Here is a 56,854-nt window from a genome sequence, read left to right as displayed (position 1 = left end):
ATTTACAACACGGATTTTGGGGAGGACACAACTGAGACCATAACAAAAGGTTACTTTGTGTCTCTGTATATGTGCGCGCGCGCTCACAACACCTGGGACCGTACATCCATTTAAGTGCATTCCAATGTGATGTTGACACAGTCTGTGTACCAGTGTGCATGCATCACTGTAGGCAGGCCTGTCAGGATAGATGCGTGTTTGAACAGTCCGAGCATGGCCCCTATGTGTGTGCACGTGTGTGTCCGCGTGCACACAGGGCTCAGCATGCAGGGAGCTGGGAGGTGCAGGCTGGCGGTCTGGTCTCCAGGCTCCGGGAGAGAGTCTGACAGACGATCCTTGCCGCAGCCCCCGGCCCCGGGAGCCTGTTTTCCAAGCCTGCGGAAGCTGCGAGCCCGTGAACTCATCTTATATTAATAGCTGCTGTCTCCTCACTTATTGCAGGGAGAGGCGGTCATGGCCTCGGCGGGGGCTCAGCACGCCAAGCCCCCCACCCGCACGAATCCTGGGAAGAGAGGGAGGAGAGCTGTGCCCCCATTCTGGGCTGACCCCAGCAGGAGGGCAGGGCTCTGCCTCCTCCCACCGCAGGAGCCCCCCACTATCCAGTGGGCTCTCCTGGGCCCCTGCAGCAGCGGGCTGAAATGGGCCAGGAGGCAGAGAGGCTGGGAAGCTTAGCTCGCACTCCCTGGTTTTCCTTCTGCACGCGCGCACAAACACACACACACACACACACACACAGTGGTGTGCTGAGCAGCCCCAGGCTGAACACAGAGATTCTGAGGCAGAACGAGTCAGAAGCGGCTTTGGACAGAGAGAGGCGGAAGGCATGACCTTGTATCCAGGAGCCCCGAGTGCTGAAGAAAGAGAAACAGACCAGTCATGCGGGCCCTCAGTTGGGGGAAGAAGACATATCCGTTTCTTCAGGGACCCTCACTGGAGGGCCGACACACAGTGCTATCTTCAAGGCCACCTTCCTGAGAATGTTCAGGGTGCACGCCCTCCTTGCGCAGGATTTAAACAAAAGATTGGGTGCTTGAAACCCCGGGTAGGGAGAAAGGGCTAGCGGTGGTAAAGATTGTGTCCACAAAAAGCCCTGCTCATGGGGTCGCTATGAGTCACAAATTGACTGGACAGCGCCTGACACCATTATTATTGAGTCTCCAAGTGGTTTAAATGGTTAAGGATTAGGCCACTAACTGACAAGTGGGCAGTTCAAAGCCACCCAGAGGCTCCATGGAAGAAAATCCCAGAGGTTGAAAACCCTCTGGGGTGCAGTCTGCTCCGAAACGCAGGGAGTTGCCATGCGTTAGAATGAGTCAAAACCGCTCAGGGTTTTTGTTCTGCTTTGGGAAACTGACATGCCCATGTGTTCTGTGTATATACATGACAGTGCTTTGACATGTCATTTCATTTTGTACCCTCAGTTACAAGTAATTATCACTCCCATTAAAGAAAGGAAACTGAGGCTCGGGGAGCCCCGGGGTAACCAGGGCCAAGTCCAGGTAGAACTGCAGTGCTTGCTGCAGCCTCCACAGCAGGAGGGGGCGTAAGCTTTGTTCCCTTGCTCCATCAGTCCCAAAGCCCCAACCTGGCCAAGGTGTCCTCACCCCCAGGTTGGTTCCCGCTCTCAGAGGTCATGAGGCCCTTATCAGGTGTATTCCCCTGGGGTCACCGGCCAGCCACGTTCCATCCTAGGTCTCCAGACTGCGAACCCTCCCAGGCCCTCTTTCACCAAGCCTCAACACACACACACACACACACCCTTACCCTTTCACCAAGCTTCAACACACACACGCACAGATTTATCACAAAATCGTCCCAGGCCCTTTTTCACCAAGTGTCAAAACACACACACACACACACACACACACACACACAGATTTATCACAAAATCGTCCCAGGCCCTTTTTCACCAAGTGTCAAAACACACACACACACACACACACACACACACATTTATCACAAAATCGTCTTTTATTGAGGGTTAAGGTGGGACCAGGAGTGGGGAGTGCACTGGAGGCCGTACCCGGTGGGTAGAGGGGTCCGGTCCCGGCTCGAGCCCTGCCTCCTCTAGGGCACCTCAAGGTGAGGCCTGGCCCCAGGCCGTGGCTGTGACGCTGGGTGCCAGGCTGCAGTGCAGTTGGGGGTCCCGGCTGCCTGGCTGGGCTGCCGTTTCCTCCAAATAGCCACCAGAGGGCAGCCGGCCCCAGCGCAGAGGAATTCTCGGTTGCTCAGGTGATGGCTTCTTAAAAAAATAAAAAACCAGAGGCTGGTGTGTTTCCCCTGCAAACCCAAGGGTGTGGGCCTGGGGAGAAGGCTCTGGTTTCTGTGATCTCTTCGATAAAAAATAAGCAAAATTAATAACAAAATACGTGGTTTCTCTTTCTCCCTTTCCCCCCCTTTAGGGACTGAGGTCAGAAATGGTGGTGCGGGGACTGGGGGTACCCTGGTATGGCCTGGATTTCAAGGTGTGGGTCTCTTTTTCCCCCTTCCCCCTGTAAATAAATAAATTAATAAATAGATAAATAAATAACAAATAGAAGCTCTCTTTGTAGGTGCACATATATAAATTCCCATCTCTTTTATCTAGGCAACTAAGGGTCTAATTTCTCTGACTCTCTAGCTCAGAAATTCAAAAGTAAAGTGACAAGGTCAAGGTCAAGGTCAAGGGGGGGAGGTCAGGAACTTGGAATGGCACTGTAAAACGCTCAGCATCCTGGCTCTCCAGGACAGCTGGGGCAGGGGACGTTACTCAGGGGACCCTGACCGGCTGAACATTCTAGAACCACAGCCCCAGCTGGGCCCGTCGAGGATTGGGAAACAAACACCCAGTGTCCTAGAACTCCAGAACCTGCTGGCTCTTGGGGGTGTGGATTGGGGTTTGGAACAAAGCCCTGGAGGTCCTGACATCCTGGAAGTCCTTCTTCGCACTCAGGGCTGCGGGTCCCTGGGGAGCCCCTAGACATCGCTGGGGGAGCGGGACCGGAAGGGCATCTTGGAAGAGGAGCAGCAGCAGCAGACAGCCCACAGCACCTTCTGCACGTCCTGGTTGCGGAAAGCATAGATGATGGGGTTGATCATGGAGTTGTAAGTGGCAGGCAGCAGAGTGAGATAGGTGTAAAGGGGCGGCGAGTGGGCATCACCCAGCAGGCAGTAGACGGTGAAGGGCAGCCAGCAGGCAGCAAAGGCACCAAGCACCACGGCCAGTGTGGCAATGCCCTTGCGGGTGGCCACGTAGTGGGACGCAGGCAGCAGGTGCCGCTGCAGGGCGATCTGCTGGGCATGGTGGCAGACGATGCGGCAGATCTGTGCATACAGCTGCAGCATGATGCCGAACACCATGAAGAAGGCCACGGCCAAGACCACCAGATGGTTCTTGGAGAGTGGACGCACCACACCGCATGTGGCCGGGGCATCCAGGCAGTTCCAGGCCAGCACGGGCAGCAACCCCAGGCCCATAGCACACCCCCACACTAATGCCAACATCACATAGGTCCGGGTCACTGTGGTCTCTGAGTAGTAGGTGAGGGCATTGTACAGAGAAAGGTAGCGGTCAACTGTGATGGCCAGCAGGCTACCGATGCTGGCGGTGAAAGCCATTGCCAACATGCCAACCAGCACCAGACTCATCTCTGCTGAGCCAATGCAGAAGACAGCCGCGAAGTGCAGGACGAGGCCCAGGCCTGCCAGCAGGTCGGCCACCGCCAGGCTGCCCACCAGCAGGAACATGGGGGCCCTGAAGGCGGGAGTGCCCGCGATGATGGCTACTACCAGTGCATTCTCGCAGGACACGAGGGTTCCTGAGATGCACAATACCACATCCCAGGCCTTGGGCGAGGGCAAAGGAGCACCTGGGCCTGCAGGTCCCTCTGCCGACCCCACGCTGCTCACGTTCACGTTGCCTGGCCCAGCTGAGAGCCACGCCAGGGGGCTGCCTGCTCCCCAGATCATGGTACCTGTAAGAGAAAGGCCTCATGAGAAGCAGGCAGGGTTGGGGGCTGGGTGCAAGGCTGGAAGGGTGTAGTGACCCTCAAAATGCCCAGTAGGAATGTTAACCGCTCCCCAGTCCTTCCTGGAAGGCTTCCTCCTTGACAGACCTCTAAGCAGGGGGTTGTTTCTTTCCCGTAGGGCAGGGGCGGGGGGAAGGGGAGGGGGTGGTTCCTTTCGACTCCTCAAGTCCTGCAGGCCTCTTCTCACCAGCCGCACCTCCCTCCCCCGTGTGTGACCAGAGAACCAGATGAGGGTCTTTTAGCTGGAAAGGGACCCACACCACGTTCCAGGGGACACCTGGAAAAGCCCACAACTGGAGGAGGGGAAGACATCTCAAAACTGAGGGCAGCCCTCCTCCTTCCCCATCCTGGAGCGTGAGGCAGTAGTCAGAGCTCCCGGCTCCGCCCCCGGGAAGGCAAGACTCGTGCCAGCCAGCCCCCACCCTACACACCTGGAGAAACACTTGGGAAGTCAGCGCCCCTGCGCACCCCCACACCCAGATTTCTGTCCTCCCCTGGACCCCTTTCCAGGCTGAACCACTAAGTCCCTGGAACAGACACCCTTTGCTTGAAGGCAGGATCCCACAGTCAGACCCCTCCTTCTGCCCAGACACCTGGCTTTGGGGCCTGACTCCGCCTCCTGCGTGGAACCCTAAGTCCGACACCTCCAAAGGCCCCTCCTCCAGACGCCTCCTGCCCGCGCGACCTCAGACGACCATCCGTCCTTCCAAGGCCTCGAGTCCCCGTTGAGCTGCTCACGACCCGCCCGGTCCCCCAACTGCCAGCTCTCTGCATCCCGACCTTCAAGTCCGACCTGCCTCCCCAGAACCTGGGTTACGGCTCCGACCTCCGACCCTGGCTGCCGCCCTGCGCCCAGCAGCTTGCGCGCCCTCCCGGACGCCTGGTGCTCGCGACGGGGCCCGCTACTCACCGGTCGGGAAGGCAGGGAAGCTCCACTCGGGTCTGGGCGACGCGGGGTGTAAGCGGACCCCGAGAAGCCCCCGCGGCCGCGGGAGAAGTGGCGTGAGTCACCCCGCCCCGTCCCGCCCCCGGCACCGGCTCGGTGACGTCAGCCGCCTGGCTGGCCAATGGGCGCGGCGCGCTGGGACGCAACGCGCGTCGCGCGGCATAGTAATGAGCCTCGCTCCGCCCGCTCCCTCATTCATAAAAAGCGCCCGTGGCCGTGGCCCCGCCCCCTCCCGAGTGGGCCCGCGCTGTCCTTGACGCGGCGCCCTCTGTGGCCTGGGGGGTTCCGGGGACGGCGGCGGGAGAGCCTTGGAGAAGGTTCCGGGAGGCCTGGGGAATGTGTGCGGGGGAGCGGAGAGAGGACCAGATAGGCTATGAGGTGATGGGACCCTTGGGTGGCAGAGACAGGAAGCCAGGCGACGGGGATGGAGAGAGAGGGTTGAATGGGCGTCCCCGGTGAGGCTGACAGGGCTGCCGAAAAGGCGGGGCCTTGAGGTGACGGTGACAGGAGCACGAGGACGCTAGGAGGTGGGTGGTAGTGACGGGATGCACATGGTGACCGGATCTTGGGGGATGGTGGCCCTGGGACGCTGACGGCAGAGAGGGAGGTGCCAGGGTGAGCACTCTGGTGTGATGGGGTTCAGGAGTTCTAAAGCGGCAGGGGACCATGGGGAAGCAGCAAGGCTTCAGGTCACCATGGTTCTGTCGGAAGAAGAGTTGAGGTCCTGCGATGACATGACTAAGCGATGCAGGTGGTGGGGTCTGGGAGCATGGATACCAACCGGAGGCTGTGATGAGTGGGTCCCAGGGTCAGGGTACAGGCTCAGAGGTCTGCCAGGGAGAGCCTCGTGATTCTGAGGCTGGCATAAGGAACCAGTGACGTCACCGGTGTCAGCCCAATAGCGCCCTCACAGCAAGGGAAGGATGAGACTAAGGGAAGATTTTAAAACCTGAATTATTTATTCAAGGATCTGGAAGGGGGGGCACTTCCCCGAAGCTGCAGGAGATGGGGAGCCGGGAAGAACTGGAAGGCCGCAGATCTGACTGCTCAGTCTCCAGGGCAGGCCCCTGGGTGCCTCCCATTGAGGATTGAGAGAGGGATGGAGAAAGCTTCCTCTTCCCCAACCCTGCCTGTCCCTAGTCCTAGGAAACCATGCCTGCAGACTCCTCCAAAGGGGCTGGCTGCTGGTCCTCCCTGTCTCCAGCTCTGAGCCTTACTGGGTTCATCCAGGGCTGTGGGATGGATGTGCGGAGCAGGAACTGGGTCAGGACTTGAGGAAAACAGAGGGCTCCAGGTCCCAAGGCCCACATCCCCCACATCACATCTCACTGCCGCTCCCATGGTCAGGGTCTGTTGTGCAGGCTTGGGGCTTTGGTGTGAGGGAGCCAGGGATAAGAGGTGATGGGCTAGGGAGTGAAGCACCTTGGGAAGTGGAGGGGGTGACAGCTGGTGAAGAGGGGCAGGTGTGGGACACTTGGGGGGGGGCAGCATGGTCAACAGTGTCCACTGGAGGCAAACCCCAACTCCTCCATTTAGTAACCCCTCTGTTCCTCTTGTCTTGTTTATAAACCAGGGACATTATCTCAGAGCACTGTTTGGGGTGCTTGGCACACGGGCAGCACTGGCCATGGGTTGGCTGTCAGGTTATGTCTGACAAGAGGAGGACCCTAGGAGTCACAGATTTGCAGGTGGGAATGGAGCTTTTAGGAGTAGGTGGCATCACCCAGGGAGAGGATGAGGAGGGAGAGAAGCAGATGAGAGGCTGGGGCCTGGGGGGAATGGTGAGGGGGCAGGAAGGCTCGGTGGGTGAAGGATTCTACTTTGGGCTCTTCCCTCTGCTTAGGGTCCTTCTCTTCCCCAGGCCCCCTGTCTCTCCTCCCCACAGACCTGCCTGCCTTCCAGGGGAACGGAAAGCCCCTCCTCTCCTTGACTGCCCCGTGCCCTCTGTCTCTTGGACCACCCGCTACAATTCTTCCCCTCTACCAAGGGCCAGCCTAGCTGAAGCGCTGTTGACAATAACTTTGCAGAGTAGGGGCAGTGTTCCCTCTGTCATAGCCAAGAGACGACCCCAGATCACACACTAGGTCTATCCTTTACCACACCCAGAACTCACCCTCTCCCAAAAGGGGTTGGGGGTAAAGTTTGACAGCTGCTGACCGTACATACAGTCCCCAAAGTGGCCGCTAGATGGCTGTGAGCATTCACTTGCAGGTGCGCCTTCTTTCCTTAGCTCGTCACGCCTCCAAAGGGAAGGTAGGGGTGTGTGTGTGGAGTGTGTGTGCCACCGATAGTGCTCACTAATGTTCCCTCTGGGTGTGATGGGTGCTAAGGGCAGAGATGTGACCTACTCACACTCTTGGATCTTCAACATGTAATAAATATGTATTGAAAACCTACTATTTTTCTAGGCAGATGGGATAGATACTGTGACAATGAACCAATTTCTTAATAGCACTTCCATTGTAGTAGGGATAGGGCTCACTGCCATTGAGTCGATGTTGACTCATAACAACTCTATAGGACAGGTGGGTTTTGGAGACTGTAACTCTTTATGGGAATAGAAATCCTCATCTTTCTCACGAGGAGCAGCTGGTGGGTACGAACTGCTGACTTTGCAGTTAGCAGCCCAATGCATAACCCACTACACCAGTAGGGGTCCTGCAGGATAGGGCTAGAAATAGACCATCTACAGAATAAAGGAGTCCCTGATGGTGAGGTAGACAGGCATGTACATACAGACAGGCATGTCCATACAGAAACAACACAGGACAGTATGGTTACTTAACCAACACTTAGTCCTGAACTTGTTAACTAGGGTCTTAACTAGTGACAAAGCTAAACATGGCTTCTGTCTTCATGAAGCTTCCAGCCTAGTGGGAGAAACAGACAATGGAAGAAACGCACATGAGTAATTAATTGCACACTTGATACCCGTTCCGAAGGGAAAAGCAGGTGCTGTGATGTCATATAACCAGAAGACCTCCGGTAGGCAGGGAGTCAGTCAGTTGAAGAGAGGAGAGAAGAGCTTCAAGGAGCTTCAAGCTTGGTGTGTTAGGCTGGGTTCTCTCTCAGAGGAAAAAAAGAAAGAAAGAGATTCACTGCCATTGAGTCAATGTCCACTTATACGAACCCTCTAGGACAGGCAGACCTGCCACTGTAAGTTTTTGAGACTGTAACTCTTTATGGGAGTAGAAAGCCTTGTCTTTCTCCCAGGGAGCAGCTGGTGGTTTCAAACTGCTGACCTTGTGGGTTGCAGCCCAATATGTAACCACTGTTCCATTAGGGCTCCTACAGGCTGAGTTCTCTAGAGAAGTAAAAGCTTGAAATACTTCTGTCTATCTAGACATATAGAGATAGATAGACAGATTATTATTGATACAAATTCCCATCTATCTAGAGAGAGGAACTTGTGTCGAGAAAATGGCTCACATGATTGTAGAAGCAAGCATGTCCAGTCCAAGTTTCATGGTAGCTTCTGACTCATAGCTTTGGGGGCTGATCGGTACAAAGATCACAGGCAGATATCAGGCTGCAGAGGTGGATGGAAGCAAGATTGGCAGGTCAGATGTGCCAGGTCAGATGGCAGCCCACTGATGGCTCCCAGGGTCAGCAGGCAATATGGTGAGCCACTGGTCCCAGTCCAAAGATCTGGAGGTGATGCACCAGCTGCAGGATCCAGACCTAGCAAAAAGTAAACAAGCTTTTCCACAAATGTCTAGTTATGTAGGAAGTAGGTCATACCCCTGAGGAAACTTCCTTTCAATTGAATCAGGACTCTGATGTTAGTAAGGGGGTTGTGTTCCACCTTAATTTTCTTACAGCTCATTGCTGGCTCACTGCAGATCCTATTATGGAGACCTTTGTTTTATATTATGTCCCACCAAAGGGAATCACTGGGTCTGTCTTAACTGCTGACTCACTGAGAGTCCTGGCCCAGGCAAGTGGACATACAACCTAACTCTCATACTCAGCATGTGAAAATAACCTGAGGAGGAAAGGAGCTGGGAGTCTCTGAGAACTAGAGATGAGCCTAGGGTGTCGGGAAACTATTGAGCCAAGGAGAGGGAAGAGTTGAGTTCAGAGAGGTGGGCAAGGAGAAGACCATGTAGGGGCTTGTATGTCGGGGAAAATAAGTGGAATGGGAGCCACCGGAGGATTTAGGTAAAAAGTGATGATCCGAGGAAACCCTGAGTGGCACAAACGGTGATTCAAGTCCACCCAGAGGCACCTTCCAAAGAATCAGCCATTGGAAACCAGATAGGGCACCATTCTGCTCCCACACACATGAGGCCACCATGAGTTAGAATTGACTCACAAGCAACTGGAGTTTTAAATATATATATATGGTATCTGACTTAGGCTTTCAAAAGCTTACCCTGTCACCCTGACTGCTGAGTGTAGAGCAGATGACAAGGTGGGAGGAGGGGCAGGCAGACACAGGAGCCCATGGGGGCACAGTGAGGGGACTTGGAGGCAATAAGGCCTGGACAGGGAAGATGAGGGGGCTGGATCCAGAGGACACATCGAAGCAGAAGTTGAAAGAATCTCCTATGGGGACTGAGACAGGTGGACCTGGGCCACTGGGTGGAGGGGAAGAGGGCCGCTGGAAACAGGTGGAACCCGGACACGGAGACACAGCAGTGAAGAGCTGAGTCCCCATGTTGTAACTGCGAGCTGAGGCCGCCTGCCGACTGAGGATGACAAGCCCCATGTCGGGAGGCTGCTTGTGGACTTAAAAGAATGTACTGGTCACAGAGTGAGGAGTCAGTCATTGTTCATTATTGCTTATTATTAATTACAGGTGTGGCATAAGGTGAGAGCTAAGTGGGTGGGAGATGGGTAGGTGACTTTCAAGGCCAACTGATGATAGAGAAGTGGCCATTGTGGTCCCAGGACAGTGTAGAATAGGATATAGGATGGCTGGGGCCACCTGCCATGAAGGGGGCAGATACAAAGGGGGGCTAGAGGGACAGGAGATGGGAGAGGAGGGAGGGAGGGCAGGATGTGTGAGAAGAGGAAAAAGAGAAGGCGGCGGTCGGTCAGAGGCATCAGGCCAGGTGGGGAGGTCCTGGGCAAGGCCCCCGGAGCCCCACGGACCGAGCAATAGTGTGACTTGACCAGGAGGTGGGCTAGGGGCAGAGGGGAGGACTGAGGATCCGAAGTAGGTGCAGGGGCTGGGCGCTGGGCGTGGGGAGCGAGGCAAAGAGAGCTGGCCCTGAGGCCCCCCCCCCCCCCCGCCCCACTTAGGCTCTTCCCAGGAGTCCAGGCCTGGCAGCGCCGGACCCGGGGACAGAGGCCACATTAATGCAAACCCACTCCGTAACTTTGGGCCAGTCCTTCACCTTTGGGGCCGGGACACACACAGATGCTACTTGGTGGAGTTGGGGTGAAGCTGCCCTGGAGCGAACCTCGTCCCCAAGTCTGCTAGTCACGGACTCCGCCCCTTCTCGCAACCCCGCCCCTCTACAGAACCCCGCCCACCTGGTCACGCCCCCTCGGATGCCGCCTTCCCCCGGCCCACCGGACTGCTCCTCTGGCCACGCCCCCACCGGCCCCGCCGCGGTCGCCCGGCTCCCACTCCTCACACGCTCGGCGGAGCGAGTGGCGCAGGGACTCACTGCGGCCGCTCTCAGCTGACGCCCAGCTATGGCCGCACCGGGACCCCGGGCCTGGCGGGCTGTGCTCTGTAGCGGCTGTTGCTGCCTCCTGCTGTGCGCCCAGCTGGCGGCGGCAGGTAAGAAGCCCCTCGCCCAGCTGCACACCCCAGCAGACCGGGCTGGGCCTGGGGAGGGACCTTTCTCCAGCGGGCATGCCCCCTGGAGAGTGGTGGGTTGGGGGCTCCCAACGGGTGGTTGGGAAGAGAGACCTGCGTGGGTCAGGATCCCAGGCAGTCAGGTGCAGGGCGGGGAGGTGTGAGAGGTCTCGGTGTGGTGGCACTACCGTGGTTTGGGGCAGCTCCCACGGTACAGGGAGCTCGGGGTTCTCGTTATTGGATTGGGGGACCCGGCTGCATGCAGCGTGGTGACCCTCACAGTAAGCTCGGGGCCCTTGCAGCTCCAGCTCAAGAACCTGTTGCCGTTCACCATCCATCTCCTCCACCCTCGCAGGGAAAGGAGCCCGAGGCTTTGGGCGGGGTGCCCTGCTCCGCCTGAACCCCTGGCCGGCAGTCCAAGGGGGCTGCGGGCAGCTGGAGCGGTGCGAGCAGTGTGTGGAAGGCAGCAGAGCGCACAACCTCTCAGGATGCGTGTGGGAGCAATGCCAGGCCGAGGAGCCAGGTAGCCCTCCACGCTGAGTGCCCCCCATTCAGAACCCCGGGCCCTAGCCCCCTCCGCAACCCCTCCCTGCCCTTGTACCAGCAGGACACTGTGTGGCCCCAGCGGAGGCGTCGGCCAAGGAAGACTGCTGGGTCTACAATCACTCGGCGGCATGTCCAGGTACCAGGCTGCCCTGACCTGAGCCAAGTTGTAGGGAGGGACGGAAGTGTCCTCCAGCCAGGGCTGGCCCTCCAGAAAAGACCCAACTCTCTCAGAGAGGGGCTCATAGCATCGAAGCACTCAGGGTTCACTCTCAAGTCTGCCTTTACCTTGCTAAGGAGTCCACCCCTGAACTTTGCACCTGGGTAGAGTGGAGGGGTGGGTTGCTTGGGACAAGTGTGGGGATAGCTCTTCTTGCAATTTAAGGCATAGGAGGGCTTTGGATGTTCAAAAGGGACTTGGGGCTTCCTGGAAGGAGTGGCACTAGGGAGATGAGCATCCGAGGTCGAGATGGAGAGAGGGCACTTCTTGGGGACAGATCCGTGGGAACTAAGGCTGGAAGGCATGCGGCTTTACCTGCATCTGGGAAACGGGTGCAACCTGAGTCAGAGTCCTGGCCTGGGGTGTCCCTGGCAGTCAGGAGTGCGAGACTTGGTTTATCATGGATTCTCTATTTCCCTAGCTGCCCACCACCACCCCACCTATAATCCGAAGACAATCACTACAGGTAGGTAGCACCTGGGGGATTTTGAGATGGTGGAAATGTAGAGACTAGTCCACTTCCCGACACATAGAAGGGGCTCAGGAGCAATGCTTCTCTGGACTGTTCCCAGCCCCACCAGGTCCAGGAACTCAGATGGGGAAAAAAAAACACACAAAAAAAATCTCAGGACCTGTCCTTGGTGCTGAGGGCATATAACTTGGAGTGCCAATAAAATGTGGTCCTCAGTGACCACCCAGTGCGACCTCCAGGCCCAGAGAGGGTCACAAAGCAGGTTCCCAGCAGAGCAGAAGCAAAAACCCTTGTTTCTCACTGCCCCTCAGAGCCTGGAGGTCATGGGCTTGGCAGCGGTGACCAAGGAGGCTCTTGGTTAATTAAAGCTGGAAATGCGATCTTGGAGGCTGAATTATTGATGGCTGTACTCCCTCCGGCTCAAGCCCCAGATCGGCCTGGTGTGGCTCGGGTCTGTGGCTCCCCTAATCCCCCAGGGCCCTCTCAGGGGGCCCACTGAGCTGCAGCTAGCACCACTTTTTGCCCTTCATGTCCTCAGACTCCCTCACAGCACCCTCTCTTGAAGGAGGGCCCAGCTCCCAGCCAGGCCCATGTCCATTGACCCAGGGTACTCTCCCCTCCCTGCCCACCCAACACTGCCCTGCCCTGGGCTCTGGGCCCAAGGCCTGAAATAGAATCCCTAGTGGGAGTCGATGGAGAGTGAGTGTGGCAAGCTGGGAGGCCCCAGGCACAGCCCTGACTCTACCCTGGTGGGGATCCAGCTTCATCCTGACTGGGGTCCCTTTGGGCCTGCTGGCCTTGGGAACCTCATTTACACCCACCCACCCTGGCCAGTGCCTGGCCAGCCTGAATTCCCTGGCTCACAGCTATTCGCCTGGTCCAACCAGTGTCTCGAGGCTGCTCTGCCTTTTTCCTTCTGAAGACTTCTGCCTGTGGGTGACTCAGAGTGCCGTGTCTGGAACAGAGCTGAGGGGGGTTCTGAGCTGGCAGGCCCATCCCACACTGCTGGGCAGGCAGGCTGGAGGGGAAGCCAGTCCAAGCACTGGAGGCCCACCTAGCCTACCCTGCCCCGGGCACTTGGAGCTGCCGGTACCAGATCTAGGCTGACCTGAGTCTGGTGCTCTGGGCCCCTCAGGAGCACCAGGGCTGGTTGTGGGGCTGGAATCTTGCCCCCTGTGGCCTCCTCTGACCTCCACCCTGCCCTGCCCCCACAGGGAGCCCGCTGGCTCCGGAAGCCCCTAGCCCAGGCTTTGATGGAGCTAGCTTCCTCGGGGGCGTGGTGCTGGTGCTGAGCCTGCAGGCAGTGGCCTTCTTTGTGCTCCGCTTCCTCAAGGCAAAGGACAGCACCTACCAGACACTGTGAGTCGATGACTGGCTGGCGGGGTCCCAGTTGACTGCCTTCCCCCTCCCCACCAAATATCTCAGTACCCAAGGCTCTCTCTTCCCAATGGGATTGCTCTAAGGAGGCAGACTCGTGCCCCACCCCCTGCATGAGCCACACCCTTACCCCCCCTCCAGTTGTGGGGCTCTCTGCCAACAGTTGGCTGGGACTAGGATGTTGTCTGGGAACCCAGCTGACCCCTGCCTTTGCCCCTCATGCTGCCAACAGAGAGGAGAACCAGTAGAGGACAGCAGAGGAGCCTTCGGCCCTGCGTCCTATGGCTGCGGGCGGAAATGGGGCCACCGTGTCTGACCTGGTTCCCCTCTCAGCAGGGAACTGCGCGCCAGCCCTTGTGTGCCCTGTGTGGTGGGTCGCTGCAGTCTCCATTAAAGTGTTTGCTCTTCTAGCCACTGCCTGCTCTCTGGGGGTAGGGACCCTGGGCCTGGCTGGGGCAGGGCCACCTCCTTGAGGGCCCCGTCTCTCTGGGCCCTTTGTGCTTTTTTTCCACATGGAGGGGAAGAAGGACCCACAGGCTGCTCTCTTGGTTCCTTGTGAGCTTCAGGGGAGGGAAAGACATCAGCCACCTGCAATAGGCCCCTGCAGCCCTGAGCAGGCTCAGCACCTGACACAGGCCTTGCCCTTCTGTCCTGGTCCAATGATCATAGCCAAGGACATTCCCACCCACCTCTGGTCCTACTCCTTGTCCTGCACCAACCTGACCTGGGCTCTGCTCCCAAATAAAGGAACTCTTTCCAGCCTGCTGCTTCATGCCCTGTGTCCTGGCGTATGGATTGGATGGGAGCGGGGGATGGTCACTGTCTCCCTCCTTAACAAGAGTTCAACCTAGAACTTTGAGAATATTTCCCTCTGTGATACTAGCCACTCTCCATACACACACACCCATGTCTTTACAGACGAGGATAGAGATACTCAGAAAATAAGGACCCCTGCTCGGGGTCACCTGCGACTGGGGACAAGGCTGGGATTTGAATCCCGGTTCTTCAGAACTCCTCTCCCGAGGCATTTCCTGGCACTCTCAGCCCCTAAAGTTATATCGCAACCCCCCACCCCACCCTCACCCCCGTGTAGAGGTGAGGGGCCCCGGTGCTTACAGATTGGACTGCTAACTTCAAGGTCAGTAGCTTGAAACCACCACTGCCACTACCATGGAGACAGATGCAGCTTTCTACACCCACAAAGAGTTCCAGTCTCAGAAACCTACAGGGACAGTTCTATCCTGTCCTGCAGGGGCCGCTCTGAGTCAGAATTGACTCACTAGCAGTGGGTTTGGGAGAGTGTAGAGGCAGAAACCCCGCTGCCCAGCTCTGGGCTCAGAAGCCTTCTCGGCTGACTCAGCTCCTCTCTCCTAGGGCATTGGAAGGAGAGCAGAGTCATGGTTGAGAGTTCAGCCTGTGGAGGTGACTGCTCGGTGTCAACTCAAGCGAGGTACTTAGTGGCACTGGGCCTCGTCTGTAAAGTGGGACTAACAGCGCATCAGTCTAGTGAAATGCAGGAAACATTCAGAGGGGAGGCTTGTGTTCTGTCCTCTGTATTGCGCTGGACCCTGATCCCCCCTTCCAGGTGGGCAGCCTCTGGGTGAGCCTTCTGCAGCTCCTAGTCTCCTACCCTGCCTCCCTGGGGGGTCCTCAGCGGCAGCTTCAGGGCCTCTGAAGGGCGCTGGGGTTCCCACCGCTCCACTGCTGCCCAGCCCCACAGAGAGTGCACCTGCCCACACACCACACCCGATTCAAGTGCCAAACACAGCCAGGCGAGCTCCCCACTCCGCCCCCACTGGCACCACCAGAGCCTCCACACGCTCCACACATCGGCCTCCCCTGCAGCCCTCCTCCGGCTACTCCGATCTCCTCGTTACCCAGCCTGCCTTGCACACGCACACGCGCCTCTCCACGCTTTGGTCCAGCAGTCCCTCCTCCCTGGCTCTCCCTCCTCCCTGGCTCTCCCTCCTCCCTGGCTCTCCCTCCCTCCCTGGCTCTCCCTCCTCCCTGGCTCTCCCTCCTCCCTGGCTCTTCCTCCCTCCCTCTCCCTGAGCCCTGTCTCCATTAGCTGTGTTCTTTTCAAAAGTAGAAAACGCCTCGCCTGTAAGGACAGAAACGGATTATAACTGTGTGATTCAGAAGTTTGTGGCATGTGCGATTCATGCACTCCCCAGAAGTGACTGGAGTCACCTGTGTGTGTGGATGTCTCTGTGAGCAGTGTAAACTGTTAATGCGGCGGCCGGCTGCTAACCGAAAGGTCGCAGGCTCAAGTGCAGCCAGGGGTTCCTTAGAAGAGAGGCCTGGTGACGGATTTCTGAAAAGACCCATTTACCGAAAGTCCTAGGAGTACAGTTCTCCTTGGAGACACGGAGGGTCGCCTGAGCTGGAACTGGTGGCAACTGGTTTAACAGTATGTGCCAGACCTTTCCTTCCACACCGAAGGAGTCCTGATGGGGCGAACTTCTGTGCTCTTGGCGGGCAGTTCAAGCGCACCCAGAGGCTTCCTGGAAGGATGACCCGGGATCTACTTTTGGGAGAGAACAGCTAGGAAAGGCCTCTGGCTGGCCCTTCTCTGTCACACGAGGGCAAGCTCACTGCCATGGAGCCCATGCTGACGCAGAAGACCCTCTACGCTAGGGGCGAACTGCCCTTGCGAGCTTGCAGGACGAGCACTCTTCAGGAGTGGGAAGGCCCATCTTGCCCGCGGGGGCGGCTGGGGGTTTGAATTGCTGACTTTGCCCTTACAGCCAGCGTGCAGCCCAGGGCCTCCAGTGCCCCTTCACAGACATTTTTTGGGGGTGGGTGCCACCGACTCGGTTCTGACCCACAGCCACCTTACGCACAGCAGAAGGGAACCCTGCGCCATCCGCACAACTGGGCCTGTGGTTACGGCCACGGTGCCAACTCATCTTGTTTAGGGCCTTCCTCCTTTTCGCTGCCCTTTTACTTTACCCAGCCTGACGTCCTTCTCCAGGGACTTCTCTCCCCTGACACCATGTCCAAAGTCCGTAAGACAAAGTACTCGCCATCCGTGCCTCCAAGGAGCACTCTGGCCCGACTTCTTCCAAGAGAGCTCAGTTTGTCCTTTCAGCAGCCATGGTCCTTTCAATGTTCTTCCCCGGCACCCAAACTCAAATGCATCTTCTCCTGTCTGCCTTATTAAGTGTTCTACTTTCTTTTTCTTTCTTTCTTCTTTCATTCTTTCTTTTTAACGTGTCCAACTTTCACATGCATGTGATGCGACGGAGAAGACCATGGCTTGGGTCAAGCTACCTCAGCCCTCAAAGTAACACCCTTGCTCTTCAATACTCCAAAGCGGTCTTGTGCAGCAGATTGATCTAATGCAACACATCACATCTTTTGCTCTCTTGACTGCTGCTTCCATGAGCATTGCCTATGGGTCCAAACAAGGCGAGGTCCTTGACAGGTATGCTTTTAGCACCTGTGAAATACAAAATGGGAGTATGCTCTACCTACAAGGGGGCTTAATGGAAAATGGAAGAGAAAGATCATGGAATTTCCCCATAAGTTTTTTGAAACCTTTGTATTGTTCTGCACCTTCAATGCTTCACCCAAGATTAGATTTGCACTGTGATTGTGCCCCCAAAACCAAACCCTTTGTCACAGAGTCTATTCGTACCCATAGCAACCCTAAAGACCGAGTAGAACTGCCCCTCAGGGTTGCCCAGGCTGCACATCTTGGCAGAAGCAGCCTGCCACTTCTTTCTCCTGAGAAATGGCTGGTGGGCTCAAACCACAGTCCTTTAGGTTAGCAGGCAAATGCCTAAGCACGGAACCACCCAGAGATCATTATATGTGATTCCAGGAGGGTCACACTGCTGATTACGAACTGCTGTGTTGAGCAGCCCGCTGTGTTTCAGGCACACCTGTGGAAGGGTTCCCAGAGGGCAAATTTTGTGCACTGGGATTGAGCGTCTCCATCTCATATCTCCATCCACCAGGCAAACTCAGCTTCCACCCCTTGCCCTTCAGCCCCTTCCTCTGCCCCAGGCCCCAGTACTGGACCTGGCACAGAGGGGCGCCCTGGGAGGGTTCCTTGAATGAATGAGGGGAGGCACCCTCCTTCCTCCCCCCTGCCACCCTCTCACCAGCCTCCCCTTCCACTCAGGCCTCACATGCAGACCTTGCCTGCAGCCTCCTCACTGGCCTCCTGGTCTCCCCTGCATGGGCTGCTCACACTAGTGACCTGTCTTAACAGCTGTTTCTCATGCCTTGGTGGACGCTCCCCGAGGGAGGTGGGCAACAATCACTTAAGTTTCACTCTATTTATTTACGGAACTAATGTATACGGGGTACCTGCTGTGGGCCAGGCCTGTCACCCAGACCCAGTCACGATGTGGCCCTGGGTAGGTCCGGGATGCTGACAGGCTGCACTCAGCATAACATCAGGGTGCACCGGGTGCCCAAGAGAGTCCTGTTGGTATTGTTGGGGAGACTCAGGGAAGGATTTCCAGTGGGGACGATTTTAGGCCTGGGGCTTCAGTCACAGGTAGAGATGATGAGGAGGGAAGGCATGACAGGGACTGAGGTGGAAGGGCAGAAGTCACTGTATGAATTGAGTCCTTGAGAGAAGGTCAGGGGCCCCGGAGGGCAGGCAAACAGGGCAGAGGTGGTGTCCATTCTCTTTGGGGCTGAAGAAGTGGCACCACTCTCTGCTGGCTCCAGCCTATATGGGGGGTCTCTAGGGGACAATGGGGGAGAGGCAGACTTCACATGCCCCAGAGAAGCTGGACCCTCTGGGTAGCCTGCTTTTGCTGAGCTGGAGGACCCGGCTGCCTGAGGACGCAAGTGGGGAGTTTGGGATCTCGGCAAAAAAGACCTGATTTTGAACCCAACTCTGCCATTTGACCAACTACATGTCCTTGGGTGGTCCCTTTCCTGTGGGAGTCTCCGTCCCCTCTCCAAGAAAGTGCAGGGAGGCTCCGTGAGCTCACGTTCTCTGCTTCCGAGGAGGAAGCAGGGAAGTCTGTGTTGGTGCTTCTTTTTTTATAGGGAAACCATGACTGTTGGGGAGAAATTTTAAAGGGGAAGTGGTTAGGGGGAGGTGCCTCAAGGGAGCCCCCTTTCCTGCCCAGCACCCCAATGGCTCCTGCCAGCTGGCAGAGTTAGTTGCACAGGCTGCTGAGGAGAGTTGGGAGGGAACAAAGGGGCTGACTAAAGCAGGGAAGTCTGGGTGGGGACAAAACTGAAGGATGACTGGTCATTTGGGAGCCTCACCGTCCTGAGTTCGAGTCCCAGTGAGGAGCCCTGTGGTGAGCTGCTTGCCCCTGGGGCAAATGACCTGGTCCTTTGGTACTACTTTCTCAGAGGACTGAAAGCCTTTCTCGGGGCTGTGGTGAAATACTCTCTCCAAGGTTCCAGGCGCTATGCCAGCCACCAGGACACCTCTGACTCTTCCCTGCTGGGACTCTCCGAGCTTCCAACTGTGGTGAGGCTGACCCCAATACAAGCGGGGCTTCTGTGCGGGGCTGGCCACCGCACCCCAGGATACAGACCCTCTCTCAGTGGGTGGCATCTGGGGCCACAGCCCTCCAGAATGGCATCAGCCAGATGGCAAGGTTCAGATGGTGCTTCATTGGGGCACCCTCGTAGGGAACACCCTATCTCCCCTGTATAGCTTCCAGATCCTCAGTCACTTCTCCCCATGTCAACTGACCCCGTCCACATTTAAAAAGAAAATCACTTTAACTCTGTCCTGGCTTGTAAGTCTCTTCTATTTACTGGGAACGAATCTAAGAAGGCAGAGGAGCAGAGGTTTCCGCTCCAAGGAAATCTTCCAGTCAGGAAGTGGAAGGGTCTGCTTCCCAAGGGCTGTGAGGCCCCATCTCTGGAGGTATGCCAGGGCATGGAGGTGACAAACCTCCACTGACAATTCCCTAGGGTTCTCTAGTAGATGGTCTTGGGGCCACACAGCATTCTCACCCTCTCTGTTGCCAGGTACCTGTCCCCCATCCCAGCCTCCGTTGGAAGCCAAGCTTTTATTCTTTGCTATTTCCTGCCTCTCCTATTGGTAGCTGGTTTGAATCTAGGATCAAACTAAGAAAAGTCCTTTTTTCTTCCATGAAGCCAGAGGGCCTGAAACAGTAGCCAGGGAGTGAGCTAGCACTTCGTGAGCAGCTAGTTTGTCCAAAGCCACACTCCAGGAAGTGGCAGGGAGAGATGAGGTTATGTACCTGGTATCTGCAGTCTCAGGTGGTCCTGAGCTTGAACCCTGCTCTTCCATGTAGCTGAATAATCTTGGACAAGTTAATCAATCTGTTTAAGTCCTCTGTTCTAGATTTCAGGGCTCACTGAGGCTTACACTAGCTTGCTACCCACGTCACTGGCTAACTCAAGCTGCCAGGTTAGGGATTCTGGGAATTTAAGAGTTGAGAAAGGCTGGGGTTTCTGGGTTCTCACTTAGATGTGTAAAGAGATGTTTGCAGAATGTATTAGTCTGGGTAGATTAGAGAGACAAATCCACAGAAACTCTTATGTATATAAGAGGGTTTTATATAAAGGTTAAGTATACATTAAAAAAGCATCCCAACCCAGTGCTGCCCAAGCCCATAAGTCCAACATTAGCCCATATGTTCGACACGATCTACAAAGTCCTCCTCTATCTCACAAAACACATGCAATGATGCTGACTGCAGGAGGAAAGCCGAGTCGGTGAATGTGTAGGCATCTCAGTGCTGGCAGGGGTCTCCACGTGGCTGCTCCAGCACCCAAGACTGCATCAGGTCAGGTCCATGCGGCTTCTCCTCAAGAATGTCTTGCAGGAAGTGAGCCTTGCCAGCTGAATCAGGGAACAGACTAAGGCAGCTGCACCCTGGTCCGACCATCACAAAGCAAGAGACCCCAGAACTAGAAAGGCAAGGCTCACCGAGCCGTTTATCTCTCCGCCCTTCAATTAACCCCACATGTGTTTATCAGCCATGTTGGCATAATAGACCTTCACAGAGGATGAGGTTGAAGGGCCGGTTCTCTGAGGCCTTTCTTGCCACAGTCATGTAAGTTCCACACACGACTGTGTGGTGCCGAGTCCGTTCTGGACTGCACAGCCCTATGCACAGTGCCCAGTCCTGTGCCACCCTGGTCATTGTTCTGTTTGAATCCATCGTTGTAGCCTTCTGTCGATCCATCTGGTCCAGGGTCTTCCTCTTTCTCACGAACTCTCCGCTTTACCAAGCATGTCCTTTTCCAAGGACTGGTCTCTGCTGATAACATGTCCACAGCACATGAGACAAAATGTCACCACCTTGGCTTCTAAGGAACATTCTAGTCACATTTTGTCTAAGACAGGTATGCAGTGGGACTATGCAAATAAAGTACTTATGAAAGCCTGGTGGGGTGGGATGATGCACCTAAGGCACAAGGAAGGGATGGGTCAGTTCTGCCATCCCACTAGGCTTAAAAGAGCCAATCCGAAAGCAGGATGACCTAGTTACCACCTGGAGTGGAGCCTCTCCTTTGGATCCAGGAGCCCTGGGTTGAGGTCCTCCTACCTAGATCCAGCAGACAAGAGAGCTCGAGCACTGGATACAGTGAGCAGCAGCAGCAGGACCAGGAGAAAGGATGATAAAGTGTGGTGGGCTTCCCGGCCCCCAGACTGACGTGGCTACTGTGGGGGTGCTAATAGCCCACGGAGCAGAGGGCCCAGTGCCTTCCAGCCAAGGCTTCCTGGTGGAGTTGGGTGCCTTGGAGCACTTATTGGTGGAGCTAAAGAACACTGTAACACTGGCCCCAACAGGAATGGAGGCAGGGCCAAGAGGTCATGGGTCAAAGAGACACTGCCTGTGGGCAACAGTTGAGAAGACAGTCCTGATCAGAGAACCCAGTCCTGAGTCCTTCCGATCCTGAACCAAAGCCAGTTATCTCCTTAATAAATCTCCTAATTGTATTGTGTGTGACATGGCTGTTGTCACTCATTAAGCAGAGCTTAGTGGGAGGATGGCTGGAATCAGAACTAGTAACAATGTCTGAGTGTGGAGGTGTGACAGGGTGAGCTCCACCTCCCAGGAATCACCCTGGGGCGGATGATCTTTGTTTTTCTTTTCCCTTTTGAAGTTAAGGGGCCAGACCTCCCACCAGGTGATTTCGGCTGCTTGGAAGGGCTTCTCCGGTGCTTTGACCAGGTTCTGGGAGGAGGACTGTGTCCCACAGGGCTCTACAGCAGGTTGGCTTCTGGGAAAGCAAGAGGGAAGGCCCTAGCTCAGATCCCTAGTCCAGGGGGCATGGTCCCTCACTCCAACCTCGGCACACCTGGTGTCTCCTCGATTCCTCCGTTTAACAGACCCTGCACACGCCAGCCCTGCAATTCACCTCTCCCGGAACGCTGACCTGGTTACGGTAGTTCACAGAGGTTGATGCGCACAGGGACACAGGCAGTTCAGAAGGGCCAGTCTGGGTGGTTCTGGAAGGAGAAGTGGGAGGAAGGAGGCAGAGTCCCGGGCCGCAGGGAGCGGCTCGCCAGAGGGCTGAGGGTGGGTGGAGCTTTTCCCAGTCGGCGGGCAGGTCGGGAAGGGGCTGGGCCAGCCTACATGTGAAGGCAGGGGAGAGAAGGGCGGGCGCTCCCCTGTGGAGCCCGGGCGGTGAATGCGGCTGGACCGATTCCTGGGATCCCTCTCTAGGGACCCGGAACCACGGGGCACCAGTTACGACCGATTCCCGAGATCCACTCCCCACGTTTAGAACCTAAAGACCTTACAAGTTGGAGCCTGGATCCATGCTGAACTTCAGATTCCCGAAAGGAGACCTTCGGCAGGACTCCAAATCCCGACCTCCAGAGCCCCCGGGAACTTTCCCAACCGGATTTCCGATCCTAAGATCCCTGGATTCTTGGTCCCAGGCTCGCGGCCCGCCCCAGGTTCCCAGAAGCGGGGGCTGGCAGCCGAGCGTCCCCGCATGGCGGGGCCGTGCTCCCGGCCCCGGGTCCTGGAGCGCGCCGGCAGCTGCTGGCAGGACCCACTGGCCGAGGCGCTGAGCCGGGGCCGGCCGCCCGCGGCGCCCCCGGGCCGGGGCTGCTCCTGGAGCCGGTCGCTCAGCGTCGTCTACGTGCTGACCCGAGAGCCGCAGACCGGGGCGGAGACCGGAGCAGGAACCGAGGCGGAGCCGCTGCCCCTGCGCTGCCTACGCGAGGCCTGCGCGCAGCTCCAGGGGTCACGGCCGTCACCGCAGCTGCGCAGCCTGCCTTTCGGAACTCTGGCTCTGGGCGACACCGCCGCTCTGGACGCCTTCTACAACGCCGGTGAGCCCGCGCGGGGGGCGGGGCGTGGGCGGGGCTAAAGGGCGGGGCGCGGCGCCTCCAGGGAGGGGCCAAGTGGGTGCAGCTGTAGGAGGCTTAACGGCAGCTAAAGTTGCAAGAGCCTGAGCCTGATTAAAGTTGCATGTGAGGGTCCTGAACGCGGCCTGGCTGAGGGTGGAACTTGGCGTATCCAGGCCCGTCTCGGCTCTGAAACATCCTGGAGTGGGGACCACGCCTGGAGAGGGGCGAGAGTTGGGGCGGGGCTTAGAGACTCTGGGCGTGGCTTGGGGTGGGGCGGGGCTGTGGCTTCTCCCGGGTGGGGTTGGAAGCCGGTGTTAGACTAGAGGCTGGTGTAGGCGTTTTAGCTTGGGACTAAGGTGGTTAAAGCACTCGGCAGCGAACAAGTGGACGATTTGAACTTACTAGCTGCTCTAAGGGACAAAGATGTGGCCGTCTGCTTCTGCAAAGATGTAAGTTTTGGGGAATTCTACAGCAAATTCTGTATTTTGTCCTGTGGAGTCTCCGAGTTGGAATCAACTCAACAGCAATGTGTTTAATGTACAACTTCCAAGGATAGAGAGGGAGAAAGGAAAGCAAAGAAACCTAAGCATATTGGGTCTGGATCTGACAGAGGCGCATAGGTGTTGAGGCCCCTGCAGCTCCAGGAGAATGGGATGGGCCTGCCCTGGGGGATGGGGTGGGATGGGGGGCGGATCAGACCACAAGGCTGCCCCTTTCTCCCTCCAACCCAGAAGCTCTGTCCTCTGGTACTTCGTTTTCCCTCCCAAAGTCCGAACCAGGTTTGCCAGTCTGTCCATAAAATCGGGGTCCAAAAATGAATGCTGTCCCTACCCTGAGACACAAAGACACACAGAGTCAGAGACAGACAAGAATGGCACACAGGTCTCATACACTATCACATGCAGTGGACATAGGTGGAGACACAGGCATGAGGACACTGGTAGACAAGAGCCCAGGGGACGGGCTTCCTTTAGCTGCACATCTGCCTCTCAATGGCCTAGAACAGGCTCTGGAATAGTGCCTAATGGTCCCAACTGTGGGTGCCCACAAGCTCAGTGAGCTGCAGACATGGGGCTCAGCCCTCTTTAAGGGGACGGACTGGTGAGCCCAACTCCTCTCCTGCTACACTACAGAGAGCAGTTCTATTTACAAGCCAGAGGACCCCTAAAAGGGGAAACTGAGGCCCAGAGAGGCTTTGCAACCTGCTGGAGTCACCATAAAAGGCAGGCTGAGCTCGGGTGGGTCCATGTTGGTTTGCCTACAGACATCGTGGTGCTGGAGGTGAGCTGCTCGCTGGCCCAGCCCTCCCTCTTCTACCACCTCGGGGTGCGGGAGAGCTTCAGCATGACCAACAACGTGCTCCTCTGCTCCCTGGCTGACCTCCCTGACCTGCAGGCCCTGCGGGTAGGTGGGCAAGGGCTGGTGGTGGTGGGAGTCACAGGGCTGAGCTGGCACCTCCCAGATCACCAGCCTGACTCCAACTTTCCCTCTGACAGGAGGATATTTTCCAGAAGAACTCGGTGAGTAGGACCCACCATCCCTCCAAATTGCCCTTTGACCTCCATAGTGATCTGTATGACTGCCAATATCCATTCTACCCTTCTCAGTCACCTCTGACCTCCCTAATGCCCCTGACTTCTGATGTCATCCACTATTCTGTGACCTCCCTCCATGACGTGTACCCCTCCTTGCCATTCCATTGCCCATGAGTGCTGTCCTCTGACCCCCCCACTCCCTTCCCTAACCTTGAGCTGTCCTCCTGTTCTCTGCCCCTTCCCCCCAGGATTGCGTTGGCAGCTACACACTGATTCCTTATGTGGTGACAGCCACCAATCGAGTGCTGTGTGGTGACATAGGTGTCCTGAGGGGCCTGGCTGATGGGTTGGTGCAGGCTGGGGTGGCCACGGAAGCCCTACTTACGCCACTGGTGAGCCGTCTGGCCCGGCTGCTGGAGGCCACGCCCACAGACTCCTGGTAATGGGGGCACCATGGGACAGGGGTACCAGGAGGGAGACTGGTGAGCATCCAGGTGGCGGGGGCCAAGAGGCAGACCCAGCCATTCTCTCTTCTTTCTCCCCTGTGCTGGGCACCAGCGGCTACCTCCGGGAGACCATTCGGCAGGATATCCGGCGGGTGCGGGAGCGTTTCAGTGGGCAGCAGCTGCGGCAGGAGCTTGCTCGCCTGCAGCGGAGGCTGGACAGTGTGGAGCTGCTGACTCCTGACATCGTCATGAACCTGCTGCTCTCCTACCGCGACTCGCAGGTGGGGGTGGGGATAGACAGAGGCAGTGGGGAGGTGGTCATCCAGAGCACTTCCTGTGCAAGCACTTGATGTCAGGCGGACCCCACTTCCACTCCCGGTGGTGCCTCTGTAGCAAAGGAGCTACCCTTTCTGAGCCTCCGGGATGTTCATGGCAGCTGTGCGGTTGGGGCCCAGTGGCTGCTCTAAGCCATGTGTGGTGTCTGGGTGTGCAGGAGCGGGGGAAGTGAGGGGAGAGGGTCCGTGGTCAGGGTCTTTCTCAGGAGCTGGGGGTCTAAGAGGCCCTCAGAAGCCATTATGCTAGTGCTTGCCGCCCCTCACTTAGGACTACTCAGCCATCATTGGCCTGGTGGAGACCCTGCAGGCCTTGCCCACCTGTGATGTGGCAGAGCAGCACAACGTCTGCTTCCACTACACCTTCGCACTTAACCGGTGAGTGGCTGAGCAGGCTCGGTCCTAGCCATATGGGGGTCCTGTAACCTGGGTCTCTGCTGTGCAGATCATTGTCGCCTAGGATCCCTGTGGTTCAGGGGATTCCCTGGCTTGGGTCCCCAACGCTGAAAGGCCCCTGCTGTTCTGGGTGACGGATGCCCTGGGAGAGAGCACAGCCATCCAAGGTCCCTGCTAGTCAGAGTTATGACAGGGAGGAGTCGTGTCCACTGGTGTCATTGCCTCTAGAGAGGTCAGGACTGACCCACCAAAGCCACTGTCGTTCCGGACACCAGATTATTAGCCCCTGGAAGAGTGCAGTGTCTCGGGTCTGGTGGTGGTCCCTGGTGGGGTGTCCCCAGCCCACCTGCCCCTCCTTCAGGAGGAATAGGCCCGGGGACCGTGAGAAGGCTCTGGCTGTGCTGCTGCCTGTTGTCCAGCGTGAGGGCTTGGTGGCCCCTGACCTGTACTGCATGTGTGGCCGTATCTACAAGGACATGTTCTTCAGCTCTGGCTTCCAGGATGCTGGCCACCGGGAGCAGGCTTATCATTGGTAAGGGGCACAAGCATGGGCAATGGGCTGAACTGGGGTACCAGGATGGGGCCTACAGGCATCCAGCCAGCCACCGCCACCACCACCCTCCTCCAGGTATCGAAAGGCCTTTGAGGTGGAGCCCAGCCTCCACTCGGGCATCAACGCCGCCGTGCTCCTCATTGCCGCCGGGCAGTGCTTTGAGGACTCCGAGGAGCTCTGGCTCATAGGTGGGTCCTCAGCCTGGTGCCATTAAGGGAGGATGTGGTTGGGGCTAAGCACACTCCCGTCTTCGCCCATATCTGGGCCCTCACACTTGTTCTTTCATGTGCCTTTGAGCCCACACCTGTTCCCAAGTTCACACCTGTATTCATTCCCTATATAGTTGTGGCCAAGCCCTCACCTCTGCCGGGACACTACGACCTCCCTCATCCCCTGGTTTTCACTCCTATCTCTGTATGTGCCCACACTCCTGACTCCAGGACTGCTGAGGCCCACACTTGTCCACCCCGCACTTACTGGGGCCTGTGCCCCTCTCCCTCAGGCATGAAGCTGGGCTGCCTGCTGGCCCACAAAGGCTGCGTGGAGAAGATGCAGTATTACTGGGACGTAGGTTTCTACCTGGGCGCCCAGATCCTCGCCAATGATCCTTCCCAGGTGGCGCGGGCTGCAGAACAGTTGTACAAGCTCAATGCCCCCATATGGTAGGTCTTGGTCTGGCCTGGCATGTCCTGTACCCATGTCCACTGGCACTCTGGCCTGGGCCCTGAGCCAGTGACCTGAACCCTTCAAAGCCAGTGTCCAGGGCACCCAGTAACCACATTCTGGCCACATCCCAGTCAGCCTCCTCTTACTGGCAGTGCCAGCTGGTGCCTGGGCTGGGCTGAGGACAAGGCTGTGCCTGCAGGTACCTGGTGTCAGTGATGGAAACCTTCCTGCTGTACCAGCACTTCAGACCGCCCCCAGAGCCCAATTGGGGGCCCCTGCGCCGTGCCCACTTCTGGCTCCACTTCTTGCTACAATCCTGCCAGCCATTCAAGCCCACCACTCCACAAGGGGACCAGTACTTGGTGAGGCCCACTGGGGTGGGGGACGCAGGAGAGGGGCAGCCCCTTTTGACCCCTCGTCCTCACGGGCCCACAGGTGCTGGTCCTGGAGCTCAACAAGGTGCTACTGCCGGCAAAGCTGGAGGTCCGAGGGAGGGACCCCGTGAGCGAGGTGGCCCTCAGTCTGCTGGAGCCCGGCAGCCAGGTGAGAGCAGCCTAGCCCCTTCATGGCTAGCACACAACTTCCATGCCCCCGCCGGTCCCCAGCATTCCACGGAGCCTCTTTCTTCCCACAGGATGTGCCCTCCTGCTGGACCTTCCCAGTCGCCTCCATCTGTGGGGTCAGGTGGGACGTGGGGGGGTGGGGTAGGAATGGGGGGATTGTGTGTGCAGAGGGCCGGGAAGCTGCTGGGGGCAGCCAGACGCAGCTGCCCGCCGCCTGAATCTCATCAGCCCTTCTACCCGGCCAGCACCTCCAAGCTGGACGAGCGCTGCTGCTTTCTCTACGTGCTCCCGCCGGCTCAGGACGTGCAACTGTGCTTCCCCAGCGGAGGGCACTGCCAGTGGTGCGTGCAATGCCTGTGGGGCCAGGGATGCTGAGGAGCGCGGGCAAAGTGGGCACTTCCCCCACCCCAGAACAAAAGGTGCCCCCAGCAGCTTAACCTCCGCCTGCAGGTTCTGCGGCTTGATCCAGACCTCCGTAACAAATCCGGATTCCACAGTACCCATGGAAGAAGCAGCGGGCGTGGGGGAGGTGCTGGAGGTGAGGTGATGTGGCCGGGAGCTGGAGGAGGGGGCAAAGGGGGGGGGGCGGGGCAGCTGAGCCCCATCTCACCCTGCACCCCCGCAGTTTGACTATGAGTACTCAGAGACCGGCGAGAGGTTGGTGCTGGGCAAGGGCACGTATGGGGTGGTGTACGCGGGCCGCGAGCGACACACGAGAGTCCGAATTGCTATCAAGGAGATCCCGGAGCGTGACAGCAGGTGCGGGCCCCCAGGGTGTGGCTGTGGGCATGCCAGGGCCCACAAGGTCTGGTCGGGTGGGCGGGCCCTGGAATTTAGAGGGCCCTTGGCAGGGCAATGGGAGGGAGCAACTGGTGAGGGCCAAGTGGGTGGGTCTCTGGTCAGATGTGACCTGGTGAGTCGGGTGGTACCGGTGGGAAACAGGGTGTGGGCAGGGCAGACTCTGGGGGTGTAGCCAGTCTGGCCCTGGAGACATGACCATCACTGCCCAGACCTGTCTGTCTCAAAGTCCCCACCCTCTGCCTCCCCTGGGGGCGTCTTGGTTACACATCAGGCTGCGAACCACAAGGTCAGCAGCTTGAAACTACCAGCAGTTCCATGGGCGAGAGATGACACATTCTACTCCCATAAAGAGTTACAGTCTGGCAAACCCACAGGCGCAGGTCTACCCTGCCCTATCAGGTCCCTATGAGCCACAACTGACTCCCTGGTGGTGACTTTCTCTGTTTTATTACCTTTTCTGGTGGCCCTGAGGTTAGAGGGGTAACCTCAAGGGGGTTGGGGGTCAATCCTAGCAGCCGCTTGGCCAGAAAAACATGACCTCCTCCCATAAGGATGTACCACCTCAGAAACCCACTGTCGGGTCCCTGTGAGTTGGCATCAGCTGGGTGCTGTGTGGTTTACCTCTTACAGGTTCTCTCAGCCCCTACATGAAGAGATTGCGCTGCACAAACGCCTGAGACACAAGAACATTGTGCGCTATCTGGGCTCGGCCAGCCAGGGCGGCTATCTCAAGATCTTCATGGAGGAAGTTCCCGGAGGTACCTGACCTGTGTGGCCAGGGGGTGGAACCCAAGTGTGGGCCTGGGGTGGAGCCAGGCAGGGTGCAGCACCAGAGTTGGGGTGTGGGGGGAGCTGGGGATAAGCCTCAGCCCAGAATTACCCAACCCAGTGGGGTTGGGTAATGGAGTCTGGGGCCATGGCATGGGTGTGCCTGGACCATGAGCAAGTGGTTGGGATATTTGTGGTCTTGGTGAGGGACTGGTTGGGGCAAGCGGTTTCCAATGATGGACTTGAATTTGTGTCTGCCAGGCAGCCTGTCCTCCTTGCTGCGGTCAGTGTGGGGACCCCTGAAGGACAATGAGAGCACCATCAGTTTCTATACCCGCCAGATCCTGCAGGGGCTGAGCTACCTGCATGACAATCACATTGTGCACCGGGATATCAAGGTAAACCCATGGCTGGCCCATGGGGGTCCCCAGGAGAGAGTATCCAAAGTCGGACCCAGTCCTGATGTCAGAGGCCCAACCTTGTGACCCTCTGCTCAGGGGGACAATGTGCTGATCAACACCTTCAGTGGGCTGCTCAAGATTTCTGACTTTGGCACTTCCAAGCGGCTGGCAGGCATCACACCCTGCACGGAGACCTTTACAGGTGACAAGGGCTCTTGGGCTCTTCTCCTGGACCTGGAGTTTGAGTCCTCGTGGAGGCTTGGGTGGAACCCAGTGCAAGTGATTCAGCCAGGAGTAGGTGACAGGATCTAGACTTGGAGCTTGGGTAGGAGATGAAGCTGAGTTTAATGCCTGAATTGGAACACAGGTGTCTATGCAGGCCAGTATGGGGATTGGAAGCAAAAATGAGTGATAGAGCTCAGGGTATGTGATGGGACCCTACTGTAAGTGACAGAGTCCAGGAATGTGATGGAACCTAGGATGAGTAATGGGAGCCTGGGCAGTTGACAGAACCCAGGATGAGAGAGAGAAAACTCAGGATAGAAGTTTAATGATCAGAGTAGGTGATGGGATCAACTTTGGATGGTGGGCTTAGGTGGGCACCGTTGCTCCTGGTCCTACCCTAGGCACCCTGCAGTATATGGCTCCAGAGATCATTGACCAAGGCCCCCGAGGATATGGCAAGGCAGCCGACATCTGGTCCCTGGGCTGCACTGTAATTGAGATGGCTACAGGCCGCCCTCCCTTCTATGAGCTGGGGAGCCCCCAGGCTGCTATGTTTCAGGTGAGACTAAGCCCACAGCAGAGGGCCAGCCTCAGCATTTCCCTGATTCTAAGCATTTCCCTGCCTTCCCTCCCTGACTCCCCTAGGTGGGCATGTACAAGGTACATCCGCCAGTGCCCAGCTCTCTGTCAGCTGAGGCCCAGGCCTTCCTCCTCCGAGCTTTTGAGCCAGACCCTCGCCTCCGAGCTGCTGCTCAAGCTCTCCTGGAGGACCCTTTTCTGCAGCCGGGGAAGAGGAGCCGCAGCCCTGGGTCCCCTCGCCATGCTCCACGGCCCTCAGGTGCTACGGGGTATGGGGTGAGGGAATGAGACACTGGCGGGAGAGCAGGGGAGCTGTGAAGGTGACAGGGCTGACAGCCCTGTCCTCTCTCAGATGTCCCTTCTGCCAGCCCCATTCTCTCAGCTGATTTGGCCACACAGTTCCAGACATTCCCATGTCCTCAAGCACCCTCTCAGCACCTGCCCAGCCCCCCCAAGCGCTGCCTCAGTTATGGGGGCACCAGCCAGCTCCGGTGAGAGCCTAGGGTCTTGTGTGGGTTCTTAGTCTGGTTATGCCCTTGGATGCCTTTCAGAAAAATCCTTCCTTGGGGGCCTGGGCACACTGACCACTTGCAAGGATGGCATTTGGTGCCTCTTCCTGCCCTCTTTCAGATGCTCTTACTTGTGTTTATTGTGAAAGTAAAAGGGCCTGAGTTCAAACCCTGGGACGGAGGTGGCGGTCCAGGGCTGCTGCCCGCCCTCCATCAGCCACTCCCCAATGCATCCAGGGTCCCCGAGGAAGCTGGGGCTGAAGAGCCCACGTCCCCCGAGGAGAGTTCGGGACTGAGTCTGCTGCACCAAGAGAGCAAGCGGCGGGCCATGCTGGCCTCGGTGCTGGAGCAGGAGCGGAGGGCGCTGGCCGACAGTCTGCTGCTCCTGGAGCGGGAACAGGTGCAGTGGCCCGCCCCGGCGCCCCCTGGCGGCCGAGGGGGGCAGCACTCCAATCGTGGCTCGCCCCCCTCCCCTCCCCCCAGCGTCTCCCTGTACTCTCTCGGCCTGGGCCACAGCCGACCACCTTTCTCTTTGTTCTCAGGGTCCTTGGCTTGACAGGCATCAGGTGGAACAGCTACTGCGCGGCCTCGGAGCGCATATCCACACTCCCAACAGGCGGCAGCTGGCCCAGGACCTGCGGGAGCTGCAAGAGCAGCTGCGGACCCAAGGCCTCGACCCCGCGCTGCTTCACGGACCCCTCTTTGCCTTCCCGGACGCGGTGAGAAGAGCTTTCCGTTTGTTAGGTTGCTGTTAGGGGCCATCGAGTCGGTTCCGACTCGGGGTGAGCGACACTACACGAGAAGGAAACACCGCCGCGTCCCACCCTCAGGATGGGTGCTATGTTGACAGCCCGTGGTTCCAGCCACTGGGTCAGCCCGCCTCGTCCAGAGGCTTCCCCTGTTCCGCTGAGAGGTTTCCCTACGTCAGGGCTGTCAAGGTGTGGAGCGCCACGTGGTGCCTGGACTCCATCTTCTCCGAGCTTCCGGCCCCTTCCTTAGCCGCCAGCCCGCGCCCCGCCGCGCTCCCAACCCCGCCCCTCCGGCCCCGCCCACTCAGCCGCGCCCCCACCCCCAGGTGAAGCAGATCCTCCGCCGGCGCCAGATCCGCCCACACTGGATGTTCGTGCTGGACTCCCTGCTCAGCCGCGCGGTGCGGGCAGCCCTGGCGGTGCTGGGCCCAGGTGGGTGTGTGGCTGGCGCCGACCGGCCGCCGGCGAAGGCGTGACCTTTGAGGGCATGACCAATGCGGAGTGGCGCTGGTAGGGGGCGTGGCGGTGCTGGGGCAGCGCCCACAGGGTCAACCAATTAGAAGCTGGTGGGCGTGGCCAAAGGCCCGGTGTAGGGCCGCCCTTCCCACCCATCCCGCGCAGTCCCCCACCTGTGCCAGGGGCCTCTAGGTGAATGTGTCTGCCCTGCCTGAGCCCAACCCACTCGAATTGCCAGAGGTGGAGGAGTCTGTCTCCCCGCTGTCAAAGGAGCAATGCAAAGAAAAAGGGTTCCAGGCGAAGCAATCCGAGACCCCTGATCTGCCGAACCTCCAGCCGCCGAAAGAGCCTGAACAAGGACCCCCGCCTCTGCTGGTGCAGCTGGGCCTCCTAAGAGCGGAGACAAACAGGTACAACGCCTCAGAATCGCCCTTGCCCTTTGAGGCACGTCACCCCCACTGCATTCTGTTTGCCTTCTGCCCTTCAACAGGCTGCGGGCTGTCCTGGCTGAGAAGGAAGGGGCTTGCCAGGCTCTGATGCAGCAGGCTTTGCAGCGGATGGGTGCCGAGGCCGGGACCAGAGCCATGGCCTCCGAGCCCCCAGGTGAGCATGGCCTGGCTGCAGGACTGGCATGGTGGTGTGAGGCAGTTTCTGGCAGGTGAGCCTTAGCCTAATCTCCTCTCCTTACAGCTGCTCTGGTAGCCGATCAGGGCCTGGTGCGGTGGCTGCAAGAACGGAACGTGGATTCTGGCACCATCCAGACGGTGAGGGTGTGGGTGCTGACATCCCCATCAACCGAGGACCCCTATCTCTATCTTTCTTCCATTGTCTCCCTCTTTAGCAGAGCATCCCAATGCCTGATGGCAGAGCGCATAGTAGTAGAGCCACCTGTTGTGCAGATGAGAAAACTAAGGCCCGGGAAAGGGTGGGACCTGCCTCACCACATCAACAGGAAGAGCAGTTCTGGGTCTTGAACACCCTTCTCTGCCTTTATGTCTCTCCATCCCTGGCCTTTTCTCCACAACCAGCTGCTCAACCACAGCTTCACCCTCCATGCCCTGCTCACCTGTGCCTCTCGAGATGACCTCATCTACACTCGCATCAGGTATGCCTGCCCTCCAGGGCTGACTCAGTGGAAAGCCTCATGCTGGCCTTGTCCCCTCACTGCCCATCTTTCGCTCTGAGGTTGGCAGGGTCCCCTGGGACAGAGGGGGCATTGGGTAGACAGCAGGTACCAGCGAGAGTCCAGGATTGTCTTCTGGTGGAGCCACATTGAGACTGTGTCCCCAGGGGAGGGATGGTTTGTCGCATCTGGAGATCCATCCTGGAGCAGCGAGCAGGAGCCATGCCGGGCACCTCCAGCCCTCAAGGGGCAGAGTGAAGGTCTTGGACAGAGGCAGGAAGCCAGACTCAGGACCGAAGAGTGAAGACAAAGCCACCAGGAGCAGCTCCGACACCCCAGGGCCCAGGACCCCTGGAGGGAGTCAAGACCACCCAGACAGACAGAGAGCCGCCAGGCTAAGACTATTAAACAGAACATTTTGTACCTTTGTCTTAGTGACATCTGAGGGCTGAATCTGAAGTGTCCTCTGCCCCAATCCCCTTCCCGTCCATCCCTGGTTCTTGCCTGCTGTCACCCTCCCCCTCTTTCCCAGCAGACATCCACTCCTCAATGCCCTTAGGAATGACTTTATTGACTTGAGCCAAGGGCAGGCCCTGAGGTGGGGGTCCAGAGACAGGGGTATAGTGGGACTCCAGGGGCAGCTATGTCCTGGGAGCCAGATTCGTCCTGAGGGGCAGGAGGCCGTCAACCCACTCGCAGGGCCGCTCCAGAAGGGTCTGCCACAGCCGCTTCTCCTCGGGCGTGGAGTCCATCCAGGGCACTGGGAGCCCGTAGCTGCTGCCTGGGTGCAGGTGGCCAGGTGGGAGACCCATCACATTTGAGACCCCAGGTTCCAGGAAACACCCGTCTGGTTTCAGATTATGTGCCGCCCAAGGCCACACATTGAGTCCCTGACTTCCCCTAGGGCCTGCCCCACTCACCGGTGCCCAGGCTGAGGCGTGTGCCTCCCAGCTGGCGGCTCGTCAGGGCACCGTGGTCCCAGAGGGAGAGTTCAGCACAGGCCTGGCGGAGGTCTGCAGGCCCGAAGCCGTCGTAAACCATCGTGTGGTTAAACATAGGGCTGAGGCTGCGTCGCACTACCCGAGTTCGCTGGCGGCTGGCCCGGCTGTCATCGGGCAGCACTGAGCTGAGTGGAGGGGCCCAGGCATCAGGTGGCCACTCCTCACACTCCCCAGAACCATCCATGTACTGAGCCCTTTCTCCTTCACAAATACCCACGTCCTGTGGCTCCCGCCTGAGGTCTGGCCTCTGAACGGTCACTGTCCCAGGACTTCCTCTTGGATGCCTTGCCTTTAGTCTCACGCCTATTCAAGGGACACCAGAGGACTGTTTGGAGACTCAGATCTACTAGTCTCTGGCTCAGTGTCCTTCACTGGTGCCTGCTGCCCCCAGAAGTAGTTTCCAAACATCTGTAAGCCTTAGAAATCCTTCTGCAAAACAATATTGGTGGACAGTTCACAGCAGAACGTTACTGGCCAAATCCCGTAGAGGATTTGAGCCAGGTGGGCCTAGCTCCCTTACTTCCTGAAAGCGGGTGGGCAGCATCAGGGGGCCCCTACAAGAGTTCTCAAACTGAGAACCACGGAGGTCCAAGTTCAGGCCCAAGCCTTACAGAGGAGCCTTCTGGGTTCCAGAGGTACCAGTCTCAACCTCCACCCTCAGAGAGTCTGACTGGTGGCAGGCACACAGGAATACAGATCCCTAAAGGTCTCCTAGGCCTTCCTGACTCCAGCCTTTTAGTAGCCCCCCTTCACCGCTCTCTGTTGTTAAAGCCCACACTGGGGACTCTGAGGTGGGCACAGTGGGGTTAGTAGCAGGCCGAGAGAGCTCCACCGCTCCACCAAAGCGATGAAGTCCCTGGCCCCTCACCATTGTACGTAGGTATCCAGGGAGCCAGAGCGAAGTGGCACCAGGTCCTGAGCATCCTTCACCCAGAAGTGCAGCTCCCCACTCGGGGGCAGTCCAGGGCCTGCGGAGAGGCACCCCTCAGGCCCCGCCCTGCTGATGGGCTCCGCCTCCCCCATAAGATAGGAGAACTCCGCCTCCTCCCAGAGCGGTCCAGCTGGGCATCTAACGGGCAGTCACTCACCCTCCGAGCTGGCAGGGACATACTTGAGGGACAGAGAGAGTAGCCCACGGCTGGGTAGCTCATCCGGGGAAGGTGGGACCTAGGCAAGGTGGACTCGTCAGGGGGCGGGACAAGGCTTAGGTAAGAGGGTGGAGCCTCCAGAGACACCAATGGGGATGTGTATGGTGTGGGCGGAGCCAATAGGGGTGGGGCTTCAAGAGAACAGCTTGAGAGGGGGTGATGGCTTTGGAAGGAACTAAGGAAGGGGATGTGGTCTGGGGCTAGCCCTTCTGATGGACCCTAATGTCTTACTAGGAGGCTTCCTCGAATGAGGCGGGTGGGGAGGGGTAAGCATAGTGGGGTACGATCTCACAGCCCCTCACGAGGCCGGGCGGTCTCACCCGGGGCTGCAGGGGGAGCCAGGTGGGCTCAGAGTCCCAGTCCCACGTGTTCAGGGGCACTTCCACTTCGCCCAGAAAAATGTTGCGACCCAAGCTTTCGCGGTGCCACACAGACAAGCTGAGCACGCGGCCCTGGAGCTCGGCCTGCGGGATGGAGTACTGGGGACAGGGCTGTGGGTTAATGGAGCACCCCGCGATAGAATCCTGGGGAGCCCCAAGGCTGGGAAAGAGGGCTGGACTATCACCCCCACACCATAAGTCTGACATACCCGAGGGCCTCCCTGCCATTTGTGGGGCAAATGACGTTAGATGGCTGCTCCTGCCACCACCCACCACGCCCCACGAGAGCGGGAAGAGGCATCCTATCCATTAAGAGAGGGCCGCCCTGTGGCCGCAGGCTCAGCCTCACCCGGAGGGTCTCGTTGAAGATCGGATTAAGATTCCGTTTCTTCACCGCAGTCTTGCGTTTGCTCTGCTTATCCGGGAGGAGGTAGCTTTTGACGTAGCTGGTGGGGAGCAGGGTGGGGGGCGGGAGACGTGAGGAGTGGAGCGGAGGTGAGAAGGGACCCTTCCAGTTCCCTATCCCCAGTCCCAGGCTCTCCCCAGGCACCAACAATGTCCTAGGTCCCAGAACGAGCTATGCCACAGCCCCCCCACCCTGCCTCCCACCAGGGTAGAAAGTGAGCTACTCCTCTTTTAGAAGTTGCAGAAACTGAGGCCAGGGTAGGCTCAATGGTGGAGTTGGTGGTGAGCTGGGCTCCCTGCAGTCCAAAAGGGTCCCGCCCTCCCCTCCCCGGCGGACCGGGGACTCACGGGTCCGAGCGGCGACGCCGGGCAGGGGCCAGGCCCTGGCACTGGATGACTTGCACGCGCAGCTCGGCGGCGCCCGGTTCGTAGCGCAGCGCGAAGTGCACTGAGCCGCGCACCTGCACCGTGTCCGTGTCCCCCGACAGGCTCGCCAGGCTGCCGCTCAGCTGTGGGGGCGGGCGGTGCGGGTCAGGACGGGGGGGAGGTAACGCGAGCTAGCTGACGTGGGGACGGCCACGTCTGATGGCGGGTGCTGCACCCCACTCACCGTGGAGGAGTTGAGGCTGGACACGGAGGAGCTGCTGCTGAGCATGCGGTCCAGTGAGGGGCCGGGCCCTGGGGCCTCCTCCCCGTTCTCCAGAGCTTCGGACGCCGCCTCGGTCTGGGGGAGGAGGAGAGTAACCCGGGGTGCCCCATCTTCCCAGCTCCCACCGCCACCCCGGCGCGCCGGGACCCGACGGCTCCGAGCCCAGGGCAGAGGCACTCCTGCGCCAGACATCCACTCCGGGTCTTGCAAGCAGCCGCGGGCCGCTGCCGCCTACCTGGGCGGGCGGGGGCCGCTGCTCAGGCTGTCCCCGTGGGGCCGGCTCTGGCTCCGCCTCCTCCGCGTCGACCTGCGCACCCCCAGGGCAGGGGGCTGGGGCCAAGCACAGGCTGCCGAGCCCGCCTCTGCACACTTTTGGAGGGACTGCTCCACCACCCTCAGGACCTGTCCCCACAGGCCTCCCAGTGGCCCCTAGGTCGCCCGAGGAGACCAACCCCAGGCTTTTGGGGTCAAACAGAACTGCCTCTGACCTCCTCAAGTTCTCTGGTCCCGTCCTCTACCCACCCCTCACCTTCCTGGGTTTGAGGCTCCTCTTCATAATCTGAAGCCTTGGAGGGGGTAGATGGGGAGGGAAAATCCGGTCCCTGTGGAGGAGACAGGGAGAGGTTACAAGTGGGGGCTAGTGAGGCAGAGGTGTCACCATGAGGTCAGAGGCTCCAAAATGTTAGCCCATCTTTGGCTTGAATTCGGCCCTCAGGGCAGGGTGGAAGCCAGCTGTGGGACCAGCTAGGCCTGTACCCACACCCTTTCACAATCTAGGACCTGCATGACCTGACTTCCAGGGTCCCATCTAGGGGCCAGTAGTCTCGGGCTTCCGGACCTCACCAAGACCAGATTCTGACGGTCCCTTATCGGCCAGGCCAGGTTCACACCACTACTTGACCAAAGTGGATTGCTGAGACCGGAACCCCGAAAGGGTGTGCCGGAGGTGTCCCAATTCCTTTATCTCCTACTGCCATCGAGTTGATTCTGACAGGGTAGAGCCGTCTCTGGGGTTTCCAAGACTGTAACTCTTTTTACTGGGGTTCAGAGCCTCATCTTTCTCTTGCAGAATGGTTGGTAGTTTTGAACTGCTGACCTTCCTGTTAGCAGCCCCAAAGTAATCACTATGGGACCAGGCCTCCTAGGAGGGAGTTATTTCTGCAACATATTCCCAGCTCAGCTCCAGGACCGCTCCGTGATTCATCGACTCATTCAGCCAGTCATTACTCACCTCCGCCTCCTCGCTGAGGGGCCTCTCTGGGGGGGCCTCATCTAGGGGGAGCCTGGAAGTGGCAGGAGGTGGTTGTCAGGGAAGGAGCCCAGGGCGCTGGGAGCCACTTCCACCACTCTTCACAATGCCTCCTCACCCGGGCTCCAGCTCCTCTTCTTGCTCTTTCCCGGAAACCTCAGCTTCCCCATCGCTGCCCAGAGCCTGGTCACCTGGGCCAAGGTGAGGAGTTCTGTTGCAGCCCCTTCTCAGGCAGTCTGGCTGTGACTCTCATGGGAGAGGTCCTTGGAGGTACCCACCCACCTCTTGCGGCCCATGAAGGGCAGTACAATGGGGGTGGGGTGGCAGGGGGCGGTGGCGGTGGTGTAGCCAGGACCCGAACTTAGTGCCTCCCTGTCCTCATGCATGCAACACGAGGCCTGCCGTCCCGGGGCATCTCCCTCACCCCTAGGGCTCTTCTTCCAGCGGATGGAGGCACGGACCAGGTCAGAGCCGAAGTGGACGTGGCGGTGCCGTTGGGAGCGTGCTTCCTGGAACCAGTCCCCTGTCTGGATCTTCAGCTGCCCAGGGTCTGCCAGTGAGGCTCGAAGCTTGCTAGAGGGGTGGGGGTGGGGAGGCAGGGCAAGGTTGTCACCATTCACTTACCAACATTTCTCCCACCCACTCTGTACGTGGGGCCAGGACACAGAGCCATTGGGCTTGATCCCTGCATTGGGAGCGCTGGAGTCCAGAACAGACAGGTACACTATGGGCCAGCTGGGCCCATGGGAACCTGGAAGGGCTTCCCAGAAGAGGCAGAGCTTGCTTTGCTTTTTGGAGGACAACTTGGAGTTCTCCAGGAAGAGGAGGGCAGTGACGATTGTCCGGTAAGTGCGAGTACTGTGGCCCACACTCCCATAGCCCCTCTCAGTTCTGAGGTCGGACTCCACTGCATTTTCCAGTGAAGAGATTGGGTTTGGGGAGGTCAGATGCGTGCCTCAACCCAGAGCAGCCCTCCCCTGCTCCTTTGTGCTCTACCGGGAGGGTCAGCAGGGGCTGGCTGGAAATGAACAGCTGTGGAGCACAGAGCTGCTAGAACGTGATACTTTGTATACAGCCAAGGATACAAAGTGCTGGGAGGGGTTCCTGGTGAAAGATGAGGGGGAGCCGCTAGCAGGGCCCAATCCAATCCCGAGGCTCTGTAGACACACTGAGGAGCTTGCCCTTGTCCCTGGAGGTGCTGCGGTTCCAGCAGGGGGTGCTCAGAATAGATGTGGACAGCGGCAGCGGCAGGGTGACCCGTGGACTAGAGGCAGGGAGCTAGGTGAGGGAGCTGTGGTGCCCACCCAGGGGGCACATGGCCTGTGAGCTGACCAGGGGCAGTGAAGTCCAGAGGACAAAGGCAAGAACTCCACCACGTGACCAGCAGCCTGCTGTCAGGGGCAGCCTGCAGTCCCTTCTCCTGGGCGCCCCTGGCTAGTGGCTGACCTTGCTCACCTGACCCGCCCCTCCTCCAACTGGCGCAGGTGGGCATCTCGCTTCAGGACGTCAGCAATGGCCTGCTGTTCCTCCTCTGTCAGGAAGCTGAGGTCTAGCAGCCTGTCAGCCTCAGGTTCTGGCCCACATGCCATGGGTAGGGAGGGCAGAGCCCAGAGCCCCTCTTGAGATGAGTGGTCCCTCTGGGGCATCAGCTGGGGGCTGTGCTCTAGTTGGGCACACGTGGCTCCCTGGGGTAAACCAGGAGTCAGGTTAATACTGACCCCAAGGTGTTTGGGGTCAGGAGGTGGGAGGGCTGACCACAAAGACACTTGGGAACACACACACACACACACACACACACAGGGACATACCCTGAGATATGGGGACAAAGCTCCTCAGAGGTGGAGCGCACAGCCACGCACACAGCACTGAGAGGGAGCACACCCAGGCCCACTCAGCAGGTGGGAGGGGCATGGCAGCTAAAGAGCTGTCTCCACTCCAGAGATTTGCACTCCCATATGCGTCCCTCTGCACACAGGTGCTTGCGCACAAAGGAAGACAGGGACCCAAGATATGTTCACAGATACAAGAAGAAATCCTGGGACAAATATGTGTACCCAGATGCAAACAAATGTCGCAGATTATTAGTCCTACTATAGTGCTCCCACCCCTCTCACACCTCCACCCCCACCCATTGGATTGTGAGCTTCTTGAAGGTAGGGACAGGGCATCCCCTCCAAAGCTATGTATGTACTTCATACATAACCAGTGGTCGAAAAAGCTTGAGTAATGAAGTGCAGAACCCCCACCCTCCACCTCCTCGCCAGAGACTCGTGCATTCCCACAGGGCCTGCCCCCAGCAGCAGCTCTCCCCTTTGCCCTCGGGACCTGCCAGCCTGGGTCTCCTCCCTCCTCCCTCTACCCTCCACCCTGCCCTGGCCCATTTGGCCTTCCTGTCTGAGGCAACCTCCCCAGCTCACACCCCTCTACTTCCTCCTCCTCCACCCCGAGGTAACCGCTGCACCCACGCACCCACTCCCACTGAAGCCTCTACCTCAGGGATTCCCCTAATGTCTGCCCTGTCCTTTTGTCCAGAGTCCCTGGGCCCCTCTGCTCGGGTTGGATGGGTCTCCCTACTGCTGGCCTAAGACTTGGCTGGGCTCCTGGAGAGGAGGCCCTGGGCAGGCTGAGTGGCTCAGGCTGCTTAGGTACCACGGTCACTCCGGAAGGAAAACATCTGCCCAGCCTGAGGGGCGTGTGGACGTGGCAAGGGGCCGCATGGCTTGGCCACAAAGCAGCTCTGTAGCCTGAGTCCGTGGGATGGTCGCCCTGCTGCTGCCTGCTTGTCCCTCATATCCTCCTGAGCCAAGACTCCAGGCAGGGCAGGGACGGGCAGAGTGGAGGGGGCAGCGGGCAGGTCCCAGCATGTGCCCGCCACCACTGCTTCAGGCAGGCTGAGTCAGTGGCCGCCGAGGCTCCCTTCCCCAGGCGCCGGGGCTTCTGCCCCTCCATGTTGTGTGAGTCTGTCTGTGCTCCACGTTCACGGTATTTCCTGAACAGCTACTGAGCAGGCAGGCAGGCACAGGGCTGGTTTTCCACATGCCTTCTGGGGCCGCCTCTGGGGCCCAGTGTGAGTCTGCTGCAGCCTGTGTCGCGTTGTGCTGTTGGGCGTCTGCACGTTGCAGCACGCCTGTGTCCAGTGGGCACTGGGAGCTACATAGTGTACGCGTGAATGTAGTATTGCTGGGGGTGTGTCTGTGTGTCCTGCTGCATGTTGCTCTCCTGTCCTTGGGGTGTGTCTGAGACCCTCTGGTGAAAGGCTGGTGCCGTTGTGTGCCCTGAGAATATTTCTTCCTGTGCTGAGACCTCGCTGTGTTGTGGTGTGGGCCCCAGTGCTCCTGGCCCACGGGGGCAATCAGGGGTGTGCATGAGTGTAGCAGTGATGGGTGAGGATGGGGTTTTTTGTCCTGGCGGGGCTCTGTGGACATCTGCTGCTCAGGGACCCCAGCTCACACCCCACAGTCCCCCCACCCCACCTCCAGGGGTAGAATCAGGGTGCCTGGTCTTCTCTACTCCTGTCCAAACCACTAGTCAGCATAAGGGTCTGTTCACTGAGGCCACTGTTCCAGTCCCAGGCACTCCTGCCTCCCCCACCCCAAAGTCCCAAGGTCCCAGGGGGTGCTCAGAACACCAAGCAGCAGGATCTGCCCCTTGGGTTGCTGGCAGGGGACCCCAGCCCTGAAGTGTGTTACCTGTAGGGTCCAGAATGAGTGGACACCTTCATAGGGTGACCCGGGCTCCCTTGGCAGGCAAGCTTCAGGGACTGGGAGTAGAGAGGTGAAGTGAGAGACTAAGGCTGACTCAACAGGCCACCCAGCCTGGCTGGTGCCCTAGAGGAGGAGGAAACACCTTCAGCAGGGCCTGAAGTAAAACCGGGCCTGGATTCGCGGCTGGCTAGGGCCACAAACAACCCCCACCTTTAAGAAACCACCTCCTGGGCTCCACTGTGGGCTCTGGAGGCCCAGTCCCTCAGAGCCTTGACTGCCCCATCTATAAAATGGGTAGTAGCTCTCCTCTGCATGTTAGTTGCTTTGAAAACCAAGTTAGAGACACTGTCTAAGAACCAGGGTGAGGGTGGGTTACAGACTTCATGGTGAGACCATCCCAAGTAAGTTACCTCTACCACAGTGTGACCTGCAGCAGGTCTCTAACCTCTCAGACCTGTGAGTGCCACTGCCTCCTTTGAAGATGGGGGAAGCAGAGTGTGGAATCATTTATTACTTTAACCCCTTATTTTCAGGGAAACGGAGTGCTGGACTAGGTTGGCTACACAGTAGGTGCCCCATCTAATATAGTCCCAAGCTATGGCCATTGCAACAGCCCCTGCTCTCCCATGGCACCACGTGTCCCAGCCACAGCAGAGCCACTCTCTGTCCCCTTAGGTCCCATCGGTTTGTGCAGACCTGCCCCTACCCCCCTTCCACAGGAGCCCCTTCCTCTTGAGGACTGTTCTGCTGCCCTGAGGGAAGCCCGTCTGGGATGGTGAAGTGTGGGGTGGGGGTAGGGGTGGTGGTGGTGTCTGTTTTCATCCTGGTCTTGGGTAGAGAGGTCAGGTCAAAGTGTCTTGACCCTCCAAGCCTCCTTAATTCCATGTTGCCTGGCCTGCCCAAGGGCGGGCCTGACACCTGGGGTACAGATTAGCGGGTGCCTCAGAGGCCTCTGGGAAAGGAGCTGGAACCAGGATAGACTCCAAACAGAAACCTGCCCTCTAGTTGGAGCTAGCTCCTAGCAAAGGGTCCACCCTGGGCCCAGGACCCAGCCTTCTCCATTCCCTTCTGCCCTTCGGTCTTTTCTCATGAGCCTCTTTTTCCTTGACTCTTAAATGGTGAGTTCACATGTGCAAGATGTTGTGGCTGTTGTGTCCCCTGCCCAACTCCTGCAGCCACTCCGAAGAGCCCAGTGGCCACCAGCCCCACCCCCCAGCTTGATCCCCTTGGGCGGGTACCCCCTGGGCTGTCCTTCTACCTCTCCGCAGCCCTCAACCCTGGAGGGCCTCAGACTTCCTGGTGGGCTGCAGGTTTCTCTTATGTTCTCCTGTTCTTCCTATAGCTGTGACGGCCTTCCGGCTGTCATCCCACCTTCGCTTCTCTGGCCTTCCCTACTTGAAACCTCTCATTTTTCAAGTCCCCACTCTGCCAACAGTCCCCATTGTCTTCTCTCTCATTGTCCTCCACTTCCTGCCAGCCACCAGATGCCCAACGCCATACATCTCCCGCCACCCAGGTATCAGCCCCTGCTCCACTGCTTCCTCTCTCCCTGGCTATGGCCGCACACTCAGCTGCTCCGGAGGGTGACCAGAAGGCCTTGTCGTACACAAGCCCCACCCCCCACCCCCGGTGCCACTGCTCAGCTCTGAAACCCTTTGGCTCACTTCCAAATCTCACCAGCCCAGCTTCCCTGGCACATGAGCACTGACTGGCAAGGGTCTCACCGCCCCAAACAGTTCACCCTCAGCCTGACATTCAGGATGCCCCGCCTCTGCCTAGCTTTCATCTCCTCGCTCCCTGGTCCATTAGTGCGTTCCCTCCTCCAGCTGGGGAGCATTCTCCACCACCCCCGGTAAGGCCCCCCTCAGAGCCTCCTCCCGATTCTGCCTCTGTGCTGCGGTGGGTCTCTAGGCAACTCCTCACTAAGAGCAGGCCCGGAGGCCTGCAGTCCGTGTTAAATCACTGGCTCTGCCATGTGGGCCTCACACGGCCTGACAAACCCAGAGTCTCTCTCCTCCTCTCCAGACGGAAACTGTAACTGCCACTTTTGAAGGGCTCTCATCAGGAGCAGCTCCGGGCTCTTTGTCTGCCGCCCTGACTCTCCCACTTCTTTCGGGCGAGAGGCCCCCCCCATGTCCACATGCTCCAGCCTCCGAGGAGGGGACTGTGGGCTTTGAGTCAGGTTCCACTTGTCCTACCTGTGACCTTGAGAAGGTGACATTTCTTCACCTGTAAAATGACAGCACCTACCCCATAGGGTACTGGCGACGATACTTTAAAACATGGGTGGGGACTTTTGTTTGGCCAAAGGCCATTGGATATTTATAACATCATTGGAAGGCCATCCTGGTGAAACATTTAATTAACTCCATGTGATGGCTGGAAGTGCGTCTCTTTGGAAGGGCTTGTGATGTTAGCTGGCCTGGATACGCTTGCTGGCGTTGCATTGCCTGAGGGAGAAAGGCAGTCTAGGAAGCCCCAGGGGGCAGCTCTACCTTCTCCTATTGGGCTGCTCTGCGCCAGCAGACTCCCTGGCAGCAAATTTGGTTTGGTGCACAGCCCGTGGCTGGACATTTCCCCCCCTCAGCTTCAACACAGGCCCATCACACAGTACACACTCAGTCATGGGTGGGATTCATCAGGCCTTCCCAAGGTTAATTTTAACTTCCTCAGCACGGGTCTGCCTTTTTTGCATGATGTCCTTTTCCAGGGGCTGGTCTCTCCTGGCAAAATGCCCGAAGAATGTGAGACAAGTCTTGCCACCCTCATTTTCAAGGGGCATTCTAGTGGTACTTCTCAGAGCCGTTCCTTGTGAGTCCCCATATCCGGGGGCTGGATCAGGCCTTCAAACCCCTGGTACCCGTCCTGCTGCAGGTGGCCCTGCCCTCACTAGACAGACTCTTTTCCTTCCACACATGGTTGAGAAACAGCATCATTTGGAAATGGGGGCAGCTCCCAGCACTGGCACGAAGCAGCGAGGACATCTTCTGCTTGGGCACGAAGGACCCTCAGGGGAGCAGAATCCTCCACAGTTGAACCAGTGACAGCTGGCACTAAGGCAGGGGAGACTTCCTGGAGTGGTCCTGAAGCGGGGCCCTGGGCAGGGCGACAGCAGCAGGCAAGTAGTGGGGGACAGGCATGGCTGGCCTTACTTGGGAGGCCAAGTGACCGCAGGTGCCGATCGACCAGACCTGAGGGCCACAGTCATGTGATGAGGCGTGGAGCAGTGAGGGACCTCCGGGCTACACATCATGGGCATAGAGGGGTATGGCTGGTGCCTGGGGTGTGGCTCATCTGGGGGGGACGGTCCAGGGCTCTGGTCTGCCCAGTAAAAGGACAGACCTGCTTATTCCATCCCCAACTCCTACCACCCTGGTCTGCCCACAGGGCATGTGGGCGGGGCTCCAAAGTTCCCCTGCTTTTGGAGAGAGCTGAGTAAAGGTGGCTGTGGTGACAAAGTGGGTGATTCCTGCCTGGTCATGGGACAAGAGGGACCTGGTGGCCTCAGCCTCTGTCAGCTTTGGGAACATGTGCTGGCTTAGCAAAACAGCCCGATAACCATGGTAACCATCGGAAGGCAGGAAACAACTCTGCACGACTTGGAGTAAAACTCTTTATTGCCCACCCAGGAGCCCACAGGATTCTGTGGAGCAGGGCTGTGTGGGCAGCACAGCCCTTTCTGACCCGTGGAGGGCAAGTTGTGGGCAGGAGGTGGGACTATCCCCTTTGGTCCCCTGACAACACGTCTGCTGAGGGTTCCCCATCTGGGACACACCGGAGTTGGGCCAGGTGGACGTTCCTCTGGCCTCCAGGGCCCACGCCAGCTCCACTCACCTGGCTGGAGGAGCCTAGGCCCCTAACGGCAGGGCAGGTGGGCCCCGGTGGTGGGGAGGCGCTGGGAGAGCAGGGAGAAGCAGCTGCTGGGGCAGGCAGACACTAGGACGGGGGCACAAACTACCCCCAGTGCAGCTGATGGAAAACAGCTGGGTGGTGGGGGACAGGCAGCATCCAGCCCCTCTTGACCATTCCAGAGGTCAAAGCTGAAAGCCCCAGCCAGGGCCCTTAACTCTCTGAGGCTGCTCAGGCTGTCCATCTCCTGGGCCTGCCACCACTGCCTCATTCATCCAGTGGGTCCAATGACCTTCCGTCACCCCACGGCACTGGACCCAAGACAGACAGACGCCTGATGTGCCAGAGGGGCCGAGGCAGGAGGAGCCCAGCCGGCAGCAGCTCCACCAACAGGAAGCTAAGGCCTTCCCAACATAGGAACAGGGCAGGGGTCAGAGGCCCCGAAGGAAGGGGAGACTCAACAAGCAAACATCCCCACCCCATGCTATCCCCAGCCCCCCGCCTAGCCCAGAGTCCCCTGCCCAAACCAACAGGCCCATCTGGCTTTCACAGGTGAAGAAAAAGGGTCCCGAAGTACAGGGCTGGAGCTTTGGCTGCAGGGAACCCATCACCGCAGGTGAAGGACCAGGCTAACGGTGAGGATGATGCCCAGGAGGAGGACGAAGGGCAGCCAGGTCTTCACGAAGGCGCCAACACTGCAGCAGGGGAGGGAGGGGGTGCACAGGCAGAGGGGTGTGCTGTCCAGCTCTCACAGTGGCACTGCCGACCCTGAGGAAGTCCCTGGGCTGGGTGCAGCACCCCTTGGGGAGGATGACTGGCTGGTTGGGAGACGAGTTCCCCTCGATGGTCCTCTGGGGCCTCTAAAGGCCTCCCAGGACTGAGCAGGGCCCCAAGCGCACCTTTGCAGAGAGCTCTCAAGGATGGGAAGCTAGAGGAAACCGTGGAGGGCGCGTGAGCCAACTGGCACTGAGCCGGCTCCCCAGTCTGGGCTCCACTGTGCAGCAGGGATTAGCCACTCAGCCGCTCTCTAGTTGTCTTTATCTGCAAATTGAGACTACTGCCTTTGACCTCACACGGCCCCCCCAGACCACCTTGGGGTCCACCTGCCTGACAAAGTAGGCTTGGAAAGGGATCCTAGTGGCCAGAGGCCTCACTCTTGAGGACCCAGCTGTTCACTTCACTTGAGCCTACGGCTCTCTATTCCCCGGCTCCCAGAAGGGCAGTGATCAGTGCCCGTGTGACAGGGGACAGCTGCAGTTCACAGCAGCCATGCCAGTTACCCATGAGCTCACAGTCAACAAGAAACAGAGCTTCTTGCAATCAGCAGAGCCACCCCCAACCCCCTCCTCCAGGATCCCAGCTTATTATTTTGGAACCTTTCTGGTTCTGCCTGGCACCTGCTTCCTCCCTGATGGCTGAGGACATGTCCTTGCTGGGACGCTGGAAGGGCCTCATGGAAGCAAAAGTGGGTGGGTGGGCGGCTCACCTGACGTACTTCCCATAGAGCAGGCAGAAGAAGCAGAGCGTCACCATGTTCCAGCTGGTGCTGTTGTAGCGCATCAGGTTCAGGGCCAGTGCCACGTGGGAGTGGCAGTTGTCACAGCAGAGGTTGTGCTGGAGGCGCAGGAGCAGGGGCTCAGGCCAGGCCAGGCCGCAGGGGAGCCTCAGGGGAGCCGCCTGCTGCCGGGCCCACCTACCATGCGGTGCTTGTACTCCTCGGAGGCGTCATGCACGGCGGTGTCCCAGGCATTGGGTCCGCTGGCGTACACCCGAGCAGGGTCCAGTTTCCAGTACCTGAGGGGAGGGAGAGGCTGGGCTCTGGCCACTCGGCTCCACAGATGTTGCTTGTTGCCCGCTCTGTGCCCACCCTGAGCTCCATGCTCAGGCTTCCCAGTCAGGCGAGTCCCAAAGCTGACCCTGGGAACAATGTGGATGCGCTCATTCAGCTTGGGGAGGGATTCTAGGCATTGGGAACACCTGCGTGAGGGCACGAAGCCGAGGCGTGTGCCTGCATGCCGCGATGAGAGACTGCTAGGTTAGGGGCTTTAGGCTAGGGGTGAGGCTGGAGAGGTGGGTGGTGGCCACATCACAGGGGACTGGAATGTCCCACTGAAGTGTTCACCTGCTGGCCTGGGTCTTCCCCACAGCCTGCTGGGGAGCCTAGAGAGGCTGCATGAGACCAGCTAAAGGGGCTCTGGGTCGGAGTTGGGGCCAGAGTGCCCTCTGGCTGCTGTGTGGGGAATGGCTTGGCAGAGGAGCCTACACTTAACTGACCAGTGAGTGAGACAGGGCAGTGGCTCGGACTGGGAATGCGCGAGTCCCTGGCTAGAAATGAGTGGCTTTACACTACATGGCTCTCAAAAGCAATCTGCCAGTAATGGGCTGGCTCAGAGGCCCCTGGCTCCCACATCACCTGCCAGAATAAGCGAGCGTAGGAATCGGGGCGCTCGTTCCAGGCGGCCTCTCCTTGGGTGCAGAGACGGTGTTCTTCCCCCAGTCTTCCCTGCGTGCAGCCACAAACAGCACCGAGGAGGTTCTGAGCACACTGACACAGGAGCATGGCCACCAGGCTTGAAGCCGAGGTGGGTTCCCAGAAGAAAACCAGACAGACCAAAATGCCAAACCAAGCCAGTCAATGGCTCCCAGGGACCATGCTGCCGTTGTCTTCACCAACCAGAAGGTTCCAGCCAAGAGTTCCAAATACACCCCTTATACCCTGCAGGGTGGGCTAGCCTCCTGAGACTGGGAGAAAGGGTTGCTTCGGAACAAGGCAGACCTGCTGTGGGAACCAGGGGCCAAGTCCCGTCTCTTCCACTGTCCTTTCAATGGAGCTAAAACTCGACCTTGCACAGCTAAGTTAGGGCCAGGCGGCCTGTTGGTGGAGAAGCCGGCCCAGTGGTCAGCACACAGTAGGTGCGCAGTCCAGGGCTGCTACTGCCCCCACTCTGCACCTATCCTCAGAGCTGGCTCCTGCTGGGACTCAGGGGTTTGGCCGGCTGCTCCAGGCAGAAGGCACCTGGTCCTTGGGCCAGCTACCAGGTGCCCATCACTTACTTGGCAGGCTTCCCAAAGGCCATGTTGTCTTCCTGTGAGGGACAAGAACAGAGGTCAGTGGAGAGTCTGCATCCAGCCCAGTCAGTGGCTATAGCGCAGTGACTGAGAACTGGGCCATGGCTGCCCTGGGGATGACACTGGATCTGCAGTGCCCTAGGAGTTCTGAGGTCTCACAGAGGGGGCCAACCACCTGGGCTCACATGGCAAACAGCTTAACACCCTGAGCCTGCTAGTCTCCAATCTCTGGTCACTGAAGAGGTGGCTTCTGTGGTATAAATGACTCTGACCTCTCACTCCAGCAATGGTAGCTTCTGCCTGTGGGTGTGCAGGGGCCATGTGACTGCCTTTAGAACTGGCCTGGGGTGCTAGGCCCAGAGAAGCCTCCTACGAGAAACGCATCTCGGCCAAGCCCTGCGCTCGACCACAGGACGATCTGGGGTGGCAGGAGCTACGTGGAAACAGAGTCTAGGATGAGAAGCAGCAGCGGCTCGCAGGCAATGTCATCCTGGTGTCACACAGTCACAGGGCGAGGGGAGCACTGGCAGGAGAGCATTCTGACCGGCAAAACCACAGGTAGTCTCACACCAAGAAGACGGCGATGCCTATTATATGTGCACCCCTGGTCAGACTCTGGTGAAGATCAAACAGCAACCTGGACACAGCAGGCACACCTGGAGCTAGCCCGCTGACTCCATGTGGCCACACTCCTCAGTGCCCAAGTGGGCGCATTCTAGAAGCCCTACCCCTTTTCCTCCGAGACCATGCCCGGGGAACCAGTCAGCCTTCCCTTCCCCCAACCTTGTGACGCCCACCTTCTGAAGTCCAGGGGTGGATGCTCTGACTTTCCACTCTTGCCTCTAACCCCTACCCATGTCTCAGTATCCCAGGGTGGGAGCAAAGGGCTGGCTCAGTTACTTAAGAATCCTTCTGGCCACACTGCCCTCCTGGCCTGTCCTGGAGGCAAGAGAAGGGGAAAGGGTCACCCACTGGCGAGGACCAAGGGACCAAGGGGTCTGTTTTCTCCTGGATGCGAGGAGACAGGAAGCCTGTCTGCAGGCCACCCTTCCATTTCAGCCCTCCAGGCGGCAGCATCCAGTAGGGACTCACCGAGACAAAGTAGGGGCCTGCGAAGTCCCGAATGACTCCCGTGGACGTGCAGATGCCCATGTGGCCAATGATGGGGAAAAACCACCTGTGAGAGAAAGAGATAAGATGAGGCAGAGCTGAAGACACCCTTCAGCCAGGCAGAAAGCGGGGACATGCCACAGGAACAGAACATGATTAGTGGTCCTGGGGAGTGGGGAGCGCAGGAAGATACCACAGTTCGCCACCAGAAGGGGTGAGAAGGTCTGATAACACTAAGTGCTGGGGAAGTTGATGAGCAACTAGACCACCCTTCATTCAATGTTGGTGGGAGGCACCACTGTTTCTGCTGCTTTGGAAACACGGCCCGGTAACATCCTTTGCATCTCTGTAACCCCACTTCTGCACAGCCAAGCCCCAGAGCGTGACCACTGAGCCACGAGCAAGACTGTTGAGGGCCCCCTTAGAAATGGCAACCGACAGTATGTGTGGAAACCTGATGAGCTTAACATGCTTGTGTGTAAATTACCCCCACTAAAGACCATTAAAAAACCAACCTAGAAACAGCTTGATGTCCAACAACAGGAACACCGATAAATACATTGTGCCAGGTGCTCCCAGCTGCTGCCCCATAGTGGAGACCCGTGGCTCCTTACGCAGCACAGGCCCACAGCCACGGGGCTTCTCACGGTCTGAAGGAGGGTGCTGCCTACCTGAAGCTCAAGTAAGGCAAAAGGAAGCTATGCTAAAGGCAGCGGCGAGTGGGGAGGGGGGGGGAGGGAGGAGACAGAGGATGCCCTGTGGGGTGGCTGTCACCGGGTGCATGCACTCTGTAAGTTGTACCTCCAGCAGGTGAAAACCAATTTAAAAGGAGGAGGAGGCCATTGAAAGGGCTCTGCTCACACCAGGCTCCCTAAGGAACTGGAAGAGACAGCATCTGCAAGGGGAAGGGTCAGGGAGCAGCAAGATAGAGCCCAGGACAAGGTCAGTTGTTTTGTTTTTTGCCATTGGCACTTTTCAAAAACCTCATTACGTATTGGATGGAGTCCAATACGTAAACCACAAAGGCACCCCAGGTCCAGAGACGTGGCTCCAGGTTGAAAAGGGCCAGTCTTGGTCTCAAGGCCAAGGGGCTTCTTGGATGTGAGTGCAAAGCCCCCTCTCTGCTAGGGAGGTGGAGCCAAAGCCACAGAAGTGCTGCTCAAGACGCCATCGTGTCATGAGGGGCTGGAGGGCAGCCAGCAAGGAACTTCACAGAGGAGGGGACGTCTAACCAAGTCCCTGTGAAAAGACAGGACATCAACGGGCAGAAAACAGAACCTGGAAGCAGCAAAGTGTTGCAAGTGTGTGGAGAAGGAGTCTTATCAACACCTGTGTGTAGAACTGACTAGAAACGGGGTGGTAACAGCTCCTGGCCCTGCTTCCACAGGATTCTGCTAGAAGCCCTCTGAAGAGCGGCCACCCTGAGGGTGCTTTTGAGAACGGGGAAAGAACCAAGAACGTAAGCTAAAAGGGCAGACGCTCAGCAACCTCAAGATGTTTCTGGCGGCAACAAAGGAGTTCAGCATGGGAGTGGTTACAAGGGTGGCACAGGGTGATGGCACAGGGTCGCTGTGGGTTGGACAGACATGATGGCACCGGACATTTCTGACTGTGCCTCCTAGGGTCTGTGCTCTTCATAGTACAAGCCCCGACCTGAAGTTCTGTTAGCTCACTTGTTTACTCCCTACACGCTTCCGCGTGAGTGAAACCCTGAGAGGAAGGGCTGTATTGTTTGAGTCACTGTACATTCTCCTCACCGAGAAACATTCAGGGCATCCAGGAACCACTTAGCAAATGTACTAGAACACTGAATGCATTACCGAACACACTTTGGTATAATTTTTATTTTTAAAGGACTCAGTCTTGGAAGCTCCTAAGGAAATGCATATATATATTTGAAAACACCAAGTATTTGATCTTCATACAAAAAATTAATATGATTTAAGACCATCAGCATATAAAGCCTAAACTGATCCCTTTCTCCCCGCCAGGTCTTGGTTGTTTTGGAAGAAAGGACTGCATTTCTCCCATTGTGTGAGCGGGGAGGGCCTTTACTCAAAAGACTGCCCCTCAAGGAGTCAGATTACATTCTGGGGGGTATGAACCTGGTCACACATTTAATGGGAGGGACTGAAAGCCCACCTTGTACATCTGAGAGCGGAGTTGTGAAATTACAGAAAATAGGTGTGAAAGCGGTTGACCATTACTGTGAGGAATGGTTACTGCTGTCAGCTGTCAAGAGTGAACTGGTGGTGCTTATTTATAGGTAAGGCTCAGCCGGTGCTTCAAACCCAATAGCTTCTCAGTGGGACAAAGATGAAGGAGTCTGCTCCCATGAAGTTTCGAAGCCTCTGAAACCCTATGCAGGGTCGCTATGAGCTGGAATTGACATTATGATTGTGTGTGTGTGTGTGTTTCTTTTTCTTGGTGGATCAAGAACGAAGCATGGGAGCAACACCAGCTCTCCGGGCCCCCTCCCCCAGCTCCTTGCTATAAGCAGCAGGGATCTGAGCATCTGCCTTCTCTCCTGACACAGTCTGGGCGCCATGGAAAGGACCCTGGCCAGGGAGGTTGGCACCTGGAGCTCTAGGAAGCAAACACCGTAAGCCCTAAACCCACTTTGCAACTGAGATGACAAATGACTTCCAGCCACATCTGTGAAACACATGTTACACTCCCAGACTCTCCAAAAATTAAACTCGCCGGCATCCAGTCAGTGATACAGCTCATAGCCACCCTATAAGGCAGAGTAGAACTGCCCCTTGTTCGGGTTACAGCTTTCCCCCCACGGAGCTGCAGGTCGATTCGAACTTCTGACCTTGAGGCTAGCAGCCCAACGTGTAACCCACTGCCAGTACACCACCAGGGACCTTGTAAAGCTGGCATTCCAGGAGCCTGTATGGTCCCAACCCAACTCCCATTTCTAGACCCTGCAGACGTCCTGTAAATGACCGGCAAACATTTGCTCAATGAGTGGATAAACGAACGAATGAATCTGATTGCTCAGACAGGGTCACGGGCTCCTCTCTCGGCTGTGCACAGCTCCCAGCCTTCGCAGCCACAGACTCTTGCCCGCCATCACAACTGTCTTTCTCCCGGACTGGACCCGATGTGGTGTATGAGACGGGCGGGGGCCTGTCTCATTCAGTGACATTGGCTGAAGCCGGTGTCGCGCAGGTGGCAGGGGTCCTGCTGGGCCGGAGAGGCACGGAGGCCAGGCCGGCGAAGGCCAGCCGAGAGCGGAGGCGGGCACGTCGCGCGGGGCCGCCGAAGACCGTGTGCCGGGCCCTGGGCGTCCTGGGGCTGGCGTCGGAAGACACTCACGTGAGCACCGGGATGGGCGTCCACACGACGCAGTAAGGAAAGCGGCTCCGCTCCACGTCCATGGCGCCACCGTCCGAACCGCCCAACTGCTTCAGGTCCGTCTCGGCCGCCGTCGGCGCCTCCACTTCCGCCATGCCCGGCGGGAGCGGCGGCGGCGGCGGCGGCGGCGACAGCAGCGGCGAACACCCTTCCGCTTCCGCCATGGCCGCGTGCGCCCCGCCCCGGCCGGCCCTGCGGAGGCGCCGCCCGCCGGTGGCGTCACTTCCGGGAGCGTCGGTCCGCGCCGCTGGGCCTTCCCCCGGGAACGGGGCCGCGTGCCGGGGGCCCGGGCCGGCCGGCTCCCCGCCGTCGGCGCCGCGCGGGCCGCGCACGAGGGCCGCCCTCCGGGGCGCGGCTCGCCGGGATCCCACGCTCCCGACACCGACGGGTCGTCCCGCACCGGGCCGCCTCGCTCTGCACCCAGCGCTTCTGGGTGTCACACACCGGGCTTGCTTGGTTTTTAACCCCATGAGCTGGTCAGACGGGCGGCCTCCTTTTCTGAGGCTCACTAGGTGCAAAAGAGGCTTTGGCCCAAACCTGCCTTCCATTCCCCTTTTCAAAAAGCACAACCAATCCCCCAAACAAACCAAAAAAGCCCCTCACTGCCAGGGAGCCGATTCTGACGCACCGCACGGCGACCCTTGGGACTGGGCAGCAGTAGCCCCGTGGTGTCACTCCTGTGGAGCCTGCAGGTCGGAGGACCTCGGCTTCAGGCGTGACCGTGACGCTATCAGAACTCCCTCTCAGAAGAGAGTGGTAGCGAAAAAGAAAGAAATATCACAAATTTGTGTGCGCTGAGAGTGTGCGCCATCCTGGAGTAAGGGAAGGTCAACTGCGTGTGTGCCAGGTGTTGGCGGTGGGATCGTCCTGCCAGGCAGGAAGGGCCTCGGAGCACAGCGTGAATGTCATCCTGGCTGGAGCGAGCCTTGCCTGAGCTCCGAGCCCTTTGTTGCAGCAAATGGGAAAGGGAGGCTCAGGGATTACAGGCAACTGGTGTATGGAGAAATCAGGCTTAAATCTTGGGAGACTTGTGACTTTTTAAAGGATAGACAAAGAACACAGGGATGGCTGGAGTGGGCAGGGCAAGGGTGGCAGCAGGAGGGAAGGCAGCAGGTAAAAGGAGAGGCAAAACCACTTGGGAAGGGAGCGATGCCTTTCCGAGAGCCTTGTCTTCCATGGAATGAATCGCCCATCCTCAGCACTGACCTCACTGGCTGCCTCCTGTTTGCGTTCGTGCTATTTACTGCCTTTTTGGGTGACTGGTAGAGGTAGATATTGTGTCTCTACTTGAGAAACATGAAGCTTTCTGCTCTGCGAAGCATGGCGAACCCACAGGGGCAGTGCTACCCTGCCCTATAGCGTCATTATGAGTTGGCCTTGACTTGAGGGCAGTGAGTTTTGAAAATATCTGTCGCTATGAAACGTTAAGGTCCTTGACCTCAGGAACCAGCAGTTTGGGGGACAGAGCATGACCCACTAGATGTTTATGGATTTATTGAGGGATCAAATGACTGAGGTTTAAAAATATCTTTCTTGCAAATATCACAAATAAGAAATGAAATGGGCAATATCATAAGAAATGAAATGGACAATATCACAACAGAACCAATTGAAATAAAAAATACTCTGAAAGACTGTGTTCCAACAAATGTAGAAACTAGAAGAAATTGACAATTTTCTAGAAACACATTACCTATCTACTACTAAAACAGGCTGATTGAAAAAAAAAAACTAAAAAACCAAACCAGACCCATAACAAAAGAAGAAATTGACCAGGTTATTAAAGAACTCCAACAAAAAGAAAGTCGATGGTCAGAAAGCATCACTAGGGAACTTGGCCAACAGGGAGAGAAGAGCTCACATCAATTCTCAAATGAGTCTTAAGGATTCATTTTATGAGTCTTAAGGATTCATTTATTTATTTTTTTAAGTCTTCTTGAATTCATTTTATGAAGGAAGCATAACGCTGAACCCCAAACCAGGTGAAGATACCAGAATAGACAACTCATAGACCAATATGAACATATTGAACATTATGAACACAGATGCAAACATTTTCAACAAGTCTACTCAGTAAAATAAACAAAAACATCACGACCAAATAAGGTTTGGCCTAGGTCCACGCAATGATGGTTCTACATTAGAAAAACAATCCGTGCAATTGACCCGTAAATAAAGGAAAACAACAATATGTTTCATATCAGTTGATGCAGAAAAGGCATTTGACAAAATCCACCACCTATTCCGAATAAAAATGCTCAATAGAGTGGGGCTATAGAGGAAAGTGCTCAACAGGATAAAGAACATACATGCAAAACCAACATCTCCCTCAGTGGGGAGAAACTGATAGCATTCCCTTTGTTAATGGGAACCAGATGGCGATGCCTTGTATCACCATTCTTATTCAATATTGCTCTAGAAGTCTGAGCTAGCTAGAGTTACTAGATAAGGAAAAGAAATCAAAGTGTCCAAATTTGTGGTGATTCGATTCAACAAGTAAGAAAACCCCAAAGACTCAAAAAGAAATTGCTGGAATTAATTGAAAGACTAAAAAATGTGGTGGGTTCAAGATCAAGAGAACTCTGAAAAGGCAATCAAGGAGACAATCTATTTACAACAGCTACTCAGAAGATGAAATATTTAGGAATAAACCTAAATAGAGCACAAAAATATGAGGACAAAGAAAGCTCCCAAACATGTAGCTTCTATGTTGTTGTCGTATGTGATTAGGTGCCATCCAGTTGGCTGCAAGCCATCAGAAGGAAACTGCATGGTCCTACTCCCTGCTCAGAATGGGTCCTGTGCCTCAGCCCCTGGAAGCAGCCGCTGGGTCAGTCCATCCATTCAACGGCCTTCCTCTTTCTCACTGCCTCTCCTCTTTACGAAACATGATGGCCTTCTCCAGGGACTGGTCCCTCCTGACAACATGTCCAAAACTAAGAAGGCAAAGTCTTGCCATCCTTACCTCTAAGGAGTACTCCAGCCTAATTTCTTTCTTTCTTTTCTTTTTTTGGGGGCTAACTTCTTCCAATCTAGATCTATTTGTCCTTTTAGCAGGCCAGGGTACTTTCCATATTCTTCTCTAGCACCTCAATTCAAATACATCGATTCTTCGATGGTCTTCCTTCTTAGGTGTCCAACTTTCACATGTATATGATGAATAGAGAAGGCCCTGACTTGGGCCAGGCGCACCATAGCCCTCAGAGTACCATCCTTGCTCTTCAGTACTCTAAAGAGGTCTTGAGCAGCAAATCGGCCCAATGCAATGTGTCATATGCTCTCTTGTCTGTTGCTTCCGTGAGTAATTGATTGTTGATCTAAGTAAGACAAAAGCCTTCACATTTTTCTCCATTCATCACGATGTCACCTGTTGGCCCAGTTGTGAGGACTTTGATCTTCCTTACACTGAGTTGTAATCCATACCGAAGGCTATCATCCTTGATCTTCATCAGCAAGGGCTTCAAGTCCTCCTCAATTTCAGCAAGCAAGGGTGTGTCATCTGTACACCACAAGTTTGTTAATAAGCCTTCCTCCCATCCTGATGGCACGTTCTTCTCATAAAATCCAGTTTCGCTGATGATTTGCTCAGCACATGGATTGAACAAGTATGGTGAGAGGATACAACCATGAAGCACACCTTTCCTGATTTTAAAGCATGCAGTGTCCCCTTGTTCTGTTCACACAACTGCCTCTTGGTCCATGTATGAGCTCCTCATGAACACAATGAAGTGTTCTGGAATCTTGTCCATAGAGTCTTTCAATATTTCATCTTGAGGCTTGAACTTTTCTTGAGTTCTTTCAGTTTACGATGTATTGGTTGTGTTCTTCCCTTTTCAATTGTATAACTATAGGTCTGTGCATGATTCATTATAATACTTGATTTTGTCTTCTTGAGCTGCTCTTTGAAATGATCTGTTCAGCTCTCTGACTTCATCATTTCCTCGTGTGCCTCAGCTGCTCCATGAGTAAGAGCAGGCTCCAGAGTGTCTTTTGATATCCACGTTGATCTTTCTTTCCTTTTATATATTTTTTCTTACAGTTTTATTGGGACATATCCACATATCATACAACAATTGTTCAATCATATAAAGAATAATTGTGCAATTTTTACCATAGTCAATTTTAGTGCATGTTCTTTCTTCTCTCCTCCCCACCCCAAGATTAAATCGCCTTTAAAATGAGTTGTGTAAACCCAGGGACAAGATAACAAGTGATCCAAAATCGATGGTGAGGAAGGTAT

General features: G+C 57.3%; 5 protein-coding genes across 7 annotated transcripts; 2 read left to right on the top strand and 3 right to left on the bottom strand.

The window, feature by feature from the left end:
• Positions 1–1,995: 1,995 nt before the first annotated feature.
• On the bottom strand, positions 1,996–3,948 carry GPR3 (G protein-coupled receptor 3). Its single transcript, XM_075538650.1, has one exon. The coding sequence runs from the start codon at positions 3,946–3,948 to the stop codon at positions 2,956–2,958; it is 993 nt and encodes a 330-aa protein (XP_075394765.1). The 3' UTR covers positions 1,996–2,955.
• A 6,651-nt stretch (positions 3,949–10,599) lies between these two features.
• Positions 10,600–13,303, top strand: CD164L2 (CD164 molecule like 2). The gene is made up of 5 exons (XM_075538639.1): positions 10,600–10,687; positions 11,061–11,228; positions 11,313–11,387; positions 11,890–11,934; positions 13,155–13,303. The coding sequence occupies exons 1-5, from the start codon at positions 10,600–10,602 to the stop codon at positions 13,301–13,303; spliced, it is 525 nt and encodes a 174-aa protein (XP_075394754.1).
• An 8,537-nt stretch (positions 13,304–21,840) lies between these two features.
• Positions 21,841–33,097, top strand: MAP3K6 (mitogen-activated protein kinase kinase kinase 6). Of its 2 annotated transcripts, XM_075552973.1 has the most exons (29): positions 21,841–22,567; positions 23,850–23,989; positions 24,082–24,105; positions 24,369–24,559; positions 24,679–24,847; positions 25,170–25,276; positions 25,656–25,826; positions 25,923–26,035; positions 26,350–26,509; positions 26,713–26,875; positions 26,949–27,056; positions 27,148–27,197; positions 27,322–27,417; positions 27,527–27,614; positions 27,702–27,835; positions 28,508–28,635; positions 28,907–29,043; positions 29,143–29,248; positions 29,673–29,830; positions 29,917–30,109; positions 30,203–30,341; positions 30,597–30,759; positions 30,902–31,078; positions 31,435–31,540; positions 31,803–31,974; positions 32,055–32,167; positions 32,255–32,328; positions 32,593–32,669; positions 32,855–33,097. In XM_075552973.1, exons 1-29 carry the CDS (start codon positions 22,225–22,227, stop codon positions 32,943–32,945), a joined length of 3,891 nt encoding a protein of 1,296 aa, XP_075409088.1. In that variant the 5' UTR covers positions 21,841–22,224; the 3' UTR covers positions 32,946–33,097. The 2 variants fall into 2 exon arrangements, with proteins under 2 accessions (XP_075409088.1, XP_075409083.1); XM_075552968.1 differs by lacking the exons at positions 32,593–32,669; positions 32,855–33,097 and having other exon boundaries at positions 32,255–32,580.
• A 170-nt stretch (positions 33,098–33,267) lies between these two features.
• Positions 33,268–39,200, bottom strand: SYTL1 (synaptotagmin like 1). Its single transcript, XM_075538630.1, has 14 exons — positions 38,975–39,200; positions 37,944–38,092; positions 37,638–37,710; positions 37,502–37,553; positions 36,800–36,872; positions 36,506–36,600; positions 36,232–36,345; positions 35,970–36,130; positions 35,566–35,662; positions 35,157–35,315; positions 34,777–34,855; positions 34,557–34,656; positions 33,608–33,813; positions 33,268–33,468 (listed from the first exon to the last, which is right to left on the bottom strand). Exons 1-14 carry the CDS (start codon positions 39,163–39,165, stop codon positions 33,329–33,331), a joined length of 1,689 nt encoding a protein of 562 aa, XP_075394745.1. The 5' UTR covers positions 39,166–39,200; the 3' UTR covers positions 33,268–33,328.
• Positions 39,201–44,822: 5,622 nt separating this feature from the next.
• TMEM222 (transmembrane protein 222) lies at positions 44,823–52,796 on the bottom strand. Of its 2 annotated transcripts, XM_075552951.1 has the most exons (7): positions 52,576–52,796; positions 49,234–49,318; positions 48,127–48,158; positions 47,486–47,575; positions 46,770–46,866; positions 46,559–46,686; positions 44,823–45,767 (listed from the first exon to the last, which is right to left on the bottom strand). In XM_075552951.1, the coding sequence occupies exons 1-7, from the start codon at positions 52,776–52,778 to the stop codon at positions 45,680–45,682; spliced, it is 723 nt and encodes a 240-aa protein (XP_075409066.1). In that variant the 5' UTR covers positions 52,779–52,796; the 3' UTR covers positions 44,823–45,679. The 2 variants fall into 2 exon arrangements, with proteins under 2 accessions (XP_075409066.1, XP_075409074.1); XM_075552959.1 differs by lacking the exon at positions 47,486–47,575.
• Between the last annotated feature and the right edge of the window lie 4,058 nt (positions 52,797–56,854).

Source organism: Tenrec ecaudatus, chromosome 1 (assembly GCF_050624435.1).
Source record: "Tenrec ecaudatus isolate mTenEca1 chromosome 1, mTenEca1.hap1, whole genome shotgun sequence".
In the NCBI taxonomy this organism is placed as follows: domain Eukaryota; kingdom Metazoa; phylum Chordata; class Mammalia; order Afrosoricida; family Tenrecidae; genus Tenrec; species Tenrec ecaudatus.
The sequence above is the reverse complement of the archived record's forward strand: the minus strand, read 5'-3'. Positions and strand labels throughout refer to the sequence as shown.

Bases quoted from the DNA above. Each gene is read 5' to 3' on its own strand.
- MAP3K6 (XM_075552968.1), top strand. From the start codon at position 22,225: ATGGCGGGGCCGTGCTCCCGGCCCCGGGTCCTGGAGCGCGCCGGCAGC. The intron at 29,831-29,916 runs GTGAGACTAAGC...TGACTCCCCTAG, and splicing joins CCCAGGCTGCTATGTTTCAG to GTGGGCATGTACAAGGTACA. The intron at 30,110-30,202 runs GTGCTACGGGGT...GTCCTCTCTCAG, and splicing joins CCATGCTCCACGGCCCTCAG to ATGTCCCTTCTGCCAGCCCC.
- TMEM222 (XM_075552951.1), bottom strand. From the start codon at position 52,778: ATGGCGGAAGCGGAAGGGTGTTCGCCGCTGCTGTCGCCGCCGCCGCCG. The intron at 49,319-52,575 runs GTGAGTGTCTTC...TTTCTCTCACAG, and splicing joins ACGCCCATCCCGGTGCTCAC to GTGGTTTTTCCCCATCATTG. The intron at 45,768-46,558 runs GTGAGCCGCCCA...CCCCTGCTGCAG, and splicing joins CTCTATGGGAAGTACGTCAG to TGTTGGCGCCTTCGTGAAGA.
- SYTL1 (XM_075538630.1), bottom strand. From the start codon at position 39,165: ATGCCCCAGAGGGACCACTCATCTCAAGAGGGGCTCTGGGCTCTGCCC. The intron at 38,093-38,974 runs GTGAGCAAGGTC...CCACCCCTCTAG, and splicing joins TTGGAGGAGGGGCGGGTCAG to CAAGCTTCGAGCCTCACTGG. The intron at 33,469-33,607 runs GTGAGTGGGGCA...ACCTGCACCCAG, and splicing joins ACGCCTCAGCCTGGGCACCG to GCAGCAGCTACGGGCTCCCA.
- CD164L2 (XM_075538639.1), top strand. From the start codon at position 10,600: ATGGCCGCACCGGGACCCCGGGCCTGGCGGGCTGTGCTCTGTAGCGGC. The intron at 11,229-11,312 runs GTAGCCCTCCAC...TTGTACCAGCAG, and splicing joins ATGCCAGGCCGAGGAGCCAG to GACACTGTGTGGCCCCAGCG. The intron at 11,388-11,889 runs GTACCAGGCTGC...CTATTTCCCTAG, and splicing joins TCACTCGGCGGCATGTCCAG to CTGCCCACCACCACCCCACC.
- GPR3 (XM_075538650.1), bottom strand. From the start codon at position 3,948: ATGATCTGGGGAGCAGGCAGCCCCCTGGCGTGGCTCTCAGCTGGGCCA.